The sequence below is a fragment of the Echiichthys vipera genome (genome assembly GCF_963691815.1).
Source record: "Echiichthys vipera genome assembly, chromosome: 17".
In the NCBI taxonomy this organism is placed as follows: Eukaryota; Metazoa; Chordata; class Actinopteri; order Perciformes; family Trachinidae; genus Echiichthys; species Echiichthys vipera.
This window is the reverse complement of record NC_139842.1, coordinates 14,734,346-14,795,293: the sequence shown is the minus strand read 5'-3', so window position 1 is coordinate 14,795,293 and position 60,948 is coordinate 14,734,346. Positions and strand designations below refer to the sequence as shown.

Genomic DNA, 60,948 nt, shown 5'->3' with positions numbered 1-60,948 from the left:
TAGTTCATATATAGAGAGGTAGTTCATGTTAGTCTGTTGATGGAAATGCAGAACATACAATCCGCTTATTAAAGGGATTTAATGAGCACATCTGTCAGTGTGTGTAAATAATTTGTTACTGCAGTGATGAGGTTTGGTGTTGCAGGATTATTGCACAGGATTGCTCTGAGATGTCAGGTGGCTAAATCAACTTTTTATGGGTGTGTTTGTGGAAAGAAATGGCCCATGTAGTTCTTCACTGGCTGCAATGGTTGCAATGGTTGTCATGTGTGCTGTAGCGCCCTCCAGAGGGCGCAAGTTGAAATAAGTGACGTCCAACACCTAAAGGATCTGTAATGATTTACTCAAATTGAGGGTTGGCTGGATGGCATTAGTTATCTTCTCTTTAACCAGAATCAGAATAATTTGCATGTTGTCAAATCAAAAGCTTCCTGACACAGTCTCAATAAAAGAAAAAGGTTCACATATGTAATATATTTAGGACTATTTTGTGTTCACCAGCTGCACTTCACAGAAAGAAAATCAAGGTTTCAGTAGTAGATGAGTTGTTCCAATACCAATACCAGGATTGGAAATGCCTCTCTCTCTGCCCTAGGCAAGAATTCCCAGGGGCCCCCTCGGACCAGCTTTCTTTACTATTGTGTTATAAATAATCTGACACAGACAAAAACAAACTAAATTAAGTTAAAACATTTTTTTAACTTTAAAAGTGCACATTTTAGTTATTTTCAAACTGATAACAAAGGAACTTCAAATAAATAAACCTTTGAAAATTGTGCTGTACCAAAAAGCCCTCAGAGGGCCCCCTACTGGCCTGGGGCCCAAAGCAGTTGCCTGCTATGCCTGCAAGCATGTGGTGCCTCTGACAATAAATTTACAAACATCCATCCAAGAGTTCTGAGATTACATTTATGTCAAATCTTCAGCTACACTAGTATCTTTGATGAATATTAATGTGACAATATCTACAAGAGAGTAAAAATGACTGACACTGAGGATAAGTGATCCCACGGAGTCCCATGTCACAACATTCCTCTCACGTCAGTCAAGTGTTACCTTTGGAAAACAAGTTCAGCATATATTTGAGATTACTTTTTCCCCATACATAGTTGTCATTGTGATCACCAGTGTTTTAGGCTGTGATTAGGCTTTGCAAAGGGATTTTGCTAATACAAGACCCCAAAAACCATCTTGGAATGCAAACAGTGATACCGCTGCTCCTGCTGGTTATTAGGAGCTGGTTATTATTATTAATAGACCTCAGACTATAGATACGCAGTTGGCTATGTGCGATGATCAGTTGACCCTGTGTGACGAACGGCATCTTTTGATCTTCTCCCGATCAGCATTTTCTTTGCCCTCCTCCCAACACACACCTCCCTGAAGTATTTTAGAAATGATCTTGTTCATTCAGCACACAAACCTTGAACCACACAGGCCCTGAAATAAACCTGTTGTCATAGAGAGAAAAGAATACCAGCAGCCACACAGGTGGTCAGGGGGAGGGTGAAGTGTTGGCATGTGGAGGTCTTTCATCCCATGGATCAGGCTTTTAATGGGGCCCGTCATTGTGTAACCAAGCGAGGAGCAGAGACAGGAGATGTGCCTGTATAGGTCTAATGAGAGCACATTGGCATCTGTCACTGGCTGTATGTGGCTGCCCAAGGTTACCAAGCTGGTCCAGAGCAAATCAGGCAACTTATATTTAGCCTTGCAAATGGCGCTCTATGGATTATGTCTTGGGGCTCTCCGGTTTCGTCTTCAGTGCATTTTGTTGCATGAAGGGGGGCTGTGGATCATGAAGGCTGCTATTCAGGTGAGGAGCAGGTTCACTTCATGTTCTTAGACCAGCTCTCCTTAAACTAGTTCTCACTTTATTCCCTGCTCGCTTCACTCCCGCACGTACACTCCATCTGGAGGGGGAAAAGTGTTTATGGTCTCACATACTTCTTCTGGAAGTGGTGGGCTATTCAGAGAGTCCAAAAGACACCAAAGAAGACACGCTTGAGTTGGACTGACAGTTGCATTGGGGGTGAGCAGGGAGTTGCTTCCCATACCAGTAGAGGACAACCAAGTGTGATTGGACATATTGCAGATTATTCTACCAGGCGACTGACATTTTGGATTACAGCGTATCATGGATGTACTCGCTTTAGGGGCAAAGGGTGCAAACGGAGCAGAACCTGAGAAGAAGTCTTCATCGAGGCCAAAACCGAAACCTCCCAAAAAGGCCAAAAGGATTGTTTACTTTGAGGTGGAGGTCGTGGATTTAAAGACTAAAGAGAAACTGCTGCTGCTGGACAAGGTGAGTATGATGGTGGAGGGTTTCTGATTACACTCGCCTTTTATGTTGTATTATATAATATATATAATATAATATTATATAATATATATTTATATATATTATATTATATTATAATACTTGTTTTATGATGATTACAGATGTTTAAGTCCTATACAAAAGACACAAAGAGCGCTTGAGAACTTGAATGCTGTCGATTTTATCGTCAATTACTACAGTTTATCACCTCCCAGTGCATTCCTTTTAAAGTTTCATGATTCAAACCTCTCATGTCCGTTCTAAAAGTAGCCCAAGCAGAGACTGTGATCACTTTGCAGGGAAGTCAGAGGGAACCTGTTAGCTCAATAACCACAGGGTCATCGCTGTTAGCAGACAGGTAATTTTACAGATAGTCATCTAATTCACAGGCGTCCCAGTCAAGTGCAGACGTTATCAGTTACGTTTCTGTTGAGCGAGGGTTGTAGTTAGGAGGGTGAGAATTCCTTCTTCATCTGTTCCAGCTACAGTACATGCCTGTGCTGCACTGGGCCAAGAAGGGAGGAAGGCACACACGGGCGATTAGCAGCTTGTATAAAATTGCAGAGTCGTGTCAGAAAACGTGAGGGGTCACATTGCAGATGAAAGAGATGCAATGCAACTGTGACAACTTCTAAAAACAAATTCTAAAAAATCTGCAGTAAGGACAGTAATACAGATACGTTTGTATTTTTAGTATTCAATTTCTTGTAAATTGACTTGAAAATGTCAACATGACAGTCTGCTCGTTGGTGATAAAATACAACTATCTTAAGTAGGTTATGGTTTATTTTTTTCATTTTGATTGCAGGTGGAGCCAACTGCCACTATTTTGGATATTAAAGCTTTGTTTCACAAATCATGTGAGTAAGTTTAAGAAAAATAAATCTTGTATTTATTCCTATTTTACTTTTTATTAGATAATCTCTCGAGCATGCCAAGAGTAAAGTTCCTCTCCATTTTGACAGATCCAAAGTGGTATCCAGCCAGACAATCCCTACGTTTGGATCCAAGTGCGTCTGTTTTTTTTTTTTTTTTTGTTGTTTTTGTTTTTTACAGTAAATTAAGTAAAAAAAAAATGGAAAATTGAATTTATCCAACTCAGTTGGTGCTGGGTATTGTGATGAAGTTTATCTTGGCTGTCATATTTTTCAGAGGCTAAGTGTCTCAGGGATGAGGAAATTCTGCAGACACTTCCTGTGGGAACCACAGCCAGCTTTTACTTCAGTGACCTAGGACCCCAGCTCACATGGGGAACTGTGAGTTCACACATGCACAGACACACTATTTAAGACCTACAGGGGTGTTGCATGTTTTAGACAATTAATAACAAGCCATGCATTCCTTTTCATAAACCACACAATCCATTGCAAGTTTGCATGCTTGTCTTCTTGATATGTTTGTTTGTGTGTGTGTGTGTGTGTGTGTGTGTGTGTGTGTACGTTCATAAATGCAATGATCATCAGCTTGCTATTAGGGAAAGAGACTTGCCTATAATGGTCTGCAAAGTATACACCATGTGTACTTAATAGGCCGAAACATGCACTGGTATGGCCTTTTAAGATTCTTGTACTTTAAATATAAACAGACACTCTCTCACCTACTCAATAACTCTTGAATATAAATATCAACCCACACTGACAGATAGAGGTGATTTGCTGTGGTTCGTTTTTCTCTCACCTCCTGGACCGCCTGTCCTCTGTCCTAGGACATATAATCTCATGGCCCCATTTCTCCCAAGGGTGTTGATCCCCCCTGACCTCTCATTTGCCTTTCACTGCACCTCTTTACTCACCCTTACCCATTCTCTGTCCTTACCAACCCTCACACAACCTCCCTCCTGCCCGCTGCCATGCTGCGGACTGGTGCCACTGTGGGTGAAGTGCCCCAGCAGAGATCACCAGTAGCTACTGGTCAAGCATGCTGAGCCAGGGCTCTGCTCGAGGCGCTGATTCAGGAAATGATTTCACTGTCAGCTGATCATTTCATTTGTGGAAAGCTGGTATTACAAGCTGCCTTAGTGTCTCATTTACTCCATCTAATTACAACGGTTATTGTATTTTCTATTGGACAAGCTTATCATCAGAGCTGTTAATTGTAATGCTGTTCCTGTCTTCCTGTCATTCATGACTGCTGTTCTGCCGTCTTGCATATTTTTCTTTTCATGCATCTGGTTGCAAGCCAAGAAAAAACAAATTGAAATCATTTCAGACTTTTCTTTGCTGACTTCAGGTGTTCCTGGCAGAGTGTGTCGGCCCGCTGGTCATCTACTTAATGTTCTACTTCCACCTTCCCTTTATCTACTCTCCGAAATATGACTTCACAAGCAGCAAGCACTGGGTCGTACAGTGAGTGTCAGCTTTCTTCCTTTCTTCCAGTTTGTCGGGGATCTGTTTTGATGCTCCTGCAGTGTATCACACATCGCAGGCTTAGCACAGATGCCCCCCTTGTCAACATGACAAATACTAGTAAAGCACATTGCTTTGGTGTCAGGGCGAAGCGCAATGGACGGCTGTGAGGCAATGTATTAATTACAGCTAAATATGTAAGTGTGTGTCTTTTTGCAGCTTGGCCTGCATGTGTCACTCCTTCCACTACATAAAGAGGATTCTGGAGACACTGTTTGTCCATCGTATCTCCCATGGGACCATGCCTCTCAGAAACATATTTAAGGTGAGTGAGCTGCATAATTTTGACCTTTTGAATGTGATATACAGTGTATGATAATTTTTCGGCTGTGACTTATTATAGTCTCTCTCTCTATTTAAGAACTGTGGTTATTACTGGTGCTCTGCAGCTTGGATGGCGTACTACATCAACCACCCTCTCTACACCACACCCTGTAAGTGCAGACCACCGCAAATCTCACTTTGACTCATCAGTCGAAGTTAATTTTCATCTTAATCCATTTTTCTGACACATCAACAGTTTACGGGCAGCAGCAGGTGAATATAGGACTTTACATTTTCTTGGTAAGTTTGGGATGTATTTAAGTTACTGTATGTAAAGGAATCTCCCAGACATTAAGCTGAACAGTTTATCGGTATGTATAATCATCTTTGGATGTCTTTATTCCCGCAGTTCTGTCAAGTAGGGAATTTTTCCATCCATGTTACGCTTCGTAACCTCAAATCACCAGGTGAGCATTTTCTAACAAAGCAAATTAGAATTCAACATTTTTTTTAAAGCAGCCAACAGTACTTTTATTTGTTTTTACCCACCATCTAGTTTCAAAAACCAAGAAGATTCCTTACCCAACGAAAAATCCCTTCACATGGATGTTTTGGCTTGTCTCTTGTCCAAACTACACATATGAGGTAAGCAGATTGTGGACTCTTACTTGAAATCAAAAATAAAAATGATGTCACAACTATAACATATAAAGGTAGAAAGGGCTGTATCACTTGCATTGGAAGCAAGCTAAATTATGGCGTTTTGTCATTTTTCTACTCTACGACTACTATTAATAATCTGTTTGTAAGAAAATGCCATTCAAGGGATTTTCTGCCTCTTTTCAGTTTGGTTTTTAGTTGTGTTTTGCAGCAACATTCCACAGCTCAATACGGAATACTAAAGGCAACTGCTGTGAGCATGTTTGTGTTACCCAGTAGCAATAGTACTTGGATTTCATCCTTACAACATAAGATGCAGTATTGCTGCCATCTACTGGTTGTGCCTACACATGTATCATGAATCTAAAAGCACTGTGTCTGATTGTGTGTGTGTGTGTGTGTGTGTGTGTGTGTGTGTGCGTGTGCGTGCGTGCGTGCGTGCGTGCGTGCGTGCGTGTGTGCGTGCGTGTGTGTGAAATCTTCTTGCTCACAGGTGGGCTCCTGGATCGGCTTCACAGTGATGACCCAGTGTGTGCCCGTGGCTTTCTTCACTCTTGTGGGCTTCATTCAGATGACTGTGTGGGCCAAAGGCAAACACTGCGGCTACTTAAAGGAGTTCAGAGATTATCCCACCCTGCGCTCCTCCATACTTCCCTTTGTCCTGTAGAGCCTGGCAGAGAAAACAATCCACCTCACTGATCAGGTCCTTTTAAACGGGTCTTTCCATCCACTGGATGTCAGAAAGTGCGTGCTGAGGTCAACAGCCTGGATGGATTTTGGTTATATGGACTCCATGCAACATTTTCTTACATGTCACTCCATAACAAGGAGTGTTGGACTGGTGAATGCAGGACTTTTAGAGGCAAAGCAAGCCATCAGAGTTAAATGCAGCAAAGTCTTAATTTAATGTTGTATGTGATCTTAGAGCAAGAGGATGAAAAAATAATATTTTGCTACTATGGTAAGTTGTAACATGTTTGATTGAGAGTGCTGTTTAGTTTTTGAAAAAATCAGATTATTTTCATAGCTTTTGGCAACCTGATGGCTAATCTGCATTGTCAAACTAGTGTGCAGCCTGGAGCTGACAACTTTGTGGCCTCATGCAGTATTCTTCTGATCCAAGTGACCTTTTACACTATGGTGGTGCTACCTGGATTAGAAATTGTATGCCGGTTCCCACGTTTTCCACCATGGGTGAGGAAAAATCTTTTCTTTTTGTCTGTACACAGAGTAAGTGTATTCCTGGTATATGAAAGATGATGTGGATAATAACACTGCTAGCATAAACATGCAAATCCTACAAAAATATACCTCTTATTTACACATCATAGTGAAAAAAGTGATCAATCAAAGAAGCGTCCATCATCATATGTATTTAGTATTAAGTGTCTTTGCATTGTCATGATTGTGACAATCTTTATTGTATTTTCATACTCTACTAAGAGTTGTGCATTTACAAACACTGAAACTCCGTCTCATGATGCTTTCCATGATTGGATAAGGACATTGGAAAAACACATCCAAAATAGTTTATTCTTTGCTATTCCATTTTAACTGAATGTGCATTTCACAGAACACTGCACCGACTGAACCTTCTAATTAAAAAAGGGAACTTTTGCGTGAGGAGAGCATTCACTGTTGAGCAGGACTGACCCACAGAAACAATTGTTTTAAGGCAAATTATTGATATGAGTGTAATAAACTCATCAGAAATAAGTGACTGAACAGAGACACAAGCTTTATTTGTGACTCCGGAAGAAGTGTCAATGGTACAGATAAAAAGGGGAAGAGATACATTGGAGATGTAGACCACATCATATGGAATGTTACAATTCAAGAGGCTGGCTTACATTAACACACAAAACAGACAGTGGACAAATTATAAATGGATGATAACATAAAATATTGCATTTGATCAAGATATCTGCTCTGTAAACAGGCACTGAGCAGCTCTATTAAATTTTAAACAATATATTCAGTATTACAATAACATTTCCCAAAGTGTATTACTTTATTTTGCTTATATACGGAAGCTAATTTCATATATAAGACTGCACATTTCCTGGTTACATCTCTCTGCAATTGTTCCCCCAATGCAACTGTATTAAGTTGGACCACAGTAAGATTTTAATAAGATAGAAAAAACACAACATATTGCCTTAGCAGTAGGTAGTAGTATATCGTATTGGTTATATCTCTGTGTTACAGACACACGGAAGACATAATCCAACATCAGCAGCTATTGGTGGCACGATAAATCTGCAATTAGACTGGTGATGCAGATATGTAGAGTCTGACTTCCCCAGCACTTAGATGACATTTAATCCAACGGAATCAAAAGGAAAACCCACAAAAGATGTGCTTTATGTTTATCTGTGTGACTTACAGAGAGGTTCTGGACTAATAGAAGGCAGCCTAACAAACCGGGCGAGGATGCTGGGTGACATTTTAGAGCCACAGCCAAACCAAGATTTTCTTGTGGACCCAAAACTGTGACAACACTTTGCTCGCAGCACTATGCAGTGCATCATGTGTCTGTGGATACAACAACCCATAGGTGGTCCACTACTTGGTGCAAGGCTCAGTCCCCTTCAATGGCTGCTTTATCTATCTTTTTATCTTTAAAGGCATTGCTCCTCCACTTTAAAACATACTCATAAACGTACCAGTCTATTCCCCCGACAACGCAGTCGAACGGCCACATGGGTGAAATGAAAACCAAAGACCGTAATGAGAGGTAGGATGACTGTCTTTCAGTTTCTGGTCATTCTCACAGTGAAAGTTAGTTCCACCGCAGGCTTTGCTCCCCACACGCACCCTCTGCATAGTCTGTATATGAAGGTGGGTGGCAGGATCTAGATGGGACAGGGCACCGCATGCATGTTTGGGTCAATGCAGCATTGTCTGTGTCCTGTGAATAAACCACTTCAGAGATCTTCATATTCCAGGAAGTGGGTCCTCTGCAGCACTTTTACATGGCGCTCATAGATTTTGAGGGCAGGGCCGAGTCGGATAGACAAACCAGTCAACACGTCACTGCGCTGCATTAGGAGAAGGGACTTCCCGTCAATTTCCTGTTGGGTAGAGCTCAGTTAGCGTCGCCCATGAAGGTATGTTCTGAATCCTTAAAATCTTTTAATGTAACTAATGTAATGTCATTTTTAAATGGCTACCAGGACACATTGTGGAGAAAGTTAAATTAGCTATTAAAACCCCAAAATCGTGTTCGAAAAAAAATGTCTTAACTCTGGGATTTTTTTCTAATCACCTTTAAAAACAGACAGTTCTTTCCTAGCAGCCGTTAGCATGCAGCTTAGTGGACACAAATACTGTTCATAACACACACTACTTTCAGACTCTGCAACACACTGCCTTTAAAAATGGAATTATAGTGCCCTCTGTGGTAGTTTTACGGTGGTGCACTGACCTGTGTTCGAAATGCCACAGCTTGCTCTGGAAAGCCTGCAGCTGAGAAGTAACTGGCCACATCTGCTACAGTCCACTGCATTAAGTTCTGGCTCATGTTCTCCTTCTTTACAGAGCTAGAGGGAGGATCAGATAGAAAAGAGGGAGAGACATGACCACAGAGTGACCTTTCTTCAGCTGGTATGTAATGTCTCACTTTGTCGTTCAAGCCTTTAGGTGACCTTCTGTGTGGTCAGTAACTATTTACACAAATTTGCGCCGAAGAAATGTGCAGATTTATCATTCAAAGACACAGAAAAATAAAAGTTAAAAGTGTATAAAACCATTTATAGAAAAGAATGTAAGGTATGATCATAGGAATTAGCAAAAATGCATTTCGAGCGGAGAATGTAATGACTTGTTTAACGGGATACTCACACTTCATCACCTTTACCACCATTCAGAAGACTGTCTTCGGCTGCTGTGAAGGAGGATATATCTATCTTGTTCTTTATTGTACCTGTGAACAAAATGGAAGCAAAATTATTACAAATGGCCTGAGAATATTACCTTAATGACACGACACTGGACAAACCCTGACTGCACGTTGTATGCATATATCTTTCTTTAACAATCACTAAAACATAATGCAGAAATAATTTCACTGGTTTCTACTTGTATTAAAGTGACAGATTTTTGAGTCAAGATCATCAGTGCTTGTAAATTTCACATCAAAAGCCACACTGCCTGTTGTTTATTGTCATGTCTCTCACTATGGGAGCAAAGGGGTGGGTTCATATGAAAACCATGGTGCTAACTTTTTCCAATTCTGCAACAATTTGTAAAATAAAATTCAATAAAAATGAAGTTAACAATTATACATTTCTTGGGAGTTTTAAATGTGCTAATTCATATCCTTAACAGTCAGTGGTGTGATGTTGAACAAGCAGCAGAGTTGTGATGAAATGGTTGTGATGCTTTTTCCATGGTACTAGTATGTCACACTGAGGCCTTTACTGTCACGGTACAGTTTTTCCATTAGAGTTTGTTCACGGTTCAGTACAGTGAGGGTACAATGAATGGATGTCGATACAGCACCCTTACTATACAGTACCAGCCCACTGTTATAAGATGCTGGCAGGACTGTCTTCATGCTTGTGATGCATGACGGGAACGAAGACCTAATTTTTAGGTGGTTACTGCTAACTTCTAGACAAACCATATCCAAGTTCAGTAAACTGCTGCATGGTACTTGTGCAGTGGTAAACATTTGAGTGTTGTTTGTTTCTCTTGTGTTAGTTATTTGTGTGAAGGTCTCTTGGTAATGTCTCACTAAGTAGGGAAAATATAATTAATAACAACTTCTCTTTCATTAAAAGCCAGAAAGTCACATTTCAGATTTTCAACAAATAAACTCTGTGGGCGTAACAGTGCAAACACAACAAATTGTGCTTGTTTTTACACACAACAAGTTTGATGAGCCTCTACCGGGGATCAAGCGTTGCGTCTCTGCGGTGGTCGATGGGAACATTACCCATGGTAACATTTATATGTTGCCTTGCTTATTGGCATACACATTTACCACAAAATATTTTTTCCTGCATAAGTAACACCGATCTGTAAGCACACATTATCTAGCAAAGAGCTACTTAAAGCCATGACATGGTCATGTGGCTTTCTTGATTGAAAATCATGACAACTTCAAATTTCCGCTTCCAAAACCAAGCTGTGATTAGTGAAGTATTGCAGAAGGGCAGCATGTTTGGAGCAAACACTTTTAACAGTCAAAAGCACCACCTGGATTGGAAGGTAGCAGGACAAGCTTGTGACACATTCAAAAAAATCCAGAGCAGGCCTCGAGGCGAGCACTATAGTCAAAAAGGCTAAATAGCCAGAATGGTATTTGAAACACAAGCTGTCATTACCTAACTCCTTTAAAGCTGCAGTCGGCAAGTCTGGCAGATCAAGTTGACTCAGTAAAATTTTGAATGTTTACAACTCTCATGCACCTCCCCCACTACCACCAATCTACTCCACTCCCTCCCATCGAGTGCTCGTCAGTGCGCGTGCACCAGATTCCTGTGAATGTGCCGGTGTCTTCTCTCATCGATAAACACCATGGGGTACATGCTATGCAGAGGTAGGCTGGCTAACTTTTACACATAGCTAGCAACTGCTAACGCCATTTAGCGTATGCCTAGCCTGTGATATTGTAACATGCGCGAGGGGGGAGGCGGGATCTGTGGTGTGTGCACGAACTGTGAGCTGCACTGAGTGGACAAGATGAAATGGGTGCGGTGGATTTTTGCAAAACAATCAACAAGCTCTAGGTGCACGTATAGAGGCACAGTTTTTTTCTAAAACCGGATGATTTATGTTTGGAGTGTCGGTTTCAGTGATGAGCAAACAAATGTTGCCGACTACTACTTTAACACGTGCATGTTTTCTTAGAAACAATTTCCCACAATGACAGAGCGGACTATTGATCAATTTGTTCTCTACAAAAAAAAAGCAGGCTACACAGCAGCTATAAAAACTAAAAAAAAATAGATATTATGTTACTCACAGTTGTCAGATGGCAAAGACAGTGCCAGTGATCTTCCATCAGATACATTCTTGGACTCATCCTGCTGGCCAAACAAAACAGAACAACAAACTTAAACGTGAAGATGTCAGGTGTAAAGCAGAAAGATCAAAGAAGCAGGAGACATTCAGGTGTTGTTGTTTGTCACAAAATGATTATAGGTCCATTACCGGCCCTGCTGCATAGTCTGGTACCAACTGGTCAGATGAAAGGCCACTATCCACCGCCTTGCCTCCATCTTCTTTCTTCACATTGTTCTTTAAAGCGCAGGGGCTGGTAGATGCAGAGTGGATTGCTGGCTTCATGGCTGCAGCTAAGAGAGAGTGAACCATTTACATTACATGCTGATATAATCTATATTGGCACACCTAACTTTATTCTTGGTGACTTCTAGCGCTAATCAAAAACCAAGGCAGCTGAAGATTCTTTAATGTGTTTTAAAGACTGTAATAAACCTGAATACTGGTACAAACATGCCGATGGATGACTGCACTTCTTACTGCAGGAAGGCATTGCTAAACCATGGAAATTAAGTATTTTCTCCTGCAATCTATCTTACATTAACTGAGGTATTTCTACTGTCAACAACCAAGCCTCCCATCCAACTCCCATCCCTATTTTATCTAATGCAAAAACACAGCATAAATCTTGCACATGAAACAATATTTGAGTGCTCCATAAAGCAAGCTGTGCATATTAGACTGCGTCAAGCAGTGTGAATACCTTTGTCTCTCTGCATTCCTGGGTGCTGGCGCTCCGCTGGGCAGACAGCTGAATGATAGGCCCAGTCATTGTGTGTGAGGACCCTGGGGCTGGAGGGGGGCAAGGAGCTGGGCCTCTCACCAGCCTTCTGGAAAGAGGCACAGTCCGGGCCAGAGCCAGGCCCGGGGCCAGGCCGAGTGCCAGACGGGGAACAGGGGGCAGAGGCGGCTCGCACAGAGGCACAGTGCACCGCAGCATCTTCATAAGTGCGGCCAGGAGAGGGGCCGTCCTGCCCATCCCGGCTCTCATCAGCCCCCTCCTCATCGGCATTGCTGTCTGTGTCCATTGCCATAGAGGTGTCAGCCTGGAAAACAGATGGGACCAATAATTCCCATCTCATTTTATTTTATAACTGAAATCCCTGATGATATATATATATATATATTTTAATCTAAAATGGGTGCAGAATTAAACAAACATAAGTCAAGCATGTCATAATCTTTGCTTGGAACATTTAACTCAGTGGAAGAAAAGCCACTATCAAAAATGAAGTTAATTATTTGACAACAACTTAACAAGATGGGACAGCCTGCAAGGTTTCGATGCATTGCTGTCATGACTGAATACTTATTGTAGGCTGCGGGTGTCATAAAAACACGCTCATACAGATGTCGCAATGTGACCGCTGTGGTGGTAAATTATTGCCTTTGAACGCTTTCGTCCCGTTCTGCGGTGCAGTGTTCACTCAACCAGACAGTGAGCCCTTCCACCGCAAACGTCTTTCCACGTAATTTAACACTTGAGTGTAATGTTATGTGATTGCATACAAGTAGTTTTAACACAGGCTACGCACTCGTTCCTTTCGTTGGGGTTTTTTTTTTGTCGACGGCGCCCTGAGTAAAAAAAATTACCTTGTGTGCGACTGCGTGTCCAAGACTCAGCAGTAGAGCACAAGAGCGCACTAAAGCCCGCCCCGCTCCTGAGAAAAGAGCCGCTTGTTTGGCATTCACCCAGCGCACTGCATTTCACATAACTTTCACTGAGACACGGTCGGTCACAAAAAAAAAACCCACACCATGCCCCCCCCCATGATCTCAACCCAGCACGATTGTAATCTCGGCTCACAAGAGACGGCCGATGTGCTCGGTGCGCCCCGATCTTTAGAGGCCTTATGATTAATCATTGTACCACACGGGAGTATAGAAAGGGGCGATGGGAGGCGTTTTAGGTTTTCCTCAAATTTCCTCCAAAGTGCGCATGGAGTTCGGAGCCGCGGTAAAGACCTCGCCATTGTGTCTGTGCTCTTTAGCGGAGCGCTTCTCGGGGCCGAGCCACGGCAAAGCATTTACTAAATATAAAAAAAACGAGCTTTGACTCGACGGGCAGATCAACGCATGCAGCAGTCTGATCGCAGCGAGCATCAGTCGCCTCGTTTACTTTGACTTTGCACCGGGTCAACGATTAACAGCACAAGCGACCGAACAGAAAGAGTAACGCAAATGAGTCTGTTATCGGACACGTCACTATCTAGGCTGTGACCCTCGTATTCAAGTAAAAACCTGGATAACAAGCCCCGAGAAAGCAGCCTATTCAAAGTAATCAAACGCACTCGCTTTTTGTAGCGACACATACACACACACACGCCTTTCATGGGAACAAAGTCAATTTGATCTCAGCTTAACCCAAATCGGATAGGGGCATCCGCCAGCCAAAGCGCTGCTGGATGAACAGTTTGCGGTCGCTTCACGTTAGTTCAGGTCTCACACAGTGTTACCGGCTCCTACATATTTCATTACTTTGCAGTGGGGTGGCTCATCTTAAATCACTCTCAACAAATAGTTGCCAGACACGGATAAGTGATGCAGTAGCTGTAGACTAGAGAGAGGCCAGCACCAAGCGTTAGACGTGACCGGGCTTGGCTGCGTGTCCGACAATGGATCCAGGGTTTCTACTTTATGCACTGCGTCGGCAAATCTTCCATCACTCGAAGAGTAGACGCAGTTCGCAAATATTACTCACATATACATTTATTTGGAGTACTTTGGTACCGACAGCAATCGATTTGGTTGCTGTTTTACGGGACAAAACATAGTGATGGGCATGTCTTAAAGTCCAGACGGGAAGGGGTGGCATGTCGTCATGTGCGGACATAATGTGGGTCGGGACGCGGCTCTGGTGATATGATGCTGTTTTTCCTGGGATGGTTTTGGTCCTCGTCAACAACCCAGCAATGTCCCACAACGTCCCCCATCACGCTCCTACATCCGCGATGTTTGAGACTTTTTTTTCCTTTCTCCCACTCCCACATATGCAAGCCAGTGAGAATAAACGCGTGCATTCCCAGCACACGCTTTCAAAATAAAACCCTTAACTTCACACTAGTGTCGGACCCCAACCGACAATGTTCAAGACAGGTAGCCTCCATAGAGCTGGTTCTGTTCGACGTTCCTGCCTGCTAAAAGGAAAGTTTTTGTTGCCACTGTTTGCCCACGATTGTTGGATAAATACTGTATACATATTATTATTTGATGTTGTTTCAATTTTATTCAAATTTAACTAGTTGATATATTGTACAGTATGTCCATGTGCACATTTTCATCTCCAGTTTTGCTATTTCTTTGCACTAGTCAGTTTTTTATATTTTTATATTTCTCTCGCACTATTTAGACGTTATCTACTTATATATATATATATATATATATATATATATTACTTATTGCACCAGAATCGTGTTTTCGATTGCTCTGTATGTCTTGCACATATTGCAGAATTGACAATAAAGCTGACTGATTATTATTATATAGTGTGCCTTTCTACAGCTCATGGAGGAATTGTTGGGTCTCTGTAAATAGACAGATACCTTATTGATCCAGGACATTTAAAAGCTGTTCCATTACACTTAAGCAGGACAGTTTATAGAATAGTGTTGTCTAGACCTACTGATGCAAAGTATCTTGAGACAACTTTTGTTTTTATTTGGCAGTATGAATAAAATAGACATTGAATTGAACTTGCAAACGCGTATTTTGACGCTATTATTCTGAAAGCACATTTGTTCAACTTCCGCTCGTCTCTGTGTAACTTGTCCACCTCCCCTCTTCGCTCAGCGGCCGACTTTGGGGCTCGAAAAAGCGCTTTCTGCTGCCGATAATGGTGGCTCGGGTTGTTGCGTACGGGCAGGACGGTGTAACTTTTTCCTGTCTTCCATTTTTGCGTTTAAAACGCTCACTAAAAGTGCTTTGAATGTCATATATGCCACACTCTCTCCCTTACACGCGCACCGTCTGTTGTTTTTTTTTTTTTTCCGTCTCCACCTCGGCAGCGCTCGAGCGAGGTCCAACCAACCGCCGCTCCCCGTCTGCGGCAGTTTTTTGGGTGCACTTGCAAATCACTCCCCTCACCACTCCCCGCGTTGAGACAAAAAAGACGTGTTTTTTTGTGTAAACCACACACTATCCGTGTCTAGCTTTTTACCTCCACCTGTTAATGTGGTTAAGACAATGAGATGTGAGCTCGTGAATCATGCCGCCTCCTCGCATCAGCGTCCACATACCTCCAAATCCTCCTCGTCCTGGTCAACGGGACCGAAAGCGCTGTCCCCGTTGCTCAAGTCAGAATGACTGGCTTCTTCCACCGCGCTCCTTCTCGCAGCCGTCGTTAGTGTTACATCGTCTTTTTTTCTGCTTCTCCGTTGAACCTTGGCGGCGTTTCGGTACGAAATAGAGCCCTTGTAGTTAACTTTCAGGACGGTTTGTTCCTGTATCAGTTTCTCCAGTTCTGCGCAGGTTCGGTCGGGCTCGGACCCGTGTCGTCTCCGGACCATTCGGCAAATCCTCTCCAAGTCCGGCCGAGCTTTTCGCGACCGCAGCGAGTCGATAGTGTCCAGGATCCACTCGCGGTACTTGGATTCAGACATCTTTTTTTGGGGCTCGTTTGGTAGCTTTCTTCTTGCTTTTCCCCCCTTACCTTAGTGCGTCAACCTTGTACGTTACGGTGTTCTTCGTGAGCCGCGGTCCGAGCCCCAACTGAGAAGCGGAAACCTCACTGTACGCCTCCTGCGTTTGCGTGTGCGCTTAAGGTGGACCGACGGAGTTGCGGCGAAAAGTTTCACCCCGAGAAGGGGTTTTAAGGCGGAATTTGCAGTCCTGCACGGGAACGAGCGCGCGCACTCGTGGCCCATGTGCGCCATAATGGGTGCAAAAGGTGGCCATTTATTTCAAGTGTATAGCCTTTGGTGTAGTGACTGAAGCATGTGGTCCATCTCTGAAAGAAAGCTGATTTTTGGGCTTCATGGGTTGCCCTACCACAAGATCAAACTATGAAATAATTACATAGAAAATACTGCTTTGTTGAAAGTGATTGATTTTAAACTTTTTCAAAATTGTGATTTATGACAGAATCACCCTTTTGCAATTGTAAACAAAAAGATAATCCAAAACACTAATTGGAACTTGCTGTTCCTCAAATAAACTGACTTGATAGGCTATACGGACACTATGTACATATTCTGTATGAAAATCATTTTTCTGATTTAGCTTAGTTATATTTTTTAGACAAAAGGTCACTAGAATCAATAATGATCAGATAAGAAATTTATTTTTTTGTATATTATTCTGATAAATAAGCACTTTATTGATCCCAAATTGGAAAATTTCTTAAATCTAATTCATGTAATACAAATTATTAAGTGTTTCAAGTTATTTTCTTAATGTCTAAATGTATAACTTAATTATATTGTATATATAATATATACTTGTGGATTGAGTTACTCATCTGCCCTTTCAATGTGCCATTATTGTTCAATTATCAATTAGCAAATTACTTTCACAACTTTAATTCCTTTAATAGATTTCCATTCTTTGATGGCTTTATAAATTAGCAGGTCTTTTACTGTGTCTTAATTGCCTCCAGCCATCAGGAAGACTTACAAATAACTGATGTAGATAGATACAATCCTCAAAAAAGGAGCACACCGAGGGTTTGGAATACATTTGGAGAGGGTTGCTGGAAGCTGGCTGGTAATTGATCCCGTACTGTGACAGGATGAACACAACACTGCATTATTCAATTGCACCTGCCAGGCTCTTGAAACATTCACAATAACAGACAGGACCGTTAAAATACAGCGTCTGCTCCTCACCTACCAACAAGTTTGTTCCTCTGGTCCAGGCATGAGAGTGGCCCGAAGCTGTGAATACCTTCCTTGAGACTTGCATGTCAAAAAACCTTATTTTAAAAAATGTGACAAGCCTAATCCAGTGTGACATTGTGCATGGAGAAGAGACAGCTTACATATAACCCAGACATATTAGTCTTAACAAGTAAAAGTTTATTGGAATGATACATTTTGCAAAATATTACTTTATGTATATATTTTTTTTAACATACTCATTGTGTTCTAAGGGTATCTGTCAAGTTCTCCAGAGGGTAAGATAGTTAAGACTGTCAAAGGCAAGGATATACAGTATTGTTTCCCAAAAGGTACAATAGACTACACAATCACTGTACCCAGGTCATGAGGAAAAAGATTAATGTTCTGTTTTTGCTTTTTTTGCTTTTTTTGAAAATACAATTAGAAAATATGAACGCAAAACATCTCAGATGTAAAAAGTGTTATGTTTGAATGAAGAGTGTGTGGAGAAAAACTCAAAATGAGCACAGAGCAGTTGATAGTGTTCAGCTGATAGAAGAGAATAAGACAATTGACAAGAAGTTTTGTATGGGAAACAAACATAATCTTTAAAAAAGCACTGTGATGGCCTCAGTGTCTCGAGTGGATCCAATGGTGTTGCCTTTCACCCACCAACTCTGATTGAATAATTTTTCAGAACATAAAGAGACTACATGCTCTCCTCAAAGCATTACAGAATGTCTTAACAGTTTAAAATAATTAGCACAAATCAGTTAAATAGTAGATTTTATAAGGATGTGGCATGTGCTTCAGTATTTGCAAAAGACTGGACAAGTTGGTTGGTGATCCACTGCATTGTTCAATGTGATGCTCTAACAAATCAAAAGGTTAAACAAGCGATGAGACTGTCGGCTGTGGAAACAATGATTTCTTAAACATGTTTCAGGTCCAGGAGATGTCTTGCCGTTGGGTTGCTCTACCACATGCAAGAAAAACCAAGCTCAAACATGTATTATTAAAAAATACACATTGTGTTTCCAAACAGCATTGAACCATCTCCGCCACACAATTCAAGACATTCAAAAAGGTATCCTGTGTTGATCTAAATTACATTAAAGAGACAGCCAAAAATAATTACTCAAGTCTACTGAAATCATTTAGAGTTGAAAAACATTCTCAAAAATGTCATGTTACAAGACTTTATGACAAATCGATGCACATCTAACGATTCACAGAAGCTTTTCAGTGAGATGGACGAAGTCTAGCACCTAGGGCCTATGAGGGGGCGAAAGCGAACATCCTTCATCAAACCAAGTGTTCAGTCAACAAACCAGCAATAAGATTTGGTCTGCGATTGTCTTGCATCCACAGAAATAAACTTGGCAAAATGGGACAGCTTTAGGATAGGTTCCTTAGTTTAATTTGTTACATAGAAAGCTGGAAAAACGGAAACAAAACACTCCAAACTCAACAGTCCCAAAAAAAATTGGTTGGACTGCAAATCTATCTGAAGGTGTTACATGTACGGTATATACAAGAGAAATGGGGAAGGGGAAAAACACAATTATCAGCAAAATCACCGAAGAACTTTCTGACAGACTGAACTGGGTCTTGTTTCATCTTTCAAAATAGAGCAGCCAAGAGTCCATTTGAATAGTTAAGCATGTTATCCATGATCTCGTGTACCTCAGCACAAATAAAGCATAATGCTCTGCCATCTTTCTTTAAAAGTGATATTGTACAAAAATAACATGCACATTTTGTTGAAACGTTTTGCTACTTTTTTTGCGTATTAAAATCCACCACCGTCATAGTTACATACAGAAAACTTTGCATTGTTCTCAGTTTGCAAATTTGGCAGAATTTATATTTGTTTATTTATGAAATCTTAATTTCAGTTTCACAGCTATGAGGCAATGTTGAAAAAGATGGATATATATATATATACATATATATGTATGTGTGTATGTGTATATATATTTATATATATATATATGCACACACAATCTATCTCAATATACATGTATAAATGTACTATGAATTAAATAAACAATAATCAGGAGTGTGACCACAATGTTAGTTGCTGCTAAATCACAGCTTTTTAACCCCACCTTGAGCACTTAATAACACACAAGCACAGAGATTGACATACAAGGACAAAATGATCACCAATAGGATTCTTAAAATGCTCTAATAAATTCAGCTAAGAGAAAGACAGACTTAAATGCAAACCTCATGTTTATCATTTCTCACAGGTCCCCAAAATGAGTAAGACCTAGATGAAGTTTATCGTGATAAATCATTTTTCACTCTGGTCAAAGAGGTCACCACTGCTTCAACTGCAAACAGCGAGTGCATCCTCTACCCAATAATCATGCCACATTGAGCAGACAAAGGCAGGTGCAGAGAGTTTTCAAGCTTTAAACCAAACGGGCACAAGGGCTGATGCCACCATAGCCAAAGCTCTGCACCAATGCTTTCGACACAGTTTTCCAACCAGTTGGCATTATGATAGGCACATCTGTTGGACTTGGTATTGCTTGGACAGATTTAGGGTTGGAGAGATGGGGGGGGGGGGGGGGGGGGGGTGACAAGATACGACAATCACTCTTTGAGAAGCTTGTAGAAAGGGCTCATTCAAAAAAAAAAAAAAAGGAGCCTAGCAGATTCAGTACCTGGACAGAAAATCAATGCCTCAACCTGCAAAGACTGAAAACATGTCATTACACCATCAGAAAGATACGAGTATAGCTGGACAGTCAAAACCTATGCCTGTTCTCCTCGAGTCCCTGTCACAAACACAAGAGGGATAAATAAAATGAATAGGTAACAGCTGAGAAACAATCATAAAAGGCAACACTGCTGGTTCTGTTGGATCTTTCCTCACTTTGCCTACCTTTCCATTGGGGAGGGGGTTTACATTGTTGTCGTCATTACAAATAAGCAAGTTAGCAGTCCACCCTAGAGCTTCCTTCCTTCTGACCCCCTTTACCTTTCTAAATACCTGACTCTCTCCGCTACTCATGGTCGGAATCTAGAACTCAGCAAACTCCTTTGCACACTTCTCTGTGAAGGAGACTCTGATTTCCTCTTCCTCGTAGTCGTCAAAGTTGCTTGTGTCACCAGGGCCTTTGCACTTAGGAATAAAGGGAGCTTCCACCTGGAACACACAGGACAATCAAATCATCAGAATAATTCTGTGTTGTCTAACAGAGAGTGCCAAAGCCTTCGCAAGGTCCATAAAGTACTGAATGACATTGGAATTGGTCCCTGGAGATGAAGAGGTAATTAAAAATAGATTTATAGTTGTACATAGTAACTTAAACTGATTGAAAAAAAGCAAAAAAACAAGCATTTTAAAATGAATGCAGCAGCACAAAGCACTTTAAGACTACTATGCATGTTTGAATGTATCAAAGGTAATAACTAATTTCTCTAATAATCTCTAATTTCTCTCATTTGTGTCTGTTTTTAGGAGACGCACTGAGGGAAATGCCTATCAACTGTGTTGACATGGCAATAAAGTATTGAAACTTGAAAGAAACTTAAAATGGGAGTAAAATGAATTATGCAATCAAGAAATCATGCTTGAATACTTGGAAGTCACATTGCAGGACTCATGTGTTGTCATTTGCTTGCCCTAAAGGCAACTCATCCATTTCTAATTCAGCAGGTCATTTCCTAGATTTCCCAGAATTAACTTCAACAACTCCATGAAAAAAAGTTACTTATTTGGATTATGTGCAGGCAGACAATGCTATTGATATGATAACTATATTTTTCAAAAGTAATGATTTTTGTGTGTTTAATAAACAAAATAAAGACTGTGAGAACATGTAATTTAATGTGTTTATATTCTGCATTGTTGTTGTCAACATACAACCTTTGTTTGTACAGTCAGCACTCATTACATGCCTGACTGCTCTGGTAGGGGGGATCCCTCTCTGTGCAGCATTTTCCCAGCTTTTCTGATGAGTTCAAGGTTAGGAAAGGGTCATTTCAATGGGTTCCTTATTTATTATGTGAACTTTGTGGTACCCTTTGACAATTGTGATTAATACCTACTGAATCCAAGGGCTTTTATGTTAAGGTAAAGCTGGAACACATGTTTTGTGTTTTAGAGAATTTCCAGCGTAATGTCATCTGTGCAGAGGAAGGCACAGATGGTGTGAATTACTAAAGACACTTTCACTGACCGAAGACTCATTAAAGCTGTCTTTGTCTGCATTACTACATCAAAATGGGGGTTGGGCTCTGTTTGCACACATTACTGCTGTATAAAGGCTGGACCCCTCACCTTCCTCTGGTAGATGGCAATCCAATCAGTGGTGGCAAACCACTTGTGGCCCTTGATATCGTTGACTCCATTCCTGAGGTTGCCAAAGCGCTTGGTCAGGTCCACCTGCAGCAAATTTCTCAACAGATCCTTCAAGTCTGAGCTGAAGTGGGAGGGAAAGCGAACCTGCAAACAGTGAAAGCAGTGTGAGCGTGTGTTCTCATGCCCAGAGTTTCATACCGTGTGCTATTGTTTTTAAATATACTGCAGGACTCTGACTGGTACTGGTTAAAATGACATTGTGTCCACTAATGTTGAAGTAGTTTTTTCTTTTCTAACAATGTTTGCGTTACGACCCTGCACAAAAGCCTGACTAACGTTAACTATGATGCCATGTTCAAAGTCACTACACTTTTGTGTAGTTCCACTTATGAGGGCCTACTCGCACTGTCAATTCATACCATGCCCAAGCACGCTTCATGGCTAAAGTCTAGTTCTTTGACCAGGGTGAGTAAAACTGTTCCATGCCCAGGCATGGCACGCTTGCCGGCTGCGGCCTGGTTGAGAGAGGTGGGCTTTAGTAAAGCATGTACGAGCACAGGCATAATAATTGCCAGTGGTCCTGATGTCTATCTATAGACGACTGTTCCCCGCGATGTGGACTGATGCAGAGGTGGAACTTTTACTGTCGTTTGGTCAGATGAAATAATTAAAAACAGTCAGACAAAACTTAATATCCGAGGGGTGATGATGTATAAGCAAGAGGCAATCGAGCCGTGGTCCGGATCATTACAAGTATTAGTAGTAGTGTGCAAGCCGAGCCTGGGCTGCGGGGGAGGGGTGACAATCACACTCAAGCACGGCACGGGTCATCTGGGCCAAGTGTTAACGCGCCCTAAGTTATGCTATGAATCCTGTCTCCCTTTTTATACCATTGATTGTGGTCACATGACAACTGAATCGCTGGAGTTATGAATGGCGTCTGGCAGGTGTATGTACTTGATAAACTGTGAAACAATTCTGTGACTATATGCCTTTGTACTTGTGCTGTGAGATCACCAGGATACATGCTACAAGTTGGTTATTTCTATGACAGCTTTTGTAAATAAAAAAATGTGATCCACTGCACATTTATGAATGAAATTCTACCGTTTCATTGGGCCTTCACCCAACATTGAAAGTAATGACTTCATCATAAATGCAGAGAACTTCATGGTACCAAGTTGTGTATCCTTACTGGAAATGTTATCCTCAGAAAAACACAAACATTAATCTGTATTGAAAGTACAAAAAAATCTATTGTTTCTTAAGCAGAATCCACATAATACATGAAGCAAAAGTTCCATTACTGGACAATTAACCTTTAAATTTGAATCCTTACACTTAAGCTGGGAATGTTTCACACAGCCAACACAATCCTTTTCATGTAATTACAACAATACCATTAACTTTTTTCCGCACCTGGGGAAAACCGTACTGGTATAAATTATGAACTTTGTAAACTGCCGCCTCTTTTGAGGAAAAGTGCAGAATTGTGCCTGTGTTCTGTTGTGACAATCAAACTGCATAAAACAATAAAAAAGGGATAATTTACATAGGCATCTCTAAACTCACCTTCCCTGATACAATCTTCTCGTAAATCTGAATAGGCTGGTCAGCAAAGAAGGGGGGGTACCCAGCAGCCATCTCATATATCAGCACTCCCAGAGCCCACCAGTCTACTGCTTTATTGTAACCCTTGAAAACACAGGAAATAAAGGGCGGTCAGATATGTCCTCAAACAAAAACTCCCACACATAAGAGAGTTAACAACAGACAATATGCATTAAGTTGATCTTTGGCAACGATGAAAATTGTTTGCTAAATGAAGTCCCATGTCGAGGAATCCCCTTCCCTTGTAACATAAAGACTGGGCCGATCACTGTTGGCCAAACTGAGCACTTACCTTACTGAGGATGATCTCTGGTGCCAGGTACTCTGGGGTCCCGCAAAGTGTCCAGGTCCGGCCCTTCACCCTTTTCGCGAATCCAAAATCTGTTACCTAGGGAACAACAGAGTACAGCTCTGAGCACTGACCGCACACTGCAAGAGCACAGAGACCAATCAGACATACTTGTTGTTGATGATCAATCAAAAAAATATGCATCCATACCTGTATGTAACCTTGCTGGTCGATGAGCAGGTTCTCTGGCTTTAGATCTCGGTAGATGAGATCCAGTGAGTGAAGGTATTCAAAGGTCAGTACAATCTGGGCTGCGTAGAAGCGGGCGTGTGGTTCACTACAAAACACACCAGGCGCATTATTTACAGTCAACCAGTGATGAATGGGTATAGTAAGGAGTCACCTAAAAGTCAACCAACCTGAATCTACCGATTCTCCTTAAGTGTGAGAACATTTCGCCGCCGGGTACATACTCCATTATCATATACAGATTACTGTTGTCCTGAAGAGAAATGGGAAAAGTCTTACTTTAACAACAAAGCACACAAAATATCCTTCGGTGAACACACTTAGAAGATAACCAGATGTAGCGATTTAATGCATACCTTAAAAGAGTGCTCCAGTCGCACCAGAAAGGGAAAGCTGACTGCTTGCAGGATACGTTTCTCATTCAGTGTGTGTTCTATCTGCTTCAGCTTCACTACCTACAACAGGTGGGATCAGGGTGGCGGCAAAATAGGGTGTCAAAATGGCACGTAATACATTATAGAAACAAAAAAAAAACAGGATCACTACTTGTGCCAGTAGTCTTTTACGTTTTGTTATGGCTCTGTATTAGCAAACTAGCATTTGAGCATGGATTTAATCAAAATCACATGTGATCCGTAACATCAGCATGATGTCTTTCAGTGCAAGACACTGGAGAATAGGTACATGACTTTGTTTACCCAATGATATTTGAACTTTTACAACAAAGTGATTTTTATGCCCTTCTAAGATAAGAAGATGTACTCTTAGCGCTACAAAAATGGATTTTGTCACAGTCGCTTCTCCTTTCTCCATGGAGATTGCAGATTAGAGATAACTGGGAAATTGAACTGGGAATGGCTGACAAGTTGTAAGACCAGAAGTGCTGAAATTAAACACTCATTAAGACTTTGTATAATTTCTAATACAATATCTATAAAAATGACATTAATTTCATGTCACAAATACAAGCTGGAGCTCTTAAGTAAAGCATTTACATTTATATTTTCAGTGCTATTTCCCTTTAAAATCATGCCTTATAAAGTACTGTACCTTCTGTTTGTCAAGTATTTTCATCGCAAAATGCTGGCCCGACTCTTTGTGTTTAACCAGCATGACTCGGCCAAACGAACCAGTGCCTAAGGTCTTTAAACGCTCAAAGTGGTCCAGTGCCGCAGTTTGCTGAGGGGAAGAAGAGGGTGTCAGTAAGAGGAAAGGGTAAATAACAACTTGCCATCAACATACCATGAAAAGCCTCACTTAAGTCCACTGTTTGTCCTAAAATATATCTCCACTTTAATGTGCTGTCACATCAATAACAAGTATTTATTAAAGAATTCCTGTTGTTCTAATGCAAATTAGATATGTTGTCAATGTATTTATTGAGTCTACAATAGAGGTGCTCATGCAAACAGTGTATATGTATACTGAATGTATTTCACAGTCCAGCAGAGGGTGCACTGGCCCTCTAAAATAAATAGGACTTCATTTGTTCATGGGCGGGACTATTTCCACGCCTGACAGAGTGGACAAGTATGTGAAAACAGTTGAATTAAGGTTTATTAGAAAATGCATGATCACATTCACGTGTCTCAACACATAGATATCAAAACCATATAAGTACAATAAGTCTGCAAGATAATAAGAGTGACAGAATGATAAAACAATGACAATAAATGATGATTAAACAGAAAAAAAAGATAAAACAGTCTTTAACTCTCTCACCTGTGCTGGATTCTCCCATTTCTTCAGGAAATCTTCTTTGGCTTTGGCAAGAAACTCCTTCACTGTAATTAGAACAAAGTGCATATTCATAAGAAGAACTGAGTCCAGACTTAGAGGATTTTGTATAATAGGTCACCACAACTAATCACCAAGACCCAGAGAATACCACAATATCGTTGTTTTACAATAAGCCCTGGTGGGATACTCCAGCAACCGAGCATGTTACGTGTGATGTGCTTATGTGAACATGAACATAAATACTGTCGGTGTGATCAGCTGATGACAGCCTGCTCAGCTTCTTAGCTCAGACTCGCTGCTTTACCATACCACAAACATACCACAAGATAAATAATAAGTAACACCTGGCTGAATGTTTGAATTAAACTAATGCTAACATGAATCTAAACACTGATACTGCACAAATAATGCATCAAATTATCAACAGAGTAGAGCAAATCATGACAAATTGATTTCAGGCAAGTATAAAAAATTAGAAAAACAATGATTGATTTGTTAGGTGTTACTATACCACAGATAAATGATCCCAGACACAGAGAATTGCTTTTAGAAGTTACATAATAACGATGGTTAGATGTTCCCTTTATTAAAACAGGGTGTGACAGTTAATTATAGGTTAGATACACATACAACTGCCAGGGAGTCAATTTCCTTTCAAAAACTACATTGATTGAAAACAAAAGAACATTCCAAGCCAACTTGAAAAGTACTGATCAGGGGAAGGGTACAAAAAACTAACTCCAAGGCACTGCATATCCCTTAGATTATAGTGAGGCCGACATGACATAACTTTAAATCTTTCTAGTGAAGTCTACCCTAAAAAAAAGCCTGTGCAAGACATGGATTTGTAATGGAGGCCACCGTGAGGTTCATAAAAACGGAAGAATCTACAGGGTTCCACGGCTGAGACATTATGTGTCACAGCTTCATGGGAGAGTGGCAAAGAGAAAGCCATGTGTGTGACATCTCAGCTAGTGTGTGCCAGAAGACATGTGAGAGACTCTGAAATAAAGTGGGAAAAGGTTCTATGGTCTAATTTTGCTAAATGTGGCATTTTTAACCATCACACTAAACGCTAAAAATAAAATGAATGGAGCCAAATACAACAAAATCCTTCTGGAGACTGTCTATTCTCCAGCAATACAGCACCCTTCAAGTTGAGACCTTAATGGGACCTTTAAGTCAGTAATGAAGTCAATAATACATAGATCTCAAATAATGAAGTGATCTATGCCAAGAGTGTAGTTTAACACTGGGCTACAATGACTTCCGAAAAAACCTACACCTGGTTACTGTGAACACAATTTATGACATGACAATACACATAAGTACACATGCAATACACACTGGGCCTACATGCACATACACACCACTATACCAACAGACGTGCCTGTGGACAGAGTTTGACAGCTTGGCACCCACACTGTCATATGCAGCCATTCATTTTTCTTGCACTTATCTTTATGGGGCTAATCACAAGGCTCAGTGGGAACGTCTAGATAACCAGTCCTTTCTCATTCCTCCTTCCTATCTGTGTACTAGTTTGGAGGACACTAGCTACCCCTGCAGATGAGTGAGGACAGCTTTTGCTGTTAGCCCGGGCTGTAGACAAAAGTTTGAATTTGTTGTCTTTAATTAAATAATGTTAATATAAAGCAGAGCATAAAAACTATTTATAAATATATGTTGGAGTTCAAAGTAGAGATAATGGATAATAACATAAAAAAGCTTATCTATACTAATCTATGAACAAATAAAAAAGCAAACCATGTTGAGCTATTCAGGATCTTGTGAAATGTATATTTGTCTAGGTAATCGATGCAAAGCAAAAGCCAAGGTCACAGTTTAAATAAAGCCAGTCAGCCTTTCAATAGTGAAACTGCAGAGTAATGCAATAGCAAACTTCACAAGTCACAGTCATGGGTATTAATATTTAAACTAATGGGCTTTTAAATGTTTAAATTAGAACATTTTGATAAATATTATGAAAATGTCACAAACAAATAGCAACATAGACATTTCTCATGAAAACTTGTACAAAGACACTTAAACTACTCAAAGGCTCAATCCTCAACTAGCTAATGTGATTTCCTGCAAACTCTCCAAAGACCAGCAGTTCCAACAATAGGATGGGAGAAAGCCAGCAAGCACGGCAAAGACCAAAGTTCGCATAAACATGTCGAGAGCGCCGTTGCTCCCACAGAGAGCGCTGGAGGCAAACTGGTAAACAGGGAGAAAACATTTCCCGTGAAAGTTGCTCAACTCCCACTTCCAAGCAGAAAGAGCCGCAAATGGGGCCATTACTGTCATAACTTTGAGCAGCTCTGAGGAAAAAAAACGTGGGTTCTGCTGCACAAGTAGCTGGGAGCTAAATGGCCAAATCAACAGCTGTCTTTGAGGAATGCTTAACAGTCTGTTGTGCGGCTTGGCTGCCGATACTACCACGGTAATTGCAGGTGATCAAATCTCCTGTAACCCCAAATTCCTTACCATCTGGGATGACTATGGGTACCTCTGGTGCTGCATCTGCCAAGCGCGACCCTGATTCATTTGAGCGCGAGGATGACTCCCTCTTTCCTGCATGCCTTCTGGAGCTCTTCCTGTCACACATTAGCCCTGCAAAGTCTCCCCGCTCTTCTTCCTCTGCCTCTTCCTCACAGTCACTGAGTCATGACCTATCCTTCCGGTCTGAGAGCACTGTGGTCGGATCAGCAGCCCCACTCAGCCACAGAATCCCGTCAAGTGTCCTTGTCAGCAGGGTGTCTTCAGTCTTTCCTGTGACTATCACTTTGCTGGGGACCAAGTTCAGAGTGAGTAGCATCCACATCCAGTGTGCCGTCAAACATAGCATGGAGACCAGCACTGCTCCCGTTGAGCTCGCACAGATCAATTGGACCCTTGCTTTGGTTTGTATCAATATTTATTCTGTACACAAAGTACTGTGTGTCATTCCCTCCCATGTCAAACATGCGCGCGCGCACGCACGCACGCACACACACACACACACACACACACACACACACACACACACACACACACACACACACACACACACACACACACACACACACACACACACACACACACACACACACACACACACACACACACACACACACACACACACACACACACACACACACACACACACACACACACACACACACACACACACACACACACACACACACACACACACACACACACACACACACACACACACACACACACACACACACACACACACACACACACACACACACACACACACACACACACACACACACACAGGCTATATATTGATCTAAACAGGAGCATAATCACCAGGAGGAGGGGCATAAAACACTAGCTGGTTTATTTATCCAATACAGAGTAGTCCTATGGAAAACTAGGCCTAAGTGAAGCCCCTTGAGATGAACTACACATAGAAGAGTCTAGAAACTTTGCCTAATTAGCAGAACCAATCAGATGTCACATCTGCATGATGAAATATGAGAGACTGGATGTTTTCAAAGCCATGAAAATGTCTCTCTCAGGAGACACTAGCAAATTAGGAATGCACAAACCACAGTGAAACTTTTTCTCCCTGCCCAAAAGCACAAGAGAGTCTATGTAGTGCCAGTGCTGAATCGATCCTCCAAAAATCAATCGTACATTTCTCCCCTGGGCCTCACTGGCCCATTCTGACGCATGAACAGAGGGGTTACATTGGGGCGAGCTGACCGGCATTTAACCGTGAAGCGCGCCAAATCAGGTCCCAGGCTAAGCAAGCCTTGTTCAGATAGCATCCATCCCCATGTGGTGCATAAGAAATCACTCAGGCAAACGAGTGCATGCAAACAAGGATGGTGTTTTATTTATCGGTGGGCTGATATTATCATTATCTCAGACATAGTTATTGGCAAATATTTTCTGACATGCGGCGATATGAACACTCATTTTTACAAAACATAATGCATAGAAAGCTGATTGGTTAAGTTAAACATTAATTCATGTCATTACAATGTTTGCCCAGTAGAACACACAATACTGTTATTCTAGGCAAAATCTCCCTAAGATTGTCTTTTAACACAGCATCCAGAGACTAACGAATGAGTAAAACGCAACTGGAGTTGAACACTTTGAACTAATGGTTAAAACTAGAAACCAGACAATTGAAAGCATAAGCCACCATGTTCTGAAATTGACAATAAGAAAATATAGTATATGTCAGCTAATATAGGATATTTTTTTACTCCCTATGAGCCATAAAAATCCAAAGGTGTCTAAAGGTGAGAAATCAATTGTAGTCATCAGCTCAATACTGGCAGTGGATGTTTTACTGTGACGGATGAGCAAGCAGTCACTGTCAAAACCACTAATGTGAAGTTACTTTACATCCTACCATGATAAGGTAATTGGCTAGTTATATCAGTGATTCCTAACCTGGGTGATTGGAAAGATTGTTGAGCAACTTGAGTAATTTAAACCTGAACATTACGAGTTGCAATTACATTAGAGTGTGTGAAAACTTTTTAGTAGAATATTGAATTCCATTTATGGAATAAATAGGAGTTAAAAAATGTAGCATCCCTCAAAGTAATAAGTGTAGAACAATAGCTGACCAAACCAACATAAATATTGATAATTCAAAAAACTATAATATCCACTTTTATATATTGAATGGTGTTATACATTTGGAACAAACATTGGGAAACAATGAAGGGGTGCGTGAGTTCATATGGCTGGGCCGTGGGGTACCTCAGACCAAAAAGGTTGGGAGCCACTGAGTTGGATTACGGACCAATCCAGGGGCAGAGGATCTGGCAAATTAAATTGATGGTTACATCGCTCTTTCATGTTCCCATTCACATGCATGGGAAGGACAGGTAATGTGCATGCACTCATCTGTCTCATTGGGCCTCATGTAAGAAGCTATCAACCAACAATGTCCTCTTATAGTTGTTCATATCCACAATCTGTTGTGTTCAAAACAGAGCCCTGTTAAAGAAAACAGTTTGTTTTACAGAAATGCACGTTTTTAATTATTATACATTATTATATTTGTATATTAGATTATGTGTGCGTTTTACTCATATACATATTTGATTTTGCTGTGACACCATTAATGACTCTCTGGAAAATCATGTTTACGTTGAAGTTTACGTTAATTCAACACACTGTTTTCACAGTGTGAAAAGCTGTAGTCGTTGTTCAACAGCCAGTTTTTTTTGTGGCATATTTCCAATTCTCGAGCATGTGCCAGAGTATTTGTATATGGCACCTGCCCTTGTATAGTGTTTAGGGGGGCGTTACATGCTTACGTTCAATGCTAATAAACAAATATGATCAAGTAGGATTCATGATTCAGCAAACCTGAGTAAGAGCAGATGTGGATGGTAAAGGACGTTTTGTGCATCTGAAAGTTGATTTCTTGTTTTTTCTCTTAACAGAAATTTAAAATTAATTGAAGAGAATATTGCTGCATGAGGCCCATTGTGTACTGTAACCCCCAGAGAAGCCTCGTCACACAGCCTGTAATCGGTGGAAACTTGCACCGTTTTCCCACCTTGCCGAGAGGGTTTAGAATTTGAGTGTACAGCCTATTATTTTGTTGTTACGTTATCTTCACAAATCCAGTTGGTTCTTTTTCAACTTACTGCCAATAAGTTTCAATGGCGGATGGCTAAAAGCTTACCAGCTACTGGTAGCTAACAAACACTTTGTATCTACGCTGTTATGTTGTTTCAGTGTCGGATAGAACAGGTATTTCTTGAGGGGGGGTCTTCTGGGAGCCCCAATTTCTGTTGCATGACATTATAATAAGCTATAGCCTTATTTGTTACAGAGAACGGGTGATTTCAGTATCACTACCTGTCGATGCCACAACAGCTTTACAAAACCAACAGACACAAGGATTACCATTACGCCTGTTTGTTACTGTGAGAAGAACCCAACAGGAAACTATGGTTTCATTTATGTCCTTTGAACTCCTGAGTTTTGCTTTGCTTTTCTGATGGATTTTGCATCTGAGGATCGTTCCCTGGCAGTGTGTCAACTTGCCAACTCAATACTGTAAGCTTATCTGAGGAGGCTGATTGGCATTTCAACAGTTCGGTCCACTGGTAATCAGTATGAGATTATAACAAAGCCCCTTTAACTGCAGAAAGGAAGTGATGAGCGATCCAGACAAAAACCTGCCCGTATTACACAAACAAGCTGCATGCAGTGCAGGGGCAGGACATGAACCACAGAGATATTTATAGATACAGGGAGTTGCACTTTGACAGGGTGCCACCTTAATATATGAGGTTCAATAAAATAATTTAAAAAAAGATTGAATACAGCAATCCCCGTATGTCATATCATGGCACCATAGCATGGCGTTTAAGAAATGTGTGAAAATATTTCCAAGGTATCAAACACTCATAATCAGGCAGACTTCCAAGAGCCCTACGGGTGAAAAGGACAGTGACATAAAAGCTTTATCAAAAAATACCGTACGTGTGTTTGGATAGGCTCACTATTACACTGTGTAACAGTTTAAGGCTGATAGTGTTATAGTGTGCAGAACAGCGCCTGACAGACACTTCCACAGCAACTGAGCCATGTCTTCCTTTGAACTGTAACTGGAAAACAATAGGCACCGGAGCAGAGACAAACAGGCTACTCTGTGTGTCTATTTGTTTTCAAGATCACTCCACCAATGCCAACAGTCACCAGACAAAATCACCAGGTCATGATATGAATCTAAAAACAAACATCAAGAATAAAACAGCTTGATCATCTTAAACAAGTTTTGAGGCCAGCCTGTGAGTGGCTAAGATAGCAGCTCCATCGCAAACCCATGCTCCTGTCCGGCTCCAGAATGAAAACTCACTGCAGCAGCAAGCCTCTAGCTCCTCCTGTGGTTGGTCATGTCTGCCTTCTCCACTGCCTGTGTCCCCTAGACAAGGCCCAGTCCGGTGAAACAGCCTTCCTGCCAGCCTGTGAATAACAGACATCCTACAAGGCAGGAGGAAGCCAGCCGATAGTCAGTGCAGAGTCTCAAAACTGCAGTATGTCCGGAAGTTCTAACAAGTGTGAAATCCACAATATGTGATACCAACAGCGCCTTGAGCGCCAAAACTTCCAAGCTATTCTGGCTAGCTGTGTTAAGTTGATAGAGCAGTAGAGGCGATGACCAACTGTGAAAAACCCTGGGCTGGACCTTCCTCGCTCCTTCACTTCCTGCTTTAGTTCACAGAGTGTCTATCCGCCCCGTTTCCTCCTGTTGGCCTGAAATAAGCTTTGTATTCTAGTGCAGTGCCTCTGTTCTTGTCTTCTCCAGCCTGGAAACTTCTGCGGAAAGACACCATGCGCACCAGAGCAAGCCCTCAACTAGGGAGGCAACTAACAATTATTCTCATTAGCGATTAATCTGTTGATAATTTTCTTGATTAGTTGTTACGTCTATAAGTCAAATACTATTTCCCAAAGCAAAAAGGTGATGTCCTCAATGTCTTGTTTTGTCCACAAATCAAAGATAGTCCGTTCACTGTCATAAAAGAATAAATAAACCAGAAAGTATTCCCATTTAATAAGCTGGAACTTGAGAATTTTGACTTTTCTCAATAAAACATAACTAATGTCTAATCGATTATTAAAATAATTGGCAACTAATCGACCAAATGTTGCAGCTCTATTCTCAAAACACCCTTTCCATTTTTCTGTAGAAACCAAAACAGGCTTTCATGCAGTCCTTCATTTCTCGTACCTGTTGAAAATGTGACCCTGCTGGGTGTGGGCTCTGTACCCCTGGTCTGCACCTGTCTCTAGGGAACAGGATGGACACTCAGGGATCAGGTTGATAAGGATGTGAAGAATGACACGTGAACAAAATCTCCTTCCTCTGTCTTCTGACCTTCTAATCCCTTAATTTACATTACTTCTTGAGCATTAAAAGACAAACCTCTGTGCTACAAATACCTGAAAGTCAAAGGCCTTGTCAGGGATTACAAGAGCTAGGTTAACGTTGCAGAGGGACTGGAGGCCGTTCTTCACACATACTCTCTACCAGCAACAAGGAGCTGACACTCATTTTGCAGATACCTACTCAGACTTTGCACACTTGAGTGTTATTTATGATGCCATGGATAAAATGATAAAATTGTGTCCTCCCAAGCCTAGTCTAAGGCCAGTGATCCTTACTGGGAAAAGGATTGAGTTAATAAGCATTTAATTAAGAAATGGGATTACCATTTCCCCTGATTTAGCCTAGTAGTTGTAGCCTTAGATGAGCATACTGTAGATGAGGATCTTTTACGTTTAACTTATACAAATGTCCCCTTTTTATTTTTTTGTTATAGTAATAAAAAACAATGTGATGTTCAAGAGGCTCATCAACAAAATAAAGAGTAGCAACAGCCTACAAAACAATTGACATACGCCTGGCACCTCTTCTTCTCTGCCTTGCACACAAATACACAGTGAGACATACAAGTGCCCTTGTTCTAAATGCTGCTCATCACATGATGTTCAAGAGACTCCTCAACTCCCAAGTTTCTGCCTGAAGAGGATCACCCTCATGCATCATATGACCCTGTCCTGATGGCTTTTTTCCTTCTCAGATAACCAACCGACTCCCCTCTACTCACTTACTGTCAAAAGCAGCCGTAGAACTCAATGCTCAGGTGCACACTGCTTTAAGATTCAACCCATCACTTGGATAAACATCCCGAAATATGTGCATCTCAGGTCTTGCTTCTAATCTCTGCATTTCTTAAAACAATTTTTTCTTTTTTGCAGACAGAGAAATATTTCGCCATGAAATAATTATTCAAAGTACACGAGAAACACCACACCAGGTTTGAGGTTTTGTTATTGCAGCCTTTCAAAAACCTTATGACAGGAGGGGGGGGGGGGGGACAACGAACCACGAAGAAACCTATGACTGTTGTTTAGGGCTAGTTGTTGTCATCCTCGCAGGTTTCACCTGGGGCGTTTTAATCACGAGCTTTCCCACAGAATCAGCGAAGAGAATTAATAGAAATCATCTGCTGTTCAGTTCAAAGATCGCAATGGTCTTACAATATATAACAGCTTGTTGTATATGTGGATATGAATGGTGTCTTTCATGGGGTTTCATATAAAGTTGACAAGCCAGGAAAGTTGAGCATATTTCTGCTCGATCACTTGTCCAGATTAGAAAAGCAATGTAATGGTGTCAATGAGGAGGGTCTCTGGGCCTTGATGCACTATTATGTGATAGTTTTGGTACCATTATGGGGAAAACAGGAACTAACAATTCAGCAAAAACGGTCCAACAACGACAGGCTGCATGATAACAGCTGACTGCTGCAGATATACGGGTACAGGGGTACTCACCGCTCTCCATCTCATTACCCTTCTTTGCGGTGGGCGTGTTGCCCATGGTGGCAGGCTGATGGTGGAGTCCCTGGGCTCGGACTGACTTTTCCTTTACAAGTCGTTGAGCGATACTACACCCGCTAACGCAGTTCGCTGGGGCTCAATGACGCTGGCAGCTAGCTACTAGCTAACAGCTATCATTATTGACAACCGTGTATAAATATATTTCCTCCCAGTATCTCTCCTTTGGGAGTTCAGAACAACCCCAACCAAGAGAGTATATATCCAAGTCGGTGGCTAATACTAACGCTTCAGGTTAGCTGGGCTGAGCTAACATTAGCAGAAATGTTAGCTTTGTGGTGTTAGCTCGTCAATTTCCAAGCGAGCATCGGCAAATCAAGATGTCACTCTGCTGCCCTTTATTTCCACAGACTGCTTGGTTTATCCAAAATCCAGTCCGGACCAGTTCACAGGTCGTCGAAAGCGGCTTTCCTTCTATCTAACGTTAGCGTTAGCCTTTAGCGTCCCTCGCAGTCCTTATCCTGGCCTGAATTAACCAGGTGCGATATCTGTGTCGGCAGGCCTTTTCAGTTGAGATTTGGATAACAAAAGTGGTCTCCAGGTTATTCGGCTTTTTCCGCGGTGGGTTATTTCAAATGGATCTCTCCCCCGTTCGTTACTAAAGCAGGCATCAAATGCAATGGTTTCCTGGGACCGACCATCTGATAGTCGATTCCTAAGATCAACAGACCCCTTCCATTAATCTTCAGACCGCAAGGGAAACTCCAGTCATCCATCCACCTGGTCCCGCCCCCGACTGTCTCTGATTGGCTACATAAATCGCAATTCGAGTGCTGATTGGATGAGCAGCGATACATCCAATCATTGCACTGATGCGATTCGCCTGTCAAATGGTTTTGTCCCGCCTTCAGGACCTACTAACAGCCAATACGCCCATAACTCTTAACTGTTTTTTTCTTCTTCTTTTTGCATTAAATTATCAGCTGTTTGTATTCGTCAGCCGGAATTTCGCGCAGGGCACAATTCAAAAACTGTCACGTCTTGCAATCATAAATCCTGTTTGCAGGGCAGTATATTCCAAAGCCTATTCTGTAGCCTAGCCATCCCTTTTACCCGACCGATCTGTGATTGGGTGGGACGTTAACACAGGCTATTTTTAGCAACAAGTAACAATATAAGAGTATACTCAGTGATATTTGTGTTAGACTTGGCACTCTGTTGTGTTTAACCATATGAAAAATTATTGTGTGGTAGTTAATTAACAAGAAAAAGCAAAAACATCTGTTTTCATTGCATTTAAAAGGTTTATATTCCTTATGTTATCAAAATAACAAAAAGTAAAGATACAAAAAGACAAGGAATAAGGAAGGACCTTACAGTAATTCTCACTATTACACAGACATTCATGCACAAATGCATAACAAATAATGTTTTTTTATTTGAAACACAAACTCATGAAGAAAGTAATGAAGCCCATAAAAAACTCAATCACACAATCTAAGTGAGAAAAGGTTAAGTGCATAAACAATTTTAACACAAATACAAGGGCAGATTATCAAATTCCTGTACAGCCGCACATTGCAGTTTATTTGCCCATTGCTTCAGTGCTGAAATCCTCTTAAATGGGTACAAATTAGCTCTGCACCAAAACAAAGGAAGGAAGGTGAAACACATCAGTTTTCTTTGCTGTTTCAGTTCAGCTGTATTGTACCTTTTTTTTCCTTCCATGAGTTAAACTACTTCAATATTGCTTTCAACAAAATGGCAAGGAAGCCCCGATCTATAATTGATGATTATACCAGTGAGATGTTCATAATCCTTCTTGGAACAAACACTCACCTGAAGCCCAAGATAAGAGTTCATGTTTGGCAAGCGTCAGGTAAATAAGGGCAGCTCTAAGTCCATACACTAGAATGTCCACAGGCATTCTTCAAAAATAAGGTCTCGTGCTGTGAGTTATCACCTTTGGGACTGGGATCGTCTCTATAAGCAGTCCATAGAGTTATCTGGTAATATCCCCAAGGGTGGGGCCTTGCCTGGAAGACAGGATGGAGGAAGCATGGAGTTTGACGAGGGATCCACATTTTCACAGTCCTCCATTCGCTCCGCACAGCCTTCCCAGTTTATATGGAATCTGGTAACGCGTGGATTTGATGCCAGAATATTTCTCTGCAGCTATTAAAAAAAGACAGACATAAAGATAAATACTTTGTAGAGATATTTCCAATACCTCTGAATGTTAATGTGGTTTTAAGTGCAACTGATATAGGAGTTTACATGGTATAACCATATCTGAACCTGGTCACAAGCGACAGTACAGTACTTATGAAAAGACAGAAAAACATTAAATGCCTACATAGTGTATGCATATTTTACAACCTAAATGTCCATATATTATCTAGGTAGAAATACATCTCACTTTCTTTGGTATCTAGACTCAAGGCAACAAAATGTGAAAGCTGTAGATAACAACGATGCCAAATATTATTTATCCATCAATAAATAACCATAACATACATTAAACTAAAACAATGTAAATATCACTGAAAAGTTACAAACAAAATCCTGTCATTAGAGCAAAACTATTGACATATAAACATTCAAGCTCTTGAATAATATTTTTTGCTGGTATTGTTTTCACTGCGTGTGTCATAATGGCAAAATGTGGTCTTGGAGACACCTACCCTACCGGGAACTAACTATCATAGAAGCAGCTTGGTTCTGCGGCTAGTGTGATCCCTTCGCAAGTATTATTTAAAACCAGTGAAAAAGCATTGGACAGAAATCAACTATTAGTCTGACCTGTGTGTAGTTTGGCTTTATTGGTGGATTTTCACGAAGCTCTGGTTCTGTGTATTCATTGTTCACATAATAACCAATGCGAATGAACTCCTGGCCACGGTATGTGCAGGTTATCAGCACTACAGTCACACCAACAGCATCACTTTCAGGAATCAATCCAGTGTTTGGGGCATCAGCCTGTTAAAAGAAACACAACGCTAAAATGTGCAAAGGAATTTAAACTGTCTATTAAAAAAGGAATAATGGCATCATGATTAAGATCAAAAACCTGTCAGTTAATAGATAGGCTTGTAAAATTCCATCACAGGCTATTTTGATCATTCGTCTATACATGGATTAAAACATGGCTTATTTTGAAAATGGGTTTTAGTACGTCCATAAAGCACTAATAGATGAATTAATTGTTGCAAATAATACCGTGATAAATAAACAAGTAATGCAATGCAAATAAATGGTCCCCATGCTGATAACTTAAAGAAACCAAATGTGTGCATGAAACTTGGTTTCCCCTTGAGTCATTAATAAGTCCTCTGTCATGTTAGTTAAAAAGCAGTTTTATATGGGAATTTTTAAACTAATGTGTAGCTGATTGCATTGCCTGAAATTCAGTTGATACAGCTACCTGGAGCTGCCAACTTTGAGCTTAATTTTGGCTCTTCAGAAACTTATGGGTGAAGTCACAGGGACTAAGTCCATTATTTATAGTCTATGGTCATTACATTCTGATGGACAAACTGTCCATGTATGCCAACAAAGATATATCTTCAATTAACTAATATCAGCTGAGATATTGGCCAGGCTGATTTATCGGTTGTGCTCTAGTAGCCACTTTGTTATACAGCATTTCGACCAGTTAAACACAGTGTAGCATGGGGTCTGCAATGGTGCCACATGGCCAGATAAACATGAACTGTAGTAAAGTCTCCTCATTGTTTGTAAAGTTGTAAAAGTGTAATTTTTGGTCTTTCAAACTGCTCTGAACGAGAAAGCTATGCAGGAGAGAACTGTCCAAAAATGGTTGCAAGGAGGAGCAAGGTGTAATAGAACATACATAACAAGTAGTTATGAAAATTATCGTCCCAGTATATGCTAACTTAAACAGTATATGCTAACTTAAACAGTGTTTTGTGTTGCTAAGTTAGTTTCCCCCAAACACACCTGAAACACAAACATATGTCTTCCAGCAGGTACAGGGCCCACCAAGACAGAGTCGAGGATTTGGTCATACTCTTCACTCTCTGCTGAGCCTACGTAGATGATCTTCCATTCCAGGTCTATTAAAAACAAAAGAAAGAAACTGAAGTTAAGTTTCACAATAAAATGCAAAGTTGTTGTGGTGTGTGTAGTGTATGTAGTGCTGAGACAGTTTGTCTGTTAACCAATTAGATGATAAATAAAAAAGTTTCCAATCAAAGTGATGGTGTTTGTCACTCATCCAATAACAGTATGAAACACCACCTGGATAAGGGTTATCAAATACAATTCAATTTCAATTCAATTTTATTTATAATGCCAAATCATAACAAAAGTTAGCTCAGGACACTTTACAAACTAGGTATAGACCACACTCTGAATACAGCCGATAACTACACGTTTTTTCTGAAATTCAGTTACAAATAGTTTTCCAAACCACTCATACCAAATTGATCCATATACAAGTGTATCAAACTGTTGGGTGACATTATCAACAATCTCCATTTCATGTATGAATACTGAATAATAATACTATGAGCAATAAAGAAAAACAGCAAAGTCGTTGGTATAGGTTCCTACACCTTTTCCAAAGTCAAATTCAAGCACTTCTCATGCCGTTTAAGATTCATTTAACGCTTTTCCAGCACCTTACAGCTGTGGTAAACTACCAGTACATATTTGAAAACAGCACAATACTCAGTATTCAATATACTGATTATTTTGCTGGTTTATCACATTAAAGAAGATTTTTCTTGTCCTCTAAACAGCCAACATGATGTTTTGAGACAGCTTTCTACAGAAGGACGACAAATTAAAGGAAAACTTGATTAAATCTTGATTTATGGATTGACATGAAAACAATCAAACTATTTTGATAATCTCTTAATCAAGACATTTTTCATGCAAAAATGTCAGAAAATTCTGTCTCTCCAATATGAAAATCTTCTTTTTTCCTTTATATCATATATGCCCCCCCATATAACATACATCTCAAGGAGTTTCAAGCACTTTATTTAAAATCCAAGCACTTTCACATTGAACATTGAAAAAACCAGCACCCGTACGAACACTGGGTATACCAATACAAGTGTATTTTATTTTTTTGACCTAAAGGTGCGTGTCCATTACTGGGTACACATATAGCTAATTCAACAGGCTCACAGTCACCTCTCACAAATAAATATTATAGGTATATATACATTTTCTGAATCATGAGAGTGCCTTGAGTATTGAAGTTGTTGAATTTTGTGTCCCTGACGTTCCTATGTTCTCCAGGTATAAAATAAAGCATACAGTTTAGGCGGAAATTGTGTGTTATTTCTGGTTTAAAGAAGTCATGTGACTTCACTGTGTGTCAGACATATTCAGTACTGGGCTTAAATTAAAGCATAAGAGCCCCCCTTTCCAACTATACCAAGCATCACATTATATAATACTGACATTTTCCCTACCATGAGCCTAAACTAGATATACACCGGATTTCAAAAACGCAATTTATGTTAGGGGATTAGTAGCTTCATGGGCTGAAAAGGTGATCTCGCTACCACCTCTGCACTGCTGTCGTGATTTTTCTAGTACTAGGGGTGTATACTTTGCCAAGAAAACAGTTATAGCATGTACCCCCCACCGATCAACCCCCGTGACTCATGGACTACAAGCCGTGTAACAATACTTTAGTGTTACCTGGCAACACGACGTCACCTTTCACAAATGTGACTTTCTGACTCAAGTTAGCTCATGTAGCTAACCTAGCGTACGTTTCACACAGAACAATAACGTTAGCAACAGACACAACAATGACAGCTTCTTCCTGTGGTGGCACCTACCTTCGGGGAGGTCCTCCATACACTCGAACGTTATTTCAAACTGGAAAGGATTTCCAAAGGGACTCGGGTTATCTAGGACAGCCACATTCAACACCTGTACCTTCGCCATTGTTGCTGAAGCGCTAAAAAAAAACGACGTTCAAACCAGATTCCTTATGCTTTAAAAGCAGCAATACTACAACGATACAAGCCTTGAACAGTGACAACAATACTATCTATCAATCACCTTTGTTTTTTAAACCAAAGTCAAGACTTTTTTACGGCTTAATACACACCACTCATTTAAATAATAGTCAGTGTAACTCGCTGTTATTAAATTTGAGGACGGGACAGATATGCCGCTCTAGCTCCCGCCGCTTTCACTATCCAACCCAGGAGCCACCGCGCCTACGGCAAGAGGCATGTCCGTGAGAGGAGCCGTTCCATTAAAGGAAAGGCGAAGTGCCTTAAACGCCCCCTAGAGGCACTGCAAAAAAGGTCAGTACATCAGGGGTCTTCAACGTGTTTAAGGCCAAGGACCCCTTAGCTGAAAGAGAGACAAAGCAGGAACCCCCTACAACAAATATTGTATTAAATTGAGTTGCATATTAAACTGGGCCTAACTAGTATATCGTTTTGAAGAGTAGAAGAAGAAAAAAAACTGCTTTACATAAAACATCAACTAGTGCAGCAGCCGAGGATGTAGTCCTGTAGGCTATTGGATCCATCCACGTATTTCATATACGTACAGCTTTTTATGTTACATACAATACTAAGTGGTACGATGGTTAGCACTGTCGTCTCACAGCAAGAGGGTTTCTGGTTCGGATCCCGGCTGTTCTCCCGCGTCTGCGTGGGTTCTCCGGCTTCCTCCCACATTCCAAAGATATGCACGTGTTAGGTTAATTGGTGACTTTAAATTGCCCGTAGGTGTGCGTGTGAATGGTTGTTTGTCTCTATGTGCCCTGTGATGGACTGCCGTCCTGTCCAGGCCGTACCCCCGCCCGATGTCACATGTCAGGGATCGGCTCCTGGTCGGCATCGGCAAACTGGTCTATACAAATAATAATGTAAAACCAAAACAATACAGAGACCTACAACTTGCCCATAGCTTTTCTCAATAAAAAGACATTTGCTCATGGATTATCATGATTTATTTACAACAAAACACTGTTTCTGTGTTGTAATTGAATGGTTTAACAGAATGTCATGTGATATTACAAATAACATATAACTCATGTAATTTAACAGGCCATATTTTCAGCACTCCATATTCACCACATTTCTATCCATTAGGTTACACTCTCACTTTTTCAATATGCGTTATGTAATTAGTTAACATTGTCTGCCTGCCTCATAACCTGTCTCGTAAATAGAATACTGTAAATAACACAGAAAATGATTAGTCTGTTATTACTATAAAGAAACACACACACACACACACTCACACACACACACACACACACAGAAACACACACACTTGCGCACACAATAATGGTATGGCATCCCCTCAGACTCACCGTTGTAATATACAGTGGTGGAAGAAGTACTCATTTTTTCTCAAGTTGAAGTATTAATGCCACACTGTAGAAATACTCTATTACAAGTACATTTCCTCCATTCATGATGTTACTTAAGTAAAAGTGCAAAAATCTTAGCATCAAAATAATAAAAGTAAAAGTACTCATTGTGCAGAATGGCCCATTTCAGATTATTATATTATTATATTATAATTTTTGATATATTAATGTGAATATCAATCTAATGTTGCAGCTGATAAAGGTAGGGCTAATTGTATCTACTTTATATACTGCTGTGGAGCTCAGTCTAAAACATATACGTTGTTTCATTTGCGTATGGTACTTTTTATTAATGATCTGAATCTGTAAAGTAACTTTCCTCTTGAATGTAGCGGAGTAAAAATATAAAGTGTCATCAAATGAAATTACTCAAGTAAAGTACAAGTTGGCCTACCGCAATACTGAGTAAATGTAACTTTCCACCACTCTAGGCTAATACAGGGGTCATTTTCCACAGCAGTTCTTTGCTTCAAGAACACCTCACTGCTCTCACACACTGTCCTGAATGAAAAGTGACCACCACGGATTAGGGCTGAAGCAGTCTACATTTTCTTTGCCCTTCTGAGTCTGAGAAGGGGGAGATTAGGTGAGGATTAGGGCCCACCAGACCAGCTGGCTGCCGAATTCATCCTTCAAATATCTCAGGAATGTAGATATCGTTTCTCGTTGGGTAACATGAAACCTGAGGGAGGCGCTGTTTCATGCCAGCCAGGTTGCTAGGTAAGCATTGTGCAGGGGAGGGGAGTGCAGTTAAACATTGAAGCGTACTGCAGCAGGTGGGAGCAAGTGAGAGCAACCTGGCATAGACTATTTCAGAAAGTTCACTTTGAATCAAGTATCAGGAGGCTCAGGCATATTGTGACACAAATGTGATTAAAGTTATCTTTTAGGTAGCCTAACAGAGTGCATTTGTAGTGTTTCATGGCAACAGGAGGATTCGGGACTGCTTTGCTTCAGTAAACTGCGTTTTTTTTTTCTTTCTTCGAGTTTGTACAAAGGAGTATCTGTCCGCTCTGCTGCAGGTGGATAACTGCGCTCAGGTAATGTAACACGAAACTCAACCATGTGACCAATGGCGTTTTGAAGAGTAGAAGAAGAAGAAAAAAAAAACTGCTTTACATAAAACATCAACTAGTGCAGCAGCCGAGGATGTAGTCCCGTAGGCTATTGTATGATCCATTCACGTATTTCAAAAGCCCTGTTTTTTTGCCTCGAGGTGTTGTTACCTGTCGTTTTCATTGGACTAAACCGTTTGTTGCAGTTTCATTTTTGACAAGGTGAGGCGGAAGCGAGGAATCAACCTGCTCCATGTTTCCCGTTTTGCTTTGATCATCTGAACACAGCCGGATCAATGGTAAGTGTCTAACAGAGCTGGTGTAAAATGACCTTAACATACTGTGTTCTTTATTTGACTAGTAGTAATATTACTTCTGCAAATGATTAAATCTATTTTCAGTTTTGAATACATGTTATTTATAGCTCAGGCTATTATTTTGCTGTGGTCTGAGCAGGTTTAATGGTGATTCAACATCAGGCTGAATGTGTGACTCAGTGGTTGTATGCATAGTGTTCCTGACTAAACCTCAGAGTGTCAAACTCACAAAAGGACATTTGTCTTCACATCACTGACAATAATATGTCTTTAGCTATTCAAGATGGGCGATAAATTCACACAGTGAATGTTGGACCTGTACTGAAATGGACCCGAGCTGATGCCCTCAAAGTCCCAGTCTGCCCTCACTTTGCCCTGCTGGTCACGGGGTAGAGATGGCAGCGTGTCCCGATGTGCTGCTGGCCGTGCCTGGAGCTGTGGTCAGGAGTGTTTTACTGCTGGTACTGAGCAGTAATCCTGTGTGGGGTGAGTCAGTAACCATCCCTTCGTCCTCAGCACTCCCACACAAATAAGACATCCTCATGACCACACCTACCCATCATTATATCCTGCAATAAAACAAAACAGATAAGGGATATTCCAGAGCAAATCTGAAACATGCATGTGCTTGTCAGCATGTTGGGAGAAAACTAGACTTACAATTGAATTAAGAAACACACAGCGATATGATAAAGAGGTATATCTACATCTGGGTTTATCTTATCGATAATTATGTACACAAAAGTATTCAATTTCACAATACAGTCGGCTCCCACCTGTAACCCCTGCTTCTTGTTATCAAGTTATACTTGCGTCCTTGCAAAGTTTACTATTTGCCCTAGTAAATGATTTACACTGGGAATGGCAAGGGTGGGTTTAAGTTTCCAAAACAAAAACTCCTCATTAAAATGATGTTCAATGCCTTTGTAATGCTCAAATCCAACAAACAAACAAAACTATCATTCCCCCATATTACAAACAAGGGTGTCGCTGACTCTATAACTGCAGGACATCATGCATTCCTGAGCTTCTCCTCCTCCTCATTCACTCTCCTGGTCAAGTAGTTACTATGTAGTTTTGTGATGTCACTGAGTAATCACATGGCTGGTCATGGATGAAATGGCTGGGAACAGGAACAGACTGCTGGGATATCTGGTGTTTGTTGCCTTTAAAGTGTGAATAAGGCTTAAAGCAACTTATGCTGTGTTGTTGGTTCCTCTTTTGTGTAAAATAGCCTGATGTTTCCACTGCATGAATGAATCACAACGTTTTTAATTTGAGCTGCCCCCTGTTAGTGGATCGACTAAAAAATTCAGTTAAACATTCTTTTGTGTGTTTTTGTCTTATGGGCATTGATTATTAGTTATTAGTGGAGAGTTACAGTCACATCTCACCTAGTCTGGCTTACCAGATGCACAGTGCGGCTCCCCTCCCCTTCTAACTCCGTTATCTGATGATTGTGATTGGTTTAAAGAAATACAAACAAGCGAGTGTTTTTTCCACAGAATGTTAGCTCATGTAGACAGACAGGTCTGGCAATGCAGGACTACTCCACACTTAATAAAGTGCAAACACATTGTGGGGGGATGGGGGTTAAGTACTGGACTACTTATTGACTGGGACCTCTCCACTGTTTGTCTAGAAACTGGTCAACCAGTTTATTTCCCAAGATGTTGAATTATTCCTTTAAAATCAACCGGATTACTGGGAGAAACTAGGTTACAGCAGAAGTTGGATACATGGACTTAGGCGCAGTAGGATGGTTACTTAAAAAATGTGTAAATTACAGCAACTGGTAAAATAAATCCTAGTTTATTAGTTAACTATTGATTTTTTTTAGTTAATAGGTCACCTGTTACCAGGCAAGCAGTGAGGATTATCCTGAAAAGAGTTTGTGTTCTTACTACAGTGTTCCTGACGTTTATGTTCTTTTCACAGGGAATTACACTATGTTTGCAAGAGAAACCCGTTCAAATAACACTGCTGTGAGTAAAAAAAAAACCTTTATCATGATCACAAAATGACATCAGAACGTACCCGGTGTCACCAGATTGACCAGTATCCTGTAATTTTCCATTTGCAGGGGCCCAACATCGCAGCTATCGTGGCCCCTACGGTGACACTGGGTGTTCTGGCCATTGTCCTGGCTGTTCTTGGCTGGCTCCTCTGCGTGGTCAAGAAGAGGAGACAGACTGAAGGGACGTATAGACCCAGTGCAGAGGAACAGTCTGGTGCACACGGTGTGGCGGCACCAGATGCACTAAAGTTACCAAAGGAGGAAAGACTCATTTGAGATTTTGTGCTTTATGTTTTTACAAAACCCAATAAGAAAAGAGACTGCAAACATTTGCATGGCAGCGTGTGACGAGGCACTCTCCCTTAAGCAAGGCAAGGAGAATCTCCTCAGTTTTAAGAGAGCGGACAGATAGCCAAATTTGAGCTCTGATTTAAACAAGCACTGAATGGTTTCTGTGTGGCACTATGAAGAAATGCCCCCGGATGAAAACAATTGAACATTTAAAGGAGCTTTTGATCATTTCCTCTGCACAAAAGGAACAAGAGCTTCAGTATTTTATCACCACTAATATTTTTTTAGTTTAGAGATGTTTTCTAGTTTCAGTTGCTATTCACCATGTACCTGTGCTTAAATTGATTCAATCTATGGTATTATGAACTGTCACTTGCAAAACCTATACCAATCTTTGACCTAAAAAAAAAACCTTTTTTTTTTTTGCTTGAGAGAACTTTTGAGTCCATTGCATTTGAAATCATGACAATGTTTTTTGCCTAATAATTAGTGTAAACATGTTATTACAGGTCAAAAACTAAAGTTAAAATATGATTATACGGAAATGATATTGACCAAAAGCCAGGAATTGTTTACACTACTCTTTTAAAGTCACATTATTTAAAGATCACTTCCTCATATCAAACATGCAGCGCATAATGCAACGTAATCAAGCAGATGTTTTGCTACATGCTACATCTTTATTTATGCTTTTGTCAAATACATTTTTGAATAATTAAACTTCACAACACGTTCAAAAAGAGTCTCTGAGGACATCAGCCTGTTTTAATTTACAGCCCGTCAGACTGTACCTGAGAAGGTCACTGAAACACTGAAGCCATTGTTAGTCTCTCTGTAAAAAAAGGTTACCTATAATGTAATGGAAGATTATAGAGAGTCTTATCTTTTATGTACACAGATTTTTATGAATCAAAATATTTGGAAACTTGAAGAAATGTGGCTAAAGTGATTAACACACATGCACTATGTTATTCTCAATAGATCCAAAATAGAAATAACTTTTCTGACTTTTATCAATAGCATTATAATTGAGGTTAATTTCACTGTTGGGATTTGTAATCAAGTATGGGAAGGACCCCAACACAGCAGTTATCCTTTTCTGAAATCACTGTAGATCACCCATCAAACCAGGATCTACACACTGATCATTTTTAATTGACTGACTTAGTTCTGGACTGATGATGGCCAGACCACTTAGATAATCATTACAAGATTGGTGACCTTGACCTCTCACTGACTACAAACATTTATTAATTGTTTTCAACTTCATTATATTTGCATCATGCTTTGATTTACGCGAGGTCAGCTACAAAACCAATGAATGAAGTGCAATGAGGTCTGTGATAATGCCAGTTCACACATCGAGCAAATCAATAAAAACTCAGAAACCGTGAAAAGTGGCCTTTTAGTCAGATTTTATTCCAATTTCAAGGCTTCACAGTTAAAATCACTTGCAATGACAAGGACAGATGCAAGGATGCCAATAATTCAGTGCATTCACGACATACAAAAATTTGTAACCAATAACTTCACTATCAGTACACATCAATGTCTAACACGAGAGCGATGATGTAGGTGGTGACCGTTTTTGGCAGACCATCATGATGGAGAGGGATGAAAGGGACAGAATTGGGGGATAAGTGAGGGAAGATCGCAGCTGGGTAGGCTGAAGTTTTAGGCGACTTCCTCCTCTCCCTCTTCCTCAAACTCGCCCTCCTCAGCGGTGGCATCCTGATACTGCTGGTACTCGGACACCAGGTCGTTCATGTTGCTCTCTGCCTCTGTGAACTCCATCTCATCCATGCCCTCACCTGTGTACCAGTGAAGGAAGGCCTTACGGCGGAACATGGCGGTGAACTGCTCGGAGATGCGCTTGAACAGCTCCTGGATGGCTGTGCTGTTGCCGATAAAAGTGGCTGCCATTTTGAGGCCACGGGGTGGGATGTCACACACAGCGGTTTTCACATTGTTCGGGATCCATTCAACGAAGTAGCTGCTGTTCTTGTTCTGCACATTCAACATCTGCTCATCCACCTCCTTCATGGACATGCGGCCCCTGAACACCGCAGCCACGGTTAGGTAGCGGCCGTGACGTGGGTCGCAGGCGGCCATCATGTTCTTGGCGTCGAACATCTGCTGGGTGAGCTCGGGCACAGACAGGGCACGGTACTGCTGGCTGCCCCTGCTGGTGAGCGGGGCAAAGCCTGGCATGAAGAAATGCAGACGGGGGAAGGGCACCATGTTGACAGCTAGTTTACGGAGGTCAGCATTGAGCTGGCCGGGGAAACGCAGGCATGTGGTCACCCCGCTCATGGTGGCGGACACCAAATGGTTGAGATCTCCATAGGTGGGGGTGGTGAGCTTAAGTGTGCGGAAGCAGATGTCATAGAGAGCTTCATTGTCAATGCAGTAGGTCTCATCTGTGTTCTCTACCAGCTGGTGCACAGAGAGAGTTGCGTTGTAGGGCTCCACCACCGTGTCTGACACCTTGGGAGAAGGCACCACGCTAAAGGTGTTCATGATGCGGTCGGGGTACTCCTCGCGGATCTTGCTGATGAGCAGAGTGCCCATGCCAGAGCCAGTACCACCACCAAGGGAGTGAGTGAGCTGGAAGCCCTGGAGGCAATCGCAGCTCTCAGCTTCTTTCCTTACAACATCCAGGACGGAGTCCACCAGCTCAGCTCCCTCAGTGTAATGGCCCTTGGCCCAGTTGTTTCCAGCTCCACTCTGACCTGAAGTCAAGAATATCAACGTTCATTCATGCATTTACCACAGGGAAGCTGTTCATGTGGAAGACCATAAAAAAATCACACGCAAAATTAGCTTAATGCATCTTCACAAAACTGACATAGCTTACCAAAGACAAAGTTGTCGGGCCTGAAGATCTGCCCAAAGGGACCGGACCTGACTGAATCCATCGTACCAGGCTCCAGATCCACCAGGATGGCTCGAGGCACATACTTTCCACCTGAAATTCGGTCAGAATCGGTCAACAACGTCATTACTGGTAAATCTTACAAGCTTGTTAAGAATGATGCGTGTTTGGAAATCAATCTGCACAACAGGAGGGCTGGGTAGGTGAGGGAAGAAAAGAGATCGTTCAGTTTGCTCTGTTATGTATTATCTGTTGCTTACCTGTGGCCTCATTGTAATAGACACTGATTCTGTCTAGCTGCAGGTCGCTGTCTCCATGGTAGGTACCAGTGGGATCAATGCCATGCTCATCGCTGATCACCTCCCAGAACTGAGGAAAAAAACAGATGTGGGAGGAGAGAGACATGTTAATGTAGGCCAGGATAAAAAATATAAATATACAAATATGTTATACCTGGGTTCTCTGCAACAGGAAGTTAAACTGCAGTGATTGTTTAATTATTTAATTGAAGTCAGTCAGCCTATTAGTCAGAGATGATTAAGGAGTTATCAAGCAGATGGCAATAAACTGATTAGTAAGAAACCCATTTGCTGTAGTGATAACATGCAAAATTAGCATTTGCCTTCGACGTTTTTGTCGATTGCTGCAGGCAACTATATAAGAGATTTACGGTAGTAGGCCTAGCAGCCTAATGTAGCTATGTCATTGTAGTAGCAGCATCCCCTCCCCCTCCACCTTTATGGCCTATTTTTACCTACAATTCTTTTCGGGTCAAATCCATTTGAAAAATGTCTGATTTCACACCAATTCATGGTGTTATCTGGTTATTTTAACACAGGCACAATCCCATATTCAGTCGTTTTAAGCTTGCCTTTAATCGTACAGTGTGTTCTTAGAGCATCGAAGACACTATACTCAACGCACAGAAACGCGTGCACGATCATTGAGCCCTGCAGAGAATAGCAATGACCAAATAGTCTATGAATTAATTTTTTTATCCATTGCACGAAGTTTTAATCAAGAGAAGACGCCTCAATAGGTTTGCTCTAGATAATTCTTGGAGGATGGATTATACGGCTCCTCTCCTCTCGCCTGCGCACCAGAATGTTAAACCAAACACAGAAAAGGAAACCGGAAAAAATAATACCTTGGCTCCGATCTGGTTTCCGCACTGACCGGCTTGCAAATGCACAATTTCGCGCATTTTGGACAGATGGATAAGAAGGTGGTCGAATAGAGGAGATGGGAATCTGAGAAGCAGTGATTCACAGGATGATGATTCCTGCAGTCGATCGAGTGGGATTTGTTTGCACCGCCTCTAACGGCCGTCTACTGGGTTGAGTCGGTGGTGCAACTTGACGTCATCGCCATGGTAACCAAAGACCGGAGGAGAGAGGGAGGGACCAAGACCCGTGGAAATGTCGGATAGGGTGCGAGGAGCTGCATTAGTCATCAATGAGATTCTCATTATTCTCACGAACTGAGTGCACACACACACACACACACACACACACACACACACACACACACACACACACACACACACACACACACACACACACACACACACACACACACACACACACACACACACACACACACACACACACACACACACACACACACACACACACACACACACACACACACACACACACATATGTTTTTATAGCTACACACTGAATCATGAAGGTCAGTATTAACTGTGTAGCCCATTGTAAAGCACAACACAATAAGGACAAGGATAGTTACATTAATGTATCAACTGGAGTACGAGGACTTCTTGATCCTTCTGAAAAGTATCAGCTTGATATTATCCCACGGTACTATGAATGTTTTGTTGTCATGAGGTCTGCATGTTCAAACAGGGCAAAATGATTGAAAACATCCCCCATGTGCAGCCCATAGGGCTAAGACTCTATGTTTTGATTCCTTGTTAGCCCATTCCCTCTGATCAACAAAATAGGACAAAAACACTGACGTAGGCTTTATTTGTGGTTACATGAAAGAAAAAAAATATCTGAGGTCAGTCATGTGCATCCAATAGGCGCTAAGTGACAGAGGACACAATCCACAGTCTTTGTGCAAAAAATCTGAAGCTAATTTGATACTTCAGCAGATATCTTCCAAAGTTGCAGACTATTCAGTTAAAAAAAAAATCCCTGTTTTTGTTTGGCCTAATATCCACCCACTGCAACTCAACAACTCAAAGGAAAAAAAACCCAGAGAAGTTGTATTTCGTAGCACACTTTTCGACCAATTGTGAAACTATATCCTATAAGTAATTCAACCAGTTTGAAAGTTCAAAAAGTTTAGCATGTAGTATTTCTAAGCTATCACAACACTCCGACACTGCTTGTGAACACTCGCCTAGAAGACAGACACTATACAACACATTGTTGGGTTTTTACATTACCAACATGTCCTCACTGCAAAGCCACTCCTCTTCTGAAAAAAAGTAGGCTTTCAGATCAGATGTTCACTGTGATGTTTAATCTATTTTTAGCTGCCTCCACATTTTGCATGCTGCCTTTCTAGATCGCAGTTTTTCTTTTATTTTTCTTTCAAGAAACTAAGAATACATATACAAATATATACAATACATTCAACTTAAATAAATATAAAAAAGTAACCAAGGCTTACGCAGAGGAGCGTATCAGTCATGGATTGCAGTTTTCTTTCAGAAAAAAAAAATCCTGTGATCCCTATCAACTTGCAGCATAGATGTTATGTGTTATTGTAATAATAAAGACAGATACATATTCTGTAACATGTATGCATATCACAACCAATATTTTTAATAACCTGTCTTATCTTGAATACAGTACATTAACAACAAGCTTTCTGAGCTGGATAGGTCAGTCTGGTTCAAACGAAAAGATAGAAACCGTACTGTGTACACAGTTGGTCAACAATACAGTCACTAATGTCACTAATGTAGGAAGTGTATATATTGATATATTGTTTTTACCTGACTCCCCCCTGTTTAAATGGTCAATTGCTTACCACACCATGATTTAATAAGTAAGTTAAAATGTTTGCTTGTGTGCCGTCTTGGACTGTAAACATGGGTGTCAACACTGAAACATTCACATTCATATCCTGAATGATGACATTCCAACGTGCAATTACGTTTTAAGTTATCCAACAACTGGCCAATAGGGCTTTATTTCCTGTTTCCCGGCTTGGTTACATACAGTGTTGTTTCACAGTGCTGCATGATTTGAGTTACTCCCACAAAAGTCATGCACAGGAAAACCAAGAGCATTTGCTACTTCATGTCAAGAACAATAGATAGACTGTTAGTGTGCTCGGAGACTTTCAGGGGACAAGTTTAACCAGGCTCGCTAAATTATTGGGTTATTGTTCACAGGACTTAAGCCGAGGATTTACTGTGTTGTGCATGACAAGCTAATGATAATGTCACTACCAGAGGAGGATCTCACATGCCCAATATGCTGTGACATTTTCACGGACCCTGTTTTGTTGTCATGTAGCCACAGCTTCTGCAGGAGCTGTCTGAAGCGCTGTTGGGAAACAGGATTACGTGAGTGTCCAGTATGCAGAAAAAAAGCCTCCAAGGCCAGTCCTTCTACCAATTTGGCTCTGAGAAATGTTTGCGAAGCTCTTTTGGAGGCGAGGAGGAGTTCAGTGCTGGTGGAGGAGAAGATGAACTGTAATCTGCATGGGGAGAAGTTAAAACTCTTTTGTCTGATTGACAAACAGCCCATCTGTGTGGTGTGTCAGTCTTCCAAACTGCACAAGAATCACGACTGCTCGCCTGTTGAAGAGGCAGTGCTGGACTGCAAGGTAAAGAAAATCACTATATCAATGTTTTTCCCAACTACATTGTAAAAGCAACCTGCTATAGGGACTCTGCGGCTTCCGTTAACCAAAAGTATTCAAGGTAACACCTGAAGGTAGAATGCTGTCCCACAAGTCTGTCCTGATTGTGGTTTGCACGAATGCAGGCCTTAAATATCCTGAGCGTTCAAAACACTGAAATATTATGAAGCTATGTGATCTCTGCTGCTTAATTTTCAGGACGAACTAGCTTTATCCCTCAAGAACTTGCAAGAAAAAGTGGACAGCCTCAAAAGAATTCACATGACCTCTGGGGACATGTTTAAGTACATCAAGGTAACTGTGATGAGATGATAGATATTTAGTTTTGAATTTAAAAGAATCTGGTCAAATACACAAGGATTTGCTATAATCTCCCCCAGAGTCAGTCGCTGGACACACAGAGATTGATCAACAGCCATTTCGAGCAGCTCCATAAAGTCCTATACCAAGAGGAGTCAGCCAGAATAGCGGCTGTGAAAAAAGAAGAAGAAGAGAAGATTGCAGGGCTGAAGGATAAGATTAAAGAACTCTCAGCAGAAGTGCTGTCACTCACAGAGACCATTTCAGTGATACAGGAGCAGCTGAATGAAGATGATATGATCCTGTTGAAGGTCTGTACAGTCAAGTATACGTCCACTTTTTAATCAGTGTTCCCCAAAATCTCCCTTGACTGTAAATGTTTCTGTTTTACAGAATTTCAAAGACACCCAAGACAGGTAGGTCATCAAAGTTATAGATTTACACTCTACGCGTTGTCTATGACATATTCTCAGTGTAAGATATCTGTTTTTAACGCAGAGAAAAAAGCGTAGCGCTTGGTTCAGACAGCATGTCCGGGTTACTGATTGATGTGACCAAGCATCTCTGTAACCTCAAGTATAAAGTCTGGGAGGAAATGCTGGACCACATTGACTATAGTGAGTACACATTATTGTTATTTTCCGGTTCAGACGCTGGAAAAGTAGATCTGTACAACCCAAAACCTGTTGAACATATCAGTCTTTCTGCCAATATCCTGTTTTTTTTCTAGCTCCTGTGACCTTGGACCCAAACACAGCACACCCCTGCCTCATCCTGTCTGACGACCTCACTTCCCTCCACTACTCAAGGCAGCACAACCGTTGCCCTGACAACCCAGAGCGCTTCCACATGAGTGCTGAAGTGGTAGGCATGGCCGCACTGGGCTCAGGAAGTCACCACTGGGTCGTGGAAACAGGAAGTAATCAGGACTGGCTTCTTGGCGTGGCCTCTTTATCTGTAACTAGGAACACTGAGATCTCTGCTCGGCCTGAGAACGGCTTCTGGACTTTGTGTTTCCGGGACGGAGAGCTCAGGGCAATGACCTCGCCACCCACCCCACTGACAGTTACACGAGCGCCCAAACAAATCAAAATGCAACTGGATTACAACAAAGGGACGATGTCTTTCTTTGACCACGCTGATGACACACTCATTTATGCATTCACACACACGTTCACAGAAACCTTACTTCCATATTTTTATACACAGAACAGTCATCCATTAAGAATAATGCCAGAGAAAGTACTCATCACAATGTTGCGTCAATAGGCGGATGGAGGATCTCAGGATTCATTCATTCATGGATTGGCTGGCTGTTATTTTCTCTTACAGCAGGCGTGCAAAAATATTCCTTAACCAAATCATTTTGCAGCTTCAAAAACACATTGTCAACTTTATTTTTTTATACCTCTGAATAGTGATACATTTTGGGAAATACACTTATTTGCTCCATGCATTCCTATGAAAGTTGATTGGTACTGCTTGTTCACTATTGGGCCCATAAAGCAGGCACAATAGAGGTTTCATATGGTTGTGCACTCTACTAACTTGAATGGGAATTCAATCATTTAATCATGTTGCTCTTCTTTCCAGATGTTATTGGACCGAAAGATCAAGTTCAGAAAGTTTGGGTTGTAACACTCAAAAACGTCTCATTCCCCAAAAGCCTATGTGAATAAGTATTTTGGAGCCAATGACATCCTGTTACAGACCCTGTAACTTGGAACACTTCCTGGGGGCTTGGTCTGTTTACTACTGCTCACGTTGTAACCTGTTTGTTTAATATGTAGGTATAAAGAGGAGGTGTAAAAACTACAGACAGAGCCAGGCTAGAGGTTTCCTCATTTCCACTTTGTGCTAAGCTAAGCTAACTGGCTGCAGTTGTGATTAGTGATTTTGGGCGAACCGAATTCACTTGACTTCTACCTTGAAACAAATAAGCTCATTCCCCAGAATGTAACTATTCCATTAACAATAAAATTGCTTATATAAACGTTGCTCACTGTTGTGGAAGAGGGGAGAGTACATTTGTATTTGATGAAAATGTTTAGAAGAAGTTATAGGTTAGTCCATAACTGGGTATCGTGATGTGCGGCAGTCCCTTTCTTTATGTTTTATTCTTTTGAATTGCCTGGGACTTACGTCTGAATGAATGATGCTGCTGTGAAGGTGTTCATCTACTGATGATAACCATATTATATGTTGGACTCAGATGAAAGACATGATTGTAACCCATTTAGCACCATGCACTTTTGTCACACAATGAGGGATTACATTGTGCGGTTCAGGTTGTTGGTCTCTTTTGTTGAACACATGATGGCGCCAAAGTCAAACAAATATTTTGAAGGATTTCATTACAGTGAAGACGACTTGGAACACATAAAACTTGTGTTGTTTGTAGAAATGATTCTTTCCGATCATGATCAGTTTAGGAGAAATTGAATGAAATTAAAATATTGATTTTCCACTTGTTGACTCCACTTTTATTTTCCTTTTACAAAACAATTCTATTGTATTGTTAAAACAATCAAATTAAAGATGAGTCAAAAATCAAGAAAAATCATTGTAATTTAGTTCTTCCTCTCACATCCAATATGTTTAATATGTGAATTAAATCTTAAACCGAAGCAGGTGTTTTTTTTGCGGGTGGAGCGTCTGAGACTATCTCCAGACGAGATAGTCAAGTGGCTGGATGGTGCTGCTGATGTTGAGGAAAGTGAAGCCCATAGGCATCTGGCAGCAAAACACATCAGGGGAGTAGCAATTTTCAAAAGGAGACAGTGTTACAAGTGTCACTTCCCAACATAATGATATAAGGACTAGACAGCACCATCTTCTTCGCCATGGGGTGCATCTAATTTTTTCCGGACTTGTTCAGGGCCCACATTGCACACGACCATCTGAGTAAATGCTGCCAGGGTCTCACCGGAGAACACCTTCTCCAAGTCAGCACAGTCTCCCACAGCCTTCATGTGTAAAAATTACCCAAACATGATAGACAGATACAGGAGAGAGAAAATGGCCTGCTTGTGTCTTTCACACCGTAGCAAAATTTAATGGCGGACCACACCTCTTTGCGCTACCAGTGGTAAAGTTTAATAAGGCTGACAGGGGTCATGGCACTAAAGATGGCATCCGTGAATGTCAGGCAGCCTTGTCTGAAGTCGGGAGAGAAGTTGAGTTCAGATGTGAAGATAGATTTATCTCCATGATTCTGTAACTGTAAAGGGACTCTGCATAGGAGAAGAATAGTGGTGAGGATTTCCAATTAAACCATGCTGTTTATCAAGGGGACTCTCAAACTTCAACTCATTACCATGCTCAGTAAGAAAGTTTAATAAAAAGTTTATTCTAAGTAAAGTAAACTTACCCATAGAGCAGAATGAGCTCCCAGAGAGCAACACAAACACCCTGCAAACACCGTCAGGACTTCTCCTCAGGCTGTTTTCTTGTTATTGTGTCTGTGTGAATCTTCCTCTGGGAATCGTGACTTCTCATGTAAAAGGACATCTAACTCACTTAAGGGACTTATACTAAAAGCCTCACCTTTTCACGGCAGAATAAAAGGGCAGCTATTCCCAAATTAAAATGGCAAGGTTCATATTCTGCACTTAGGCAATTTCTTTAGACCATTGTTGGTAAGGGCAACAGAAATTTCCTGGAGCTCTTAAAAGCCCGTTTCTGACATTTAGCTATTCCTAAAGCTAATTTCTGACCAAAGGACAGTAACGTGGAAAATAAATGCAATAATGGCTGGATGGATGGAATAATAACTGAAGTCAAACATGAAGGAAACCATTAGGTGTACTGGGCATTGAGTCTTTGGCCCCTTTCAGGAGAATCACAAATGGAAGTTTTTTTAATACATGCCCTCAATGTCAGATTGTGTTCTGTGCTGCGGGACTATTTACAGCATCTCTGAGTCAGGCTGATTTGCATGAGTGTCTTCACAGTACAATACACCTGAGCTCCCTCTACTGAATGGACTGTTGGAGCCAGAGGCTGTGATCGTTCCTTGTACGACCATCAAAGGGCCTATTCTGGTTTAATGTGGACATTTCTTGCCCTTGCTCCCTCAGTGGAAGGTGTTTCTCACCTCCCTCTGCTGCCGGCTCCACCTCAGGCCATACACACTCCTGGAGCTAATCACACTAACGGAGAAGTGAAGCTCTTTGCCAAAATCATGGGCTTTGGAGATGGCAGACTTAATCAATTGTTTTTTTTCTTCCGGCATATCTACTGAGAATGAAATAAATAAAACAAAATATTACACTGTATTTTAGACAATTGAATTAGGTGATAAATACCCTACAATATAATACACTGTTTCATGTAAATTTCAGGGTAACAAATTTTGCAGATTTTGTAAAATATTGTTCTTCCTCAAGATTTTAAGTGGAAATCACATTATATAGTCTAATTTGCAATTGTGTATATTTATTCCATGCATAAAGATCTTCGTTCATCAGACTGAAATATTGCCAGTTCCTGATTTTTTTTAAATGGCAAGCAGCATGAGTTAAGGAAGTTAACCATTTATATAGGTTAGCAGTACTCTTAATAAGGTAAATATATCATATTAATCTCTATAAATAATGATACTGATGCAACTAAAATGAAACAATTAGACAGTTCTGTCTCTCTTTTTAGGGCCACATATTGTTAAATATTAGTGGTTGAAATTCTCCGATTTGACACAGACTTTGTAAACCAAAAAAGTTGTGAAATTGAATTGACCCACAGAGCTTTTTAGAAGTTCAAATTGTAGTTTGTACTCACCATTGTGGAATATTCTTCAGAAAGTTCTCTGAAGGGTTGTGACTTTGACGCTGACCAGGAGGGGGAGGATCTCCAGCAGTTTAACGTCATGAGACATGAGGGAATAATGACTCTCCCATTAGAAACCCCTGCGTTAAGATGCCTCCGAGTGTTCTCAGCAACAATGTCATGAAAACAAACATTTGATCTTGCATTCAAATTTGGACCTAGGCCAAAAAGTAGTATACTTAAGTGTATTTGAAATACAATTCAAGAATGCAAAAGTTAATACAAGTATACTTTAACTTTTTTAATTGTACTTTATTCATTCATTCATCTTCAACCGCTTGTCCCTGTCGGGGTTGCGGGGGGCTGGAGCCGATGCCAGCTAAGTGTACTTTAATATAAGTTAATTTTAAACTGTATGTATGTGTGCCTTTTTAAAAGTATACTAAATTGCAAATACTTATAACTTAGCATTTATTTTCTGGAGGAGGCCCACTCTTTAGGTTGTGAACCACTGGGCTAAACTACCTAACTGTACATAAATAGGTTTTACAGCTTTGTAACAGAAAATTCTGCTTTGATGCATCAGTAATAACTACCTAACAATGTCATATATAAAGATAAAGATTTCTGCAGAACTCATACTTCTACTTTTGATATTTTGTGTAAATTGTCTTCTTCTGTACTTTTACTCAAGTAGGATTTTTAATGTAGTTTACTTGTAGTGGAGTGTTTATATGTTGTGGTATTTTCTTATTATATATTCTTTTTTTTAATTTAAGTGATTACTTCTGGGCCATAGGTTATTGCTTTGTGCCACTCTCTCATTCCTTGGTCTCCTGGACTGCTGAGGATTTCCTGGAGCAATATCCTCACTCAGCCCTTCATCCTTTCCTCTTGTTCCTGGAGACGAGCACAGGTGCACAGGTTCACAGGAGGAGCAAATATCAGTGGTGTCTAAGCATATTTTGGTTGGTTATACGACATGTTTATTACTATGATGCAAATGAAAGCATCTATGCTCTGTGACGACTCCCTCTGAACTGTTCATCACTTAGGTGGAAAAAGACCCTGCTTGGAAGTGTGTAAAGCCTGTGTGTGAGTATGTGTCAGTGTGTATTGGGATTGATTGTCTTACAGGGTGGTTAATTGCATTTCAGCCTCTGCTTAGGTGAGTAGAACCCAATGTTCTGTTCCCTTGTGAACACAAAGACAAACCCCACATTGACCCACTGTCTAATTGATGTCTGAATTACCAGATATAAATAGAGACTCAAAGAACAGGATAGTGTCATTGGGTTGCTTTATCTCTTTTTGGTCTAAGGGGGCAGTAGTGGTCTGCAGCAGGATTTCACCAATAAAACTTACTACTGAAAACAAAACATTAACATTATATTTAAATTCCCCAGGACGTATTGGGATGTGTCAGGTCTCGATTCTCCCAATCAGTAAACATTTACTCAAATAGAAGCACTACCAACCAGATCTCATTTACTGCAGGACTCTTACTGAGATTTTTCCTAAACATTCCCTGTGCTATAAGTGTGTTTGTATCTACCTCTATGCCTCTTTCAAATTAGCTCAACATAATCATCTGGCATCACTCACAATGTCAGTGTTGCCAGGGCAAGTAGGAACGTACAAGATCTAGCCCCGTCTGAAGTGAGATAATTACATATCCAGTGGAGAATGTGTATATGAAGAATCAAATAGGCAGACCGTATGAAAATAGGCAGACCGTATGAAATCTAATCCACAATAAAACTACTTGAATTTGATATTTTTTGGATTCAAGCACAATCTATTTATGTAACAAAAAGGGACTGGAACACAGGATATAGCTTGCTCCAGTGGTTCATATAATTGTAACAGAGTTGAGTCACTTCTTACATAAACACATTGTAAAATCACATTGTTAGGAAACCTCTCCCCCTTTCTCTTATTTCCTGCTTTAATGTATTAATGTTAGCAAAGAGGCACTGCTGCAGGAGGCCGTAATATATGTTATCATGTTATATATGTTTGGTTGTTTTTTACTTCGGTTTATTAAGAAATACCTGCAACATAAAATTCTCTACAACAGCACGCTGTGTTTGATGCAAGCTAACATGCTAAGATAATGTACATGTAAACAACCCATAAAGCCAGTAGGATGCATACTCTTAGTCTTGTTGTTTAGTCATTGTGTGGATGCCCAAAGCACTCATACAGTTGTTAACCTAATCTTTATTCTTCTTCTTTTTCAGTCGTCAGTCTACAACTCCTGCATGCTTTGAGCTACAGAAACCAATCAAATGGCAAAATGTTCACCACTTTAACTACATTTATCCTGTAACGTCGTTTAGTTACACCATTTATACTTTTTAAAATATTCAATTTTTCAACAATTCTTTTTTTGCAAGGTTTCTGGTTCGATTCCCATCTACAACTGCTGCTGATAGTACTAATATTACAGCTATAACGTAAATTCTACTACCAGGACAACCTTTCTGCTACTTTTTTATTGTTTAATGGTATTGTTGAATTATCTCTGTTCAAAGTTATATTTCATCTGCCCCTGTTTCTGATGGTTTAAACCTCTTTCTCACCAATTAATCAGACCGCTCTATAGGTGCGTTTCCATTCAGCTCCAATACCCAGGGTGAAGCGGGTCTATCTCACTGAAACACAGCTAATTTGCATGTGAGTCGCTCGAGTGGCCGTTTGAGCGGTCGTTTTTTTACCCTGTGGGAGAGCAGGGCCGTTTTGCTCCCCTGAGAGAAGCCTGGTTGCTGATTGGATGTAGCTCTTAGTGGGATGGGACGTGTGGTAGTAAGGACGCCACGACAACACGGCAAAGTAGAGTAGACACTTTAATCCAGTGGTATAGTAGAAAATGATCTGTTACTTGTACATAAGTTGTTGTTGTGAATCATACACGCCACCTTAAATTAAACTACAACTATTCTGTATTCCTCACAATTAGAAAGAGCGGTGTGCTGCTGTATCACTAACTCAATCACTGGTGATTGAAACCCATACAGAGTGGTACGTCACCACATCCCTCTTCGGCGTTTTTTTTGGTAATGAAACACGG

General features: G+C 40.9%; 7 protein-coding genes across 10 annotated transcripts; 3 read left to right on the top strand and 4 right to left on the bottom strand.

Annotated features, from left to right (window-relative positions):
- The first annotated feature begins 1,786 nt into the window (after positions 1 to 1,786).
- tecra (trans-2,3-enoyl-CoA reductase a) lies at positions 1,787 to 7,378 on the top strand. Its single transcript, XM_083931055.1, has 11 exons — positions 1,787 to 2,305; positions 3,129 to 3,180; positions 3,286 to 3,330; positions 3,473 to 3,576; positions 4,550 to 4,665; positions 4,885 to 4,990; positions 5,087 to 5,159; positions 5,246 to 5,289; positions 5,399 to 5,456; positions 5,546 to 5,634; positions 6,143 to 7,378. Exons 1-11 carry the CDS (start codon positions 2,138 to 2,140, stop codon positions 6,314 to 6,316), a joined length of 1,029 nt encoding a protein of 342 aa, XP_083787181.1. The 5' UTR covers positions 1,787 to 2,137; the 3' UTR covers positions 6,317 to 7,378.
- A 184-nt stretch (positions 7,379 to 7,562) lies between these two features.
- On the bottom strand, positions 7,563 to 16,296 carry samd1a (sterile alpha motif domain containing 1a). Of its 2 annotated transcripts, none has more exons than XM_083931053.1 (7): positions 15,894 to 16,296; positions 12,362 to 12,704; positions 11,809 to 11,951; positions 11,621 to 11,684; positions 9,493 to 9,574; positions 9,077 to 9,191; positions 7,563 to 8,723 (listed from the first exon to the last, which is right to left on the bottom strand). In XM_083931053.1, exons 1-7 carry the CDS (start codon positions 16,254 to 16,256, stop codon positions 8,577 to 8,579), a joined length of 1,257 nt encoding a protein of 418 aa, XP_083787179.1. In that variant the 5' UTR covers positions 16,257 to 16,296; the 3' UTR covers positions 7,563 to 8,576. The 2 variants fall into 2 exon arrangements, with proteins under 2 accessions (XP_083787179.1, XP_083787180.1); XM_083931054.1 differs by having other exon boundaries at positions 11,621 to 11,681.
- Positions 16,297 to 17,739: 1,443 nt separating this feature from the next.
- prkacaa (protein kinase, cAMP-dependent, catalytic, alpha-a) lies at positions 17,740 to 35,767 on the bottom strand (the record flags this gene model as incomplete). Of its 2 annotated transcripts, none has more annotated exons than XM_083931359.1 (10): positions 17,740 to 20,631; positions 21,769 to 21,933; positions 23,362 to 23,484; positions 23,693 to 23,788; positions 23,900 to 24,026; positions 24,109 to 24,191; positions 24,295 to 24,393; positions 24,989 to 25,117; positions 25,661 to 25,722; positions 35,024 to 35,767. In XM_083931359.1, the coding sequence occupies 10 exons, from the start codon at positions 35,067 to 35,069 to the stop codon at positions 20,506 to 20,508; spliced, it is 1,056 nt and encodes a 351-aa protein (XP_083787485.1). In that variant the 3' UTR covers positions 17,740 to 20,505. The 2 variants fall into 2 exon arrangements, with proteins under 2 accessions (XP_083787485.1, XP_083787484.1); XM_083931358.1 differs by lacking the exon at positions 35,024 to 35,767 and adding an exon at positions 32,538 to 32,661.
- A 733-nt stretch (positions 35,768 to 36,500) lies between these two features.
- On the bottom strand, positions 36,501 to 41,200 carry asf1ba (anti-silencing function 1Ba histone chaperone). Of its 2 annotated transcripts, XM_083930856.1 has the most exons (5): positions 41,075 to 41,200; positions 40,849 to 40,970; positions 38,987 to 39,102; positions 37,829 to 38,005; positions 36,501 to 37,201 (listed from the first exon to the last, which is right to left on the bottom strand). In XM_083930856.1, exons 2-5 carry the CDS (start codon positions 40,955 to 40,957, stop codon positions 37,010 to 37,012), a joined length of 594 nt encoding a protein of 197 aa, XP_083786982.1. In that variant the 5' UTR covers positions 40,958 to 40,970; positions 41,075 to 41,200; the 3' UTR covers positions 36,501 to 37,009. The 2 variants fall into 2 exon arrangements, with proteins under 2 accessions (XP_083786982.1, XP_083786981.1); XM_083930855.1 differs by having other exon boundaries at positions 40,849 to 41,184.
- Positions 41,201 to 44,119: 2,919 nt separating this feature from the next.
- Positions 44,120 to 46,724, top strand: crb3a (crumbs homolog 3a; the record flags this gene model as incomplete). The annotated part of the gene is given in 4 exon segments (XM_083930638.1): positions 44,120 to 44,167; positions 44,169 to 44,265; positions 45,718 to 45,764; positions 45,863 to 46,724. Coding segments are annotated over 4 exon segments (402 nt in total). The 3' UTR covers positions 46,073 to 46,724.
- Positions 46,725 to 47,657: 933 nt separating this feature from the next.
- tubb4bl (tubulin, beta 4B class IVb-like) lies at positions 47,658 to 50,242 on the bottom strand. The gene is made up of 4 exons (XM_083932114.1): positions 50,110 to 50,242; positions 49,223 to 49,331; positions 48,945 to 49,055; positions 47,658 to 48,819 (listed from the first exon to the last, which is right to left on the bottom strand). The coding sequence occupies exons 1-4, from the start codon at positions 50,164 to 50,166 to the stop codon at positions 47,762 to 47,764; spliced, it is 1,335 nt and encodes a 444-aa protein (XP_083788240.1). The 5' UTR covers positions 50,167 to 50,242; the 3' UTR covers positions 47,658 to 47,761.
- Positions 50,243 to 52,250: 2,008 nt separating this feature from the next.
- LOC310960308 (zinc-binding protein A33) lies at positions 52,251 to 55,573 on the top strand. Its single transcript, XM_083931979.1, has 6 exons — positions 52,251 to 52,772; positions 53,007 to 53,102; positions 53,189 to 53,419; positions 53,502 to 53,524; positions 53,607 to 53,725; positions 53,839 to 55,573. Exons 1-6 carry the CDS (start codon positions 52,377 to 52,379, stop codon positions 54,375 to 54,377), a joined length of 1,404 nt encoding a protein of 467 aa, XP_083788105.1. The 5' UTR covers positions 52,251 to 52,376; the 3' UTR covers positions 54,378 to 55,573.
- The last annotated feature ends 5,375 nt before the right edge of the window (positions 55,574 to 60,948 follow it).

Bases quoted from the DNA above. Each gene is read 5' to 3' on its own strand.
- tecra (XM_083931055.1), top strand. From the start codon at position 2,138: ATGGATGTACTCGCTTTAGGGGCAAAGGGTGCAAACGGAGCAGAACCT. The intron at 4,666-4,884 runs GTGAGTGTCAGC...GTCTTTTTGCAG, and splicing joins AGCAAGCACTGGGTCGTACA to CTTGGCCTGCATGTGTCACT. The intron at 5,160-5,245 runs GTAAGTGCAGAC...ACACATCAACAG, and splicing joins CCCTCTCTACACCACACCCT to TTTACGGGCAGCAGCAGGTG.
- samd1a (XM_083931053.1), bottom strand. From the start codon at position 16,256: ATGTCTGAATCCAAGTACCGCGAGTGGATCCTGGACACTATCGACTCG. The intron at 12,705-15,893 runs GTATGTGGACGC...TCTGTTTTCCAG, and splicing joins AGGACGAGGAGGATTTGGAG to GCTGACACCTCTATGGCAAT. The intron at 11,952-12,361 runs GTATTCACACTG...ACTCTCTCTTAG, and splicing joins AGGAATGCAGAGAGACAAAG to CTGCAGCCATGAAGCCAGCA.
- asf1ba (XM_083930856.1), bottom strand. From the start codon at position 40,957: ATGGCGAAGGTACAGGTGTTGAATGTGGCTGTCCTAGATAACCCGAGT. The intron at 39,103-40,848 runs GTAGGTGCCACC...TGTTTTTAATAG, and splicing joins TATGGAGGACCTCCCCGAAG to ACCTGGAATGGAAGATCATC. The intron at 37,202-37,828 runs GTCAGACTAATA...TTTTTTTAATAG, and splicing joins TAAAGCCAAACTACACACAG to CTGCAGAGAAATATTCTGGC.
- tubb4bl (XM_083932114.1), bottom strand. From the start codon at position 50,166: ATGCGCGAAATTGTGCATTTGCAAGCCGGTCAGTGCGGAAACCAGATC. The intron at 49,332-50,109 runs GTATTATTTTTT...TTTTTTCCTCAG, and splicing joins GAAACCAGATCGGAGCCAAG to TTCTGGGAGGTGATCAGCGA. The intron at 48,820-48,944 runs GTAAGCTATGTC...TCTTGACTTCAG, and splicing joins GCCCGACAACTTTGTCTTTG to GTCAGAGTGGAGCTGGAAAC.
- LOC310960308 (XM_083931979.1), top strand. From the start codon at position 52,377: ATGATAATGTCACTACCAGAGGAGGATCTCACATGCCCAATATGCTGT. The intron at 52,773-53,006 runs GTAAAGAAAATC...CTTAATTTTCAG, and splicing joins AGGCAGTGCTGGACTGCAAG to GACGAACTAGCTTTATCCCT. The intron at 53,726-53,838 runs GTGAGTACACAT...TTTTTTTTCTAG, and splicing joins GCTGGACCACATTGACTATA to CTCCTGTGACCTTGGACCCA.